This window comes from Scleropages formosus, chromosome 9 (assembly GCF_900964775.1).
Source record: "Scleropages formosus chromosome 9, fSclFor1.1, whole genome shotgun sequence".
In the NCBI taxonomy this organism is placed as follows: domain Eukaryota; kingdom Metazoa; phylum Chordata; class Actinopteri; order Osteoglossiformes; family Osteoglossidae; genus Scleropages; species Scleropages formosus.
The window spans coordinates 7383250-7441221 of NC_041814.1; the positions used below are offsets into that span (position 1 = coordinate 7383250).

At 41.0% G+C, this 57972-nt stretch overlaps 7 protein-coding genes across 15 annotated transcripts in view; 3 read left to right on the top strand and 4 right to left on the bottom strand.

Moving 5' to 3' along the window:
* Window positions 1-1584, bottom strand: part of LOC108930577 (excitatory amino acid transporter 5-like) — a 9990-nt gene extending 8406 nt beyond the window's left edge. The window contains exon 1 of the mRNA XM_018745875.2: window positions 1417-1584. Coding sequence (XP_018601391.1) covers window positions 1417-1581 — 165 coding nt within the window. The 5' untranslated portion in view covers window positions 1582-1584. The remainder of the gene's footprint in view (window positions 1-1416) is intronic.
* A 9431-nt stretch (window positions 1585-11015) lies between these two features.
* On the bottom strand, window positions 11016-13183 carry LOC108930564 (zinc transporter ZIP3). Of its 2 annotated transcripts, none has more exons than XM_018745856.1 (3): window positions 13136-13183; window positions 12027-12414; window positions 11016-11909 (listed from the first exon to the last, which is right to left on the bottom strand). In XM_018745856.1, exons 2-3 carry the CDS (start codon window positions 12231-12233, stop codon window positions 11172-11174), a joined length of 945 nt encoding a protein of 314 aa, XP_018601372.1. In that variant the 5' UTR covers window positions 12234-12414; window positions 13136-13183; the 3' UTR covers window positions 11016-11171. The 2 variants fall into 2 exon arrangements, with proteins under 2 accessions (XP_018601372.1, XP_018601374.1); XM_018745858.1 differs by having other exon boundaries at window positions 13125-13169.
* A 1309-nt stretch (window positions 13184-14492) lies between these two features.
* Window positions 14493-18373, bottom strand: sgta (small glutamine rich tetratricopeptide repeat co-chaperone alpha). Its single transcript, XM_018745824.2, has 12 exons — window positions 18276-18373; window positions 17309-17460; window positions 17086-17192; window positions 16869-16965; window positions 16675-16774; window positions 16438-16542; window positions 16145-16283; window positions 15994-16056; window positions 15829-15866; window positions 15536-15631; window positions 15035-15161; window positions 14493-14941 (listed from the first exon to the last, which is right to left on the bottom strand). Exons 2-11 carry the CDS (start codon window positions 17406-17408, stop codon window positions 15050-15052), a joined length of 957 nt encoding a protein of 318 aa, XP_018601340.1. The 5' UTR covers window positions 17409-17460; window positions 18276-18373; the 3' UTR covers window positions 14493-14941; window positions 15035-15049.
* A 3426-nt stretch (window positions 18374-21799) lies between these two features.
* nwd1 (NACHT and WD repeat domain containing 1) lies at window positions 21800-34231 on the top strand. The gene is made up of 19 exons (XM_029254790.1): window positions 21800-21911; window positions 22050-22135; window positions 24251-24367; window positions 24552-24906; window positions 25011-26292; window positions 27803-28006; window positions 28326-28485; window positions 28733-28850; window positions 28969-29133; window positions 29316-29513; window positions 29784-29906; window positions 30107-30309; window positions 30567-30830; window positions 30981-31071; window positions 31163-31317; window positions 31853-32126; window positions 32427-32980; window positions 33073-33178; window positions 33936-34231. The coding sequence occupies exons 1-19, from the start codon at window positions 21803-21805 to the stop codon at window positions 34229-34231; spliced, it is 4860 nt and encodes a 1619-aa protein (XP_029110623.1). The 5' UTR covers window positions 21800-21802.
* A 301-nt stretch (window positions 34232-34532) lies between these two features.
* Window positions 34533-42572, bottom strand: LOC108930487 (tetraspanin-33). Of its 4 annotated transcripts, none has more exons than XM_018745754.2 (8): window positions 42433-42572; window positions 38613-38670; window positions 37255-37379; window positions 36798-36872; window positions 36534-36629; window positions 36272-36400; window positions 35871-36032; window positions 34533-35501 (listed from the first exon to the last, which is right to left on the bottom strand). In XM_018745754.2, the coding sequence occupies exons 1-8, from the start codon at window positions 42499-42501 to the stop codon at window positions 35388-35390; spliced, it is 828 nt and encodes a 275-aa protein (XP_018601270.2). In that variant the 5' UTR covers window positions 42502-42572; the 3' UTR covers window positions 34533-35387. The 4 variants fall into 4 exon arrangements, with proteins under 4 accessions (XP_018601270.2, XP_018601271.1, XP_029110976.1 ...); XM_018745755.2 differs by lacking the exon at window positions 42433-42572 and adding an exon at window positions 40074-40503; XM_029255143.1 differs by lacking the exon at window positions 38613-38670 and having other exon boundaries at window positions 42433-42494.
* LOC108930488 (receptor expression-enhancing protein 6-like) lies at window positions 42011-50082 on the top strand. 3 transcript variants are annotated; one of them, XM_018745759.2, is made up of 7 exons: window positions 42011-42442; window positions 43853-43946; window positions 44971-45109; window positions 45341-45509; window positions 46828-46901; window positions 47547-47571; window positions 49243-50082. In XM_018745759.2, exons 1-6 carry the CDS (start codon window positions 42325-42327, stop codon window positions 47565-47567), a joined length of 615 nt encoding a protein of 204 aa, XP_018601275.1. In that variant the 5' UTR covers window positions 42011-42324; the 3' UTR covers window positions 47568-47571; window positions 49243-50082. The 3 variants fall into 3 exon arrangements, with proteins under 3 accessions (XP_018601275.1, XP_018601276.1, XP_018601273.1); XM_018745760.2 differs by lacking the exon at window positions 46828-46901; XM_018745757.2 differs by lacking the exons at window positions 47547-47571; window positions 49243-50082 and having other exon boundaries at window positions 46828-47277.
* Window positions 50083-52667: 2585 nt separating this feature from the next.
* Window positions 52668-54706, top strand: c9h19orf25 (chromosome 9 C19orf25 homolog). 3 transcript variants are annotated; one of them, XM_018745848.2, is made up of 3 exons: window positions 52668-53091; window positions 53194-53354; window positions 54398-54706. In XM_018745848.2, the coding sequence occupies exons 2-3, from the start codon at window positions 53219-53221 to the stop codon at window positions 54580-54582; spliced, it is 321 nt and encodes a 106-aa protein (XP_018601364.1). In that variant the 5' UTR covers window positions 52668-53091; window positions 53194-53218; the 3' UTR covers window positions 54583-54706. The 3 variants fall into 3 exon arrangements, with proteins under 3 accessions (XP_018601364.1, XP_018601365.1, XP_018601366.1); XM_018745849.2 differs by having other exon boundaries at window positions 52668-52980; XM_018745850.2 differs by having other exon boundaries at window positions 52668-52918.
* The last annotated feature ends 3266 nt before the right edge of the window (window positions 54707-57972 follow it).

Here is a 57972-nt window from a genome sequence, read left to right on the forward strand (position 1 = left end):
TATTTTTGTAGTGTAGCAGCAAAAAGTATTAAATAAAGTAAATAAGAATTTTAATACTTATATAAGTTAATTAAATACAGCAATAAGTATTACATGAAGTAAAATTGTGAAAATATTTCTGTCCTCCGTGATAAGAAACACCTAAGGGAAGTTTCAGCAAATTCTCCACAATGTTCACATATTAGAAATGAGAATCTCTCCAGTGAAAGATAAATACATTCTTGCCTGAAATAAGTCATCAACTTCAAGTCAAGTGGGTTTTTATTGTCATTCCTCTATATAGCTCATATAGAGGATGACTTTAGACTGAAATCATCCAGCCTAAAGAATTTAAAGACAACCTATTACATGTCAAATATTATATCAAATTATATTTCATGTATTATTATCAAGGGGGGGCACGGTGGTGCAGTGGGTTGGACCGGGTCCTACTCCCTGGTGTGTCTGGGGTTCGAGTCCCACTTAGGGTGCCTTGCAACAGAGTGGTGTCCTGTCCTGGGTGTGTCCCCTCCCCCCTCCAGCCTTACGTTCTGTGTTGCTGGGTTAGGCTCTGGCTCCCTGTGACCCCGAATGCAAGTGGTTCAGACTGTGTGTGTGAGACAATCTTCTCATCAATTGTAAAATTATGCCAAATATATTATATATAATATTATCAAACAAAGATGGCTTTAACGTTAGAATGACGTTCGATTAAGGGTAACATTGACATAAAATTATTTCTGCATTTTCATATATGTCATCTAAAGCACTGATAGAGTATTTAGCTGCAGTGAATTTGTCTAAAATGTGTTTCAGTGTAAATATATAAATTTTGACTACTTTAGGAGTCCCTGATTGCAATACTTGAGACCAGAACAGGACGAAAGGCACCTGGAATGCTTTCAATCTGGGAGTAATTAATCTCACCACACATGAAGTATGAGCAGTTCCAGATGGGCCTCTGCATTGTGCACTGGCCGTGTTATGGTTGTCTAATAAATTTCCCAGAAACGGGACAATAAAGTCTATTCTATTCTATTCTATTCTATTCTATTCTATTCTATTTCCTGTACTGTTTTGAAACCGTCAGCACCAATTACAAACATTCAATCTGAGATCTTTCCGTGAGTTTCGCTGAGTTCGCCCAACTGATTTAAATCCCAACGAAGGAACCAAACCACAGAGCTGGAAAATGAGCACCCTGTAAGATTTCCTGCATTTATAACCTTTCTCTTCAAAGAAATTGTGTTTTTAGTGGAGCACAGAGCTGCGTAGAATATACCAATATTCCAGAATCCACTAAAATACCCATAGGAAGACGTCTTAATCTGTGTCAGTAACTCTAGGCCAGATTCTAGCACATGTTCGCTATCCCACTACCGTCACCATCATTCACACGATGTCCTGGAAATGTGAGCGCGACAAAGTGACACGTACCTGTGTGGAGAGATTCATACCCCGCAAGGTGAACCCAAGCGCAAAGCCAGCTGCCACGGCAAACACGGAGAGCGTCAACAAGCCGTTTCGCCGGCAGTACTCCTTCAGCCACTTCCTCAGATTGATGGAGAACAGCCTGTGCAGGACGCCTTTGATACATTCCATCACTGACTTCCTTCGGTCCGTCGGTGGAAAAGAGATGTTTTCTGACTGCGGTTCTTCACCTTCTGTGGATATCAGCAGGGACTCCATACTGAGCTTCTCCGGGTCAGAATGCGACGGTGAAGCCAATTTGTGCCAACCATTTCCGACTGACCGCAGGATTAAGTTATCAGGGATTAATCAATGCCGCGGCCTCCTGGAGACTACACAGAGAGACTTTGCGAGGCTAAGAGGATCACGGTCCGCTAACAAAATCTAACACTTCTCTCCCGTTGGTGGCATGAAGTCACTGTTTGGATCAGGCTCCGTATTTTGCTGCTAAACGTGTCACTCGCCAGACAGGAGACAGACCGGACATGCTCGTCCTTTTGTTACAGCTGCACAAATAAAAGCGATGGATTTCCTTTATTTTATGAATCTGTACGCCAGCCAATATTTTGCAAAAAAAAAAAAAAAAAAAAAAACAAAAAATTACTATATGGTAAGAATCGATAGCAAACGGATTTGCCTGTCCTGTTTGTAAAGATACAGTGGAATGGATGTTACTGTCTGACCTACAGAATGAAGGGGCCTCAGCTGCCCGACGTCACTAGCACTCACACGATCCATCGGGTCTGCTGAAAACAATCCGACATTGGATTCCCTGCTTTCTGTGTGATTTTTTTTTTTTTTAATTGCTATTATTTAACAGCAACAGTTACAGTAATAGTGAGGAATCTGGCTATTTTAAAAAGAGAGGCACAGTCTTTGTCATCGCAAACGTCACGACTTAATGGGATTTCCTGCTTGTTTGTGTGTGGATCTCTGCTCTGGCTGTGCATGAACAGTGTGTTGTATCCAGCGCTAAACCCAGGAAAGGTTTACAATACAAGGTGCGCAAATAGTTTATGGTAAAGCTTTTTCTTGTAACATATAATCTGGCTACAGCGGCAGTAGGCGGCACAGTGTGGTTACAGGTGTCAAATCTGGACTTGAAGGTCATGGGTTCGAATTCCAGCTCCTGCTGTAGTGCAACTCAGCAAGGGACTTAGTAGCTCCAGTAAAAAATGACCTGGCTGTGTAAATGAATGTCAGTGCTGGGATGGAGAAACAGAGCGGGTAGAGCCCCCTCACAGCTCCCGAGGTTCTTGGAAGGCATGAGTAGAGTTTGTATGTTTCTTCCTGTGTTTGCAGCCCCCACACATGGATAGAAGTAGTACAAATGTGCACTTTCAGAATGTCTTTCTCTGTACACACACACATTTTCAGAACCGCTTGTCCCATATGGGGTCGCGGGGAACCGGAGCCCACCCGGTAACACAGGGCATATAGCCAGAAGGGGAGGGGACGCACCCAGGACAAGACACCAGTCCGCCGCAAGGCACCCCAAGCGGAACTCGAACCCCAGACCCACCAGAGAGCAGGACCCGGTCCAACCCACTGCGCCACCGCACCCCCTCGTCTTCCTCTATAATGAATGAATAATAAAAATAAATAATGAAAGAAATAATTTACATTTATTCATCTAGCTGGGTGGGGGGGTGGCACCAGCAGGTTTTGCCGGGTCCTGCTGTGTCCCCTCCCCCTCCAGCCTTGCGCCCTGTGTTGCCGGGTTAGGCTCCGGTTCTCCGCGACCCCGCTTGGGACAAGTGGTTTCAGATAGACATCTAGCTGACACTTTTCTCCAAAAGTGACAAAGTGTTCATCTACGTACAATTATTTACCCACTTGTACCACAGCGTAATTTTACTGGCGCAATTTTAGGGTAAGCACCTTGCTCAAGTGCACTACAGCTGGAGATGAGATGCAAACCTGCAACACTTGGGTCCAAAGGCGATAGCTCTAACCAGCTGTCCCCTCTCCCTAGCTAATCAGACAAACCTCAAGTCACTCTTGGTTTCATGTCTTGGCCAGAATTGATGCCCACTAAAATGTAGTTCTTTGCAATGAAATACTGCATAACATTTTGGTCACACTTGAATTGCAGTTCAAATGAAAAAAGGGTTCCCACCTGTTGGGAAGGGACTAGATGAGAAGGAGCTGAATTTGGTTAAATGAACATACCTGTGACATGTCCTTTCCAAACACCTGTTACCTGATCCCAAACCCGAAATCATGAGTGAGTGAGTGATGGAGCAGTCTAGTAAAAGTATACACACAAGTTCAATATTTCCTCGTAAATTAGGAAGATAGATACAGCATTACATTTACAGTTAATGATAGTTCGACTCTTCAGAACGTTCAGTAGAGCACTACGTGTTGACTCGGGTGGTTGGTCACAGATTCATGGTTTGAAGACTTTCTTGAAGACATTACTTAATAGTAATGATACATAATGCAGTCAAAAGGGCATATGGGTTATATATCTACAAGACCTGATCATCCGCTACACCCCACCCAGACTGCTACACTCCTCCACCTCTGCCCGCTTGGTGTTCCCATGTACAAAAGGTCCAAAAGCAAAAGCACCAAGGTTCTGGCTCCGATGTGGTGGAATGACCTCCCCCAGTCACTCAAAACTGCTGAATCTCTCTCTACGTTTAAAAAGGGTCTTAAAAACTCACCTCTTCTGGACTCATTTCACCCATGATCTCTTAGGTTCAGGTAATGTGTAAATGTTCATGCACTATAACTTTGAGATCATACCTCTTAAACAACGGATAAACCTTCACATAGCTACTCCTATAATGTCATGTAAATCTTTAAAAAAAATATAAATATATTATTAGTGATATATAGAATATTAGTGATTAGGAATCATTGATATTTGGGTAAAGTTTTGTGCGGCTACTCGTGTGATGAACATTGGTCCATATGGTGGAAAGAAACAAACTTCACTTTACAATCAGTCGTGCCTCTGCATCTAAGTCTCTTTCTGCTAATGTAACACATTGTATTTTCTATGAGATGTATGTCGCTTTGGAGGAAAGCGTCTTCTAAATGAATACATCTAAATGTATATTTATAAAATGAACATGCTAATACAACAGCCTAGATCACATTAGGGAATCGCAGTCAGGAGTGGATCGAATTCCTTCAAGTCCTAATCCCTTCATGACAACTGCAGAGGATCACATGACCAAGTCTAACTGTTAGCAAGTGGGGCAAGCAGGGAGAGGAATTAGGCCTGCAGGACATTAGCTTTGTTCATCACCATATCCCCGATTACGGTCGGTACGAGGTAGAGTAAGAGGTCATAGACCAGAGTTTTGCTAGCTGCCGGACGGTAAGGAACTCCAGAGTCATTTGACTGCAAATTCCATGAGCCACAGGAAAGGCTGGATGGAAAAGCTGAACTCATCCTCAACTTTAAATTTGTGCTTTTTGGGGGCTTGTTTATTTCAGCTGAACACCATTTACCTTGTTTACCTTAACACAGGTATGATCATGTAGCACTTTCCAGTAACTTCCAGAAGGGTGTCCCACCTATTCCAGATTTCCATAGAGTTATCATGCAAATAAAATGTCAGTTTTTCAAGAGGGGGGAATTTAAACACTCCTGTTATCCACATGTTTACAGAGGGAGCTTCTGGGGCAGACAACAGCATTAAAATACATTTCATGGTCAAAAATGTCAGAGTAGATAGTCTGTGCACCATAACATCAAGAAAGGAGTCTGCTTTGTGATTTAACAAGAGCGTAGTTGGGGAGAAATTAAATTTCTTATTAATGTCTTCTTGGATCGTTGCGTGTACCCCAGTAGGGTAAACTTGTATCTTACCACGTTCCCAGAATAAATGTGTCAAAGTCCTTGGAGAGGCTTTGCATTTAAAACACAACGGAGACGCCCCCGGGAACATCCTGCGAAGGCAGACTGGAGTGAGATAGATTCTGTAAATGAACCTGAAGTTTTGCTCCTGGATGCTGAGGGAGGTGCGGGCAGGGAAGACTTTAGCACATACTGTATAGACGACCATTCACAGTTGCTGAAAGAGCGTCGCAGTTCTGTTCTGACGTCTCCCTCAGTGTGTCAAAAGAGCCACTACCGACGCTGCATGAAATAGTATTTTCTTGGACCGCAGCCACTGAAACTGCTGTAGACTTGTTAAAAACACGATGTGATTGCAATTGCTAACAGAGTGTTAAATATTTAAAACTACATCCTGAATTTAAGAAGAAAAAACTCATCTGCATGAAATCAGACCATGCCACACCAGACACCAAACATGTAATGTGGAAATTGTACCACTGGAGCTGTTTCTCAACTTTTGTTCATTCTGTCCATAACCTGTTCTCCTTATCTGGGGCAGCAATAAAATGATCGAGCTGAAGATATTTATAGAAGTCTGTATTCGGTAGGTTGAAATTATTTCTTAAAAGGTTCAATCTCACCATGATTGATCTGCAAATAAAAATGAAAAATCCAACAGCCCTTCAGACTGTCTTTTCTGGAGCCCAATTTGGTGAATAGTTGGGGTAGATCTGGAATGAGAGCAATAGGAGACTAGAATGATAAACCGTTCAGCGTCCCCAGGTGTCTCTTAACATCTTTCCAAATGAGAAACGTGTTGAATATGACAAAATTTTTGGATAAAGATGGAATCTTACAAAATTTCTAAATGAAAGGTTCTTGTGACATGAAGCCGACTCCATAACTGTCCACAGAGACTCCAGTCTAGTCTGGAGCCAATTAGTTATTTGTTTAATCTGTGCAGCTGAGTAGTAAAATCTCATACTTGTATTCCTGATATATGCCAAATATTTTATATATATGTTTTTTTAAATCCATTACTTGTATTTGCATATATATTTGCATATGTACTGGCATCTGAACTGAGAAGAACATCGTTTGGTCCCTGCACGTGATATCTGTCTGGAAAATTAATAAAAAGGCCTGGTAACACCTTTAAAAGTGGTCTTTTCTGTCCAAATCAGGACTGTACTTAATCAATTGAGTGCTGGGACACACTAATTACAGCCTACAGGAGGACCACAGGACGAGCATCTTGAGCGCTAGAGGATCCCATCAATCGCAGTACTGCAGCAAGAGCACTACATTCTTCCACCTTTGGCCACTGGGTGGCGCCAATATGAAAGTCTGGAGGGTCTTCATTTTGAGTCTCATGCGGTGGAAGCAGCTGACGGGTACCGGCGGGCCAGACAGAATGCGGCTCTGGCAGTCACCGCGGCAAAAACTCGGGCCTGGGAGGAGTTCGGTGAGGGCATGGAGGAAGACTTTCGGTCAGCCTCAAAGAGATTCTGGCAAACCGTCCGGCGACTCAGGAGGGGGAAGCGGTATTCTGCCAACACTGTTTACAGTGGAAGTGGTGCGCTGCTAACCTCAACTGAGGATGTCCTCAGGCGGTGGAAGGAGTACTTTGAGGATCTCCTCAATCCCTCTGACACGCCTTCCGTAGAGGAAGCTGAGGCTGGGGACTTGGAGGGGGACTCGTCCATTACCCTGGCTGAAGTTGCTGAGGTAGTCAAAAAACTCCTCGGTGGCAAGGCTCCGGGGGTGGATGAGATCCGCCCCGAGTTTCTCAAGTCTCTGGATGTTGTGGGGCTGTCTTGGCTGACACGCCTCTGCAGCATCGCGTGGAGTTCGGGAACGGTGCCTCTGGACTGGCAGACCGGGGTGGTGGTCCCTCTTTTTAAGAAGGGGGACCGGAGATTGTGTTCCAACTACAGGGGGATCACACTCCTTAGCCTCCCTGGGAAAGTCTATGCCGGAGTACTGGAGAGGAGAATCCTACCGATAGTCGAACCTCGGATTCAGGAGGAGCAATGCGGTTTTCGCCCTGGCCGTGGAACACTGGACCAGCTCTATACCCTTACTAAGGTGTTGGAGGGTTCATGGGAGTTTGCCCAACCAGTCCATATGTGTTTTGTGGACCTGGAGAAGGCATTCGACCGTGTCCCTCATGGCATCCTGTGGTGTGTACTTCGGGATTATGGGGTTCAGGGCTCGCTGCTACGGACTGTTCGTTCCCTGTATGACCAGAGCAGGAGCTTGGTTCGCATTGCCGGCAGTAAGTCAGACCTGTTCCCGGCGCATGTTGGATTCCGCCAGGGCTGCCCTTTGTCACCGATTCTGTTCATTATCTTCATGGACAGAATTTCTAGGCGCAGCCAGGGAACGGAGGGTGTCTGTTTTGGTGGCCGCGAGATCTCGTCTCTGCTTTTTGTGGACGATGTGGTCCTGTTGGCTTCATCAAGTCAAGACTTGCAGCGTGCACTGGGGAGGTTTGCAGCAGAGTGCGAAGCGGCAGGGATGAGAATCAGCACCTCCAAATCCGAGACCATGGTTCTCAGTCGGAAAAAGGTGGATTGCCCCCTCCGGGTTAGGGGGAGTTGCTCCCTCAAGTAGAGGAGTTTAAGTATCTCGGGGTCTTGCTCACGAGTGAGGGAAAAATGGAGCGGCAGGTTGACAGACAGATCGGTGCGGCGTCCGCAGTAATGCGGTCACTGTACCGGTCTGTTGTGGTGAAGAAGGAGCTGAGTCGTAAGGCGAAGCTCTCAATTTACCGGTCGAGCTACGTTCCTACCCTCACCTATGGTCATGAACTCTGGATCATGACCGAAAGAATGAGATCGCGGATACAAGCGGCAGAAATGAGTTTCCTCCGCAGAGTGGTTGGGCACACCCTTAGGCATAGGGTGAGGAGCTCAGTCACCCGGGAGGAGCTCGGAGTAGAGCCGCTGCTCCTCCGCATCGAGAGGAGCCAGTTGAGGTGGCTCGGGCATCTGTTCCGGATGTCTCCTGGACGCCTCCCTGGGGAGGTGTTCCAGGCATGTCCTACTGGGAGGAGGCCTCGGGGCAGACCCAGGACACGTTGGAGAGACTACGTCTCCCGGCTGGCCTGGGAACGCCTTGGGGTTCCCCCAGAGGAACTGGAGGAGGTGTGCGGGGAGAGGGAAGTCTGGAGTACTCTGCTCGGACTGCTGCCCCCGCGACCCGGCCCCGGATAAAAGCGGAGGAAGATGGATGGATGGATGGATGTGGTGGAATGGACTCCCCCTTACCCTCAGAACTGCTGAATTTCTGTCAGCATTCAAGAAAAGTCTCAAAAGTTTCAAAATCTCTTTTAGACTAACAAACTCTAATTCTCTCCTACAATCCACATAAATTTGAATCACACTGTCGGGATACTCTTTGTATTTCCACTGTGACTCTCCTTGTGTTTGCAGCTACAGTGGTGTGGTGGAAAAAATGGTAGTATTAGACAAACTGTGCTTCAGAATTTTTTTCTATATATTTTTATATATATTTGAATTTTTTTGTCTTATGTGAAATTTTTGTTTTCTCTGAGTTGAGTCCCTTGAGAAAAAAGGCGATTGCTAATTGAATAAAAGGAATTGCAAAAAATACAATACTGTGGCCCTTCTAGGCCATAATTGCCCATCTGAGATCTAGTATGTTTTATGATTTCACCAAACCCCTAGGTATATATTTGAGGTGACCAGTCCTGGTGCTGTCAGACCACTCTGTGTTCTGATTCACCTGCATTCTTTAAACCACTAACTACACTGATGTTATGAGGGAAAACTAAAAAAAAAAACTTGAGCTGGGGAGGGGGCAGCACACACACACACACATTTTCAGAACCGCTTGTCCCATACGGGGTCGCAGGGAACCGGAGCCTACCCGGCAACACAGGGCATAAGGCCGGAAGGGGAAGGGACACACCCAGGACGGGACACCAGTCCATCGCAAGGCACCCCAAGCGGGACTTGAACCCCAGACCCACCGGAAAGCAGGACCATGGTCCAACCCACTGCGCCACAACTAAAGTTTATTTGAATACAAATGTCACCCATTCAGGGGGTGCGGTGGTGCGGTGGTGCAGTGGGTTGGACCGCAGTCCTGCTGTCCGGTGGGTCTGGGGTTCAAGTCCCGCTTGGGGTGCCTTGCGACGGACTGGCGTCCCGTCCTGGGTGTGTTCCCTCCCCCTCTGGCCTTGCGCCCCTGTGTTCCCGGGTAGGCTCCGGTTCCCTGTGACCCCGTATGGGACAAGCGGTTCTGAAAGTGTGTGTGTGTCACCCATTCATAATAACTTTAATGTACTCAATGAATATGTTCTATCTTAAATATCTGTATGAAGGTTGACAAATTTCAGAAGTGTAGCAGTTAAATGTTACATACTTTTTTGAATCATAAATAATTTCAATTTCAGTATTTTTAGTTTGGCAGCCAGGGGGCACAGTGGTGCAGCGGGTTTGACTGGGTCCTGCTCTCTGGTGGGTCTGGGGTTCGAGTCCTGCTTGGGGTGCCTTGAGACAGACTGGCGTCCCGTCCTCAGTGTGTCCCCTCCCCCTCCAGCCTTGCGCCCTGTGTTGCCGGGTTTGGCACCGGTTCGCCGCAACCCCTCTCAGGACAAGCAGTTTCAGGCAGCGTGTGTTTCGCATCCTTTTTGTATTATATTGTTAAATCTGCTAGGCTGCCCAAGTAAAGTTTAATTCAGCTCTTGAATGCAAAAATTATTTTAATTTATAAAATACTATTCAGTTTTACAACCAACTACAAAATGTATTCAGACCCAAACTCATCAGTACCTCAAAGATCAACTCACAATTTCATTTTTGAATCATTAGTAATTTTATTAAACATGTTCCATTTCATGTAAACTAAGGTTATGACATCTAATTTTTTTGAAATATGTCTTTCAACTGTCTGGTACACAAATATGTTCCCTGGTCGTGCCAAACAGTGACAAACACTTATTCCTAGCCTACAGTAACAAGCACCATACAGGTGTGGATATACACTAACAACAGTGCACAATAACCATCACCCATCACCCAATGACAGATAAATAAAACTTCAACAACTACACCTCTGGTTCAATCTAATATTCAAAATCAAAGTAGAAATATAACTAACTATCATACTTCCCACTTACAGTATACAATGCGAATATCCACAGACATTCTGCAAGGAGGCAACAGATGAGCATGGCCTGGTAGGCAAGTACTGCATACAAGAAACATGCCAATATGCCACTTAAATACCCAACATGGTAGGAGGAAGGAGAAAAAAAAAATCACAGAAGATGACTGTTTTTAAAAGGGTTATCAACAAAAGAGGATGGATGGATAAATAAAACAGCTGTGTAAAAATATAAAAGGGTTAGACAGGCCACACTATATCAAATCACACAGTACATAGATACTTACATGTATACTTGCTAATCTAACCCTTTATATGTGTATGTGTACACAGTTGTATACATATTGTCAAACTGCAACATAGCTTAATTTCAGAAAAACATGGAGAAATGTCAGTATTAAATAAAAATAAATACAACTTACAAAACTGATTTAACATATACAATTTGTATTTACACAAACATATAGAATTCAGAAAAATCCTTATTGATCTTGACATGAAAACAAGGAAATGAAAAATTTAACAGTGCATCTTTTAATAAATGCACATTTGAATTTAAAAAAAAAATTGAGCATTTACCACCTCTTTTCTAGTGTAATATATTGCAGATAAAACAATGATGGTTCCTTCATTCAGAATCCAGATAAAGTCCAGGTAAGGAGGTTGCAGATGGAACTTGGGGTTTCCTTACTGGATCACTGTCAAACTTCAAAACTGCTGGTGAACTAAGAGCCATAACAGCTACCTGTAGCTATAATTGTGCCAAAGGTCCTCAGTTCCCTGCAGATCACCACTTGATGAAGACAAGACCAGCCAGCACGCCATATCCCAATATGAGGAAAAGGACCTTAAGCAGTCGATCATGCTTCTCCTCAAGCTCACGAGAGAGTATCTCAAAGAAAGTAACAAAGAGAAAGGTGCCACCAGCCAAACCTTGAAGTACCACAGAGGCAATGGTGCCTGCCAGGTTCTGGGCACTCTCAATGCCCATACCCAGTCCAATCCCCAGTGGGATCATGAGGCTCACGGTGATGGCCAGTTTGCTAGCATCCCGCATGGGCAGGCTGGCTTTGGCCACGCTTACCCCGAGCGCCACAGCTGCCAAAGTCTCATGAACGGCAACGCCCAGGAAGAGTCTTCCCAGCTTGAGTCCGTCCTCCTGTAGGCCCAATGCCAGCCCCTCAAAGACAGAGTGTGCAGACAATGCCAAGACCAGGCTGGCAAGTCGCAGCGGACCTGCGCCTGCCAGCTCAGAAGGGCTTAAATGTCCATGGTGGTGGGAGCTGTGGTGACCTCCTGCAGAGCTCCTGGGTGGAGCAATGAATGGAGTGTCATACTCGGAGTCACTGCCAGCCTCGGAGCCGCCTGCATTGAAAGTCTCCAGGTCGATGAACGACGGCTTCTCCTTGCGGAAGGTCAGCACTGCTTGCTCCACAAACACCGTCAAGAAAAACCCCAGCATCATCATAGTTTCCGCTAGCGGGTAGTCGGTCTGAACTTGGATCAGCTTCAGCACTTCAGCCACCTGAAAGAAAGTAAAAACTAGACTTTGGTAGCAGTTTTTATATCAAAGTCAGTTTCTAGGGTTGAAAAATAAATAAATAAAAACCTAAATTTGAGTAAAACTTGTTAAGCAATATACCTTCTCTCTAACAGCAGGCAGAAGGGCATTGAAGCATGTTGCCAGAAAAACGCCGCCACCAAAAGAATTGCAGAGCGCCAAAATCTTCCTGTAGCGCTGCGCCTTCTCGTAATCCACCTGCAGCACCCGCACTGGGACGAGAACTCCGGCGAGCATGAGAGCGAAAACGCCCAGCAGGCAGAGCACTTTGGCCACAACGATCTCCATGCTGACAGAGAGACGGAGTTAAACAGGGGGGGTTTACAGGACTGTGCCGCAAGATCCAAAATGCAGGACACTGGTCACGTCCCCTTCCCCGGCCCTTCCCTCTCTGTTTGGTCACAGAGAGACAGGGAAGCAGACGCTCTCAGGCAAAGCTTCAGAAACCATCCTTGTGTTCCACTTCCAGCTGAAAGAAGAAAAAGTACAGGCATATAACGACTGCTGCACAGTGCTCAACCTCAACACGACACGTAAGAATACTGTTACTACACTAACTATCTGTACTGTAGCAGGCATTGCACAGTGAGTGAAACTTTACTGTACTCATATGTAAACAATAACTAGCCCAGCGCATGGTGTCCTGCTTAGCAGTGCTTTTCCATCCAACTCCTGCTGCTACTCTTCGTCAACATTTAGCCGTGGGTTGAAACAGTAAGAATACCCTGTTGTAAATGCGTATTCATCATTCATGAATCATGGTAAGCCGGGATCATCTAACAATCATTGAAAATCTCTTATATCAGTTAAATAAATAAAATAGCTTAAACGGTGACACTGACAGTCGAAAAAAAGTGTCCACTCCAGACACTCGGGTGTCAAACATGCATAAATAAGTTCCACAGAATGGCCAAAACACAGCAGTGGAAAGATAAAATGGGATATTCTACGCTTTCACTATCCTGCAATGTTTACCATTTGACACGAAACGCTGTCTGTTGCAGCGCATTATTTAAAAAAAAAAAAAAAAAAAAAACTATATTACCTAGGGACACAAGTAACCATATTAAAAAGGAAAATTGTTCAAATGTAGTTAACACACCGTTATATACACCTAACATACAGCATTTCTAAGTTATATATATTTAAAAAAAATATATGTACATATAAAAAGCTTACAATGCATTCACCTTTGTATCCTCCTTCAATACTTCCGGCTTTCTCCTTCGCATTTTTTTACGCCCGCCTTAAGAAAATCCCTATTGGCCTCTGAAAATATGAATTGATTGATGATTGGTGGAAAGCAACTGTCTATCTCGGAATATGTCGTCACCGGTGCCCATCTAATAACAGTCCCTCTACAAATGGAGCGTCGAATTTTAATTCCTACATGAATAAAGACTGGTGTTTAGGGTATGTTTTAGTACCATATAGAAGAGCTAGCGATATATACAGCAATATATATATACAGTAAACCTAGGCATTTTTGGGATTCACTTGTGTTTAAAATTAAAATCCTCCTTTTGTAGATTACCTCGTATTTTTAGACATTTCAACTTTTGATTAATAAGATATATAAAATACATATTTGAAACAATTTCAAAAACTAGAAATTACTGTAAATTTTTTTCACCGCAATGTGTTTTTAAATCTGGGTCCCAGGTGATTATCACATTTTCAGTGCTTTTACTGTGACTATGAGATTTGCAGAAAGAGGCAGGAGAATTTTATCTCTGCATCGACTTCCTAAACATGTCATGTTTTTTCCTTAACGTTACAATGCTGGTACACACAGCTATATGCTCATTAAAATTGTTAGACAAGTACAGACTAAACAAAAGACCTCTGCTACAGTAGTTGGCATACAGTTAGGTTTATATGCCTGACTGCAGTTTTGCCAGCCAGGGCCAAAGATGTCATTAGTTCAGGCCATTCCATGACATGAACAGACAAAAATTAATAATTATATTAAATCAAATAATTGCATCTGTTTTTACTACCACAATTTACTTCACTCTCTGTTCAGTACGCAGCTATTGCAGCTTTCTAGTGGGCCAGGAAAAGTCATACTGTGCTGTGCATTTTTTTCCCACACACACACTCTATCGGAAACCGCTTGTCCCATACGGGGTTGCGGGGAGCCGGAGCCTAACCCAGCAACACAGGGCGAAAGGCTGGAGGGGGATGGGTCACACCCAGGACGGGACGCCAGTCCATCACAAGGCACCCTAAGCGGGACTTGAACCCCAGACCCTCCGGAGAGCAGGACCCGGTCCAACCCTCTGCGCCACCCTGCAATTTTTTTCATCCAAGGGCTAACTTTACAGTACTGGAAAAAAGCTGGTAAACTCCTTAATTTCAAAGAATTGGAAAGCAGAGACCCTCAGAACAATAGAGACATTGCCAGGCCAGAAGAAAAACAATCACTTTTGAGAAGTCGAGGTATTACTTTAATCAAAAGTAAGAAAAAAAACAACTTGTTTGGAACAACAAGCAGTTTGAATATAGAGTCTGAACTTTTCTCTTCACGAATGACAACAAAAAAAATCTGGAATTTATTCATTTATTTTATAACAAAAGCTCAGACATATGTAGGTAGCTATTATATAAACAGCTGTGCAAATGTAGAAACTATTATTTTAGTTGAAACCGATGAAATTTGTTTTTTTTTTTGTCTAGGATGACTTAAATTGTTGCATTAAAAAGTTCACTGGCTGGGACTGGACATGTACAACAGCTAAACCACATACTACACTGATATTACATTTTCCAGTAAAACTGATGTCACCTTTATGTTGACTGGAAAAAAAAAATGCAGTGGCTTGGGTTTTTTTTTTAAAGAAAGAAAAAACAGCTGTTTCCATTTATTTGGTAAGTTGGTCTCTACTAAACCATATTTAGGAAGATAAATGGGGCCAAACATGCAAGTTCTTTAAATTAAAAATAACAAAAATAAGAGGACAGCCAGTCTTCATGTATCAAATACATCCTTTAACCTGAAAAAGACAAAAAAAAAAAAAATTTAGTGATTTTCCATAATCTTCATACACATTTTTTAAAGTACACTTTCACGACACAAAAATACAGACCAAGCCAAGTATGTGTCAGGGCTGATCCTCGTTGCTAGCACTGGGTGTTCGGCTGCGGATCTGACTTCTCAGCTGCTCAATCAGCTCTGGATTTTGCTGTTGCATCTGCTGGGCAAACTGCTGACCCCTGCATATGCAATACATAAAGATTACCAGTTCAGATCCGGGGAGAGGTATGCTTGACCATAGTATTTATTCAGAATATTTACAGTGAATTATTCAGATGAACAAATGGATAAACTCTGCAAGTTACTTCGGATACAAGTGTTAGATGAAAACAATGCACACAATAACTGACAACTACTGAATATGAAAATATTAACCATGGAAAAAACAAATGGCACATTATGATCTTTTCACAGACTTTATATATGATGTATAATGTTCACCTGTTAAATTAACCAGTCAGATACACCATGCACTTTGAACACAAGAATCTACCTTAACGGACAATCTTGCTGACTAATAGCATTTCAGGAAATAACATTTTATATAACTTACGCTTGGATGAGGCCAGAGAGATCATTTGTAGCACTTGCCCCTGGAGCAGCTGCTGTTCCAACAGGACCATATGCTCCAGACATCATTCCTGACATCCTACAGAATGTCACAGGAAAGATACCTCTCTAATCAATTTCCTTGACAGTATAGACAAGTCCAACAATTCAACATACTTCATTCTGTTGTGAAAGTGTCTTTTTTCAGTGCTTATTTATTTAGATCTACAAACTAATATGACTTAAGCAATACTAACTATAATAAATTAATATATACATTAAATCAGTTTTACTTACAGTTGCTGCACTTGTGGGTTATTCATGAGAGTAGATGCCTGAAAACAATTAATACAATTTTTACAATACTTCAAACAGCATCAGTACATGCAAGAGTAATGTTTCATATTGGCACTCAAATGTATTGTAAGACCCCCAACTATGCAAGGTGTGCTTATTATTCACCATGTTCATGAATCCAGGATTACTGAGCAAACCAGCCAGATCAATTCCACCAAGTCCTCCAGTCTAAAGAAGCCAAAATGAAGAACAGTCAACCCCTCATATTAAAGCACAACAACAACTACTCCATGTAACATTTCTATCATTTACTTACTGGACTTGGTGTCTCCTTCACTCTATCTTCAGCTATTTTCAGGTTAGATTTGTAGGTTTCGTTTTCTGGATCCAGTTCCAGTGCTTTCTTATAGTAAGTCACAGCATCTGTATGTTTGTTTAAACTTGCCAGTGCCAGTCTTAACATAAAGACAAATTCCAATTAGATGCATATTACAATTTAACTCAAAGAAGAAATTCAAAATTCAAACATACGTATATACATTGGAATTCTAGCAGCACACCTTTAACCTCTGCTATTTTTATCTGCACAGTATCTGTTTTAGTTCCTACCCCATTCTTCCATATGCTTTGCTATAATTAGGGTCAATTCCAATGGCAAGCTCACAGTCCTGTACAGCTCCAGCATAATTCCCCAGTTTGCTGTAAGCTGCAGCCCTGCAGAATATTAATAATAAAAAAACACACACATTAACATTCATAGCAAAAACATAAACATTTTTAAGATCAACACTATTTGAATGAATGCCAGCAAGCACAAATTAAAAAAAGCTTTCTGATATGCAATACCTGTTGCAGTAATAAACAGCACTTTTGGGATTTAGCTGAATAGCCTTGGAGTAGAACTCAACAGCAGCATTAAAGTTGTCCACCTTCATTTGATCATTGCCTACAAAATAATAAAAAGGAAAAAAGCTAAGAGTGTGTTTTAAATGGGTGCTCAGGGAATATTTGCCAAGAGGGTACTCAATGAGCAACAAAACCTTCTGTTTTCAGTCTTTCTGCTTCAACAACTTGCTCCTCTGTAGGAGAATCTGGAACAAGGTTGATCTTCACTTGGGGTGTCCCAGCATGCTGAAACTGCACATTAGACAATCAAGATGTTTGCAATATCAACAATACATTTAATCTCCAGGTGGGAATATTTAAAAAAAATGTACACTTCAGTTTTCCAAATTTAAAGAATGAAATTACACATACCACCACTGGTGTAGCTGAAGCAAAAATTTCTGGTAACGTTTGAGTGACCGCAAGGCTCTGATCTTCCATAGAGACCCCAAATGCTGTCTCGAGGCACTGGATCGCAACTAGAAAACAGGAAGAAAGCTTGACATATGTCCATAAAGACTTAAAGAGATGTACCTTAAATCCTCAAAGGTTTCAAGGTTTTTTTTAAAAAAAAAAAAAGAGACTGGTATTCTACCTTCCAGGCTTTCCTGTGCATCTGACGTCAAACCCCCCGAACTGAGCTGCTCATGAAGGAACTGGATGATGGAGAAGGCCAGACGCTTAGTGTCCGTCATCTTCCGTGCGCACCTGTGCTCTGCTTCTCGCGATATTTCAGCTGGAACGAGACTAAAACAGGACACTGACACGCTAAGTACATGTAATGCGGGCGCTGAAAACACAAACGTTGCTGAATGCGAGCTTTTTATGACATCGGCTCAGCGGACAGGCGAATTGTATTTTGACAAGAGTCCAAATAAAAAGCTTGTCGCCATTTCAGAGCAGGTGGTAACAACTAGGAAATCAGAGGATCCCTAGTAGTAGTGTCTCCTTGAACAAAGTACTTACCTGAACTGACAGTGTTAAAAGTGAATCCAGCTGTGTAAATGAGTTTACAACTTAGTCTGTAAACCTAACTGTAACTAAGTCGCTAAGCGACACAGTTGAATACTTACTTTGTATTAAATATGCGCTGACAATTGAATTGGAAGCGGACGGTGGACCACCCGGTACAACTTTGCTTAGTTAAACTTAGAACAGCCCGCACGATCAACGACGTGTCACTTCTGTTACTGACTCCTACCAGAGACTGTGTGAGGGAGCGAATGATGTGATGTGTATTCAGACTGTGTAAGTCGCGAGCAGCTCATTCCCGCGTGGGGAAAAAAGGCGCTTCTCTTAGCCCGTGTAGCTAGCAGGGTAGTGGCGCCGCTCGCTGCCTCAGCACAACACGAATATTCCAGCAATGGGGCCTAAGTTCCAGTAGCTGAAAGCTAGCGCAACAATAGGCTTTTCCAATATGATCGGCACTGCCGCCTCGCGTCCCTCTGAACACCCGTCAACATTTCTCCAGTCACTTTAGAGCCGCAACATTTTCCACACTAAACACACATCAAACGGTTTGTGTAGGTAAATGTTATAACGTGTTCAAAGTTTGTTCTTACCGCTTGTCTTTATACCTCGCTGTACGTTGTGATGAGACTGGTGTTATCCACGCGTCGCATGTCTAACACGTCATATCAAAGTGCCCGGCGCGTGCGAGTCTTTTTTTGCATTTCTTTTTGAACACCAAAACAAACATTCATGCATAATTACAACAATAATGAATTAAACTGTAAACAGACTTGTAGACAACCGTAATTACATTTTTGTCAGGGTTTACACGTGTATTCCGCACAAGATTATACAATTCAAACAACTCAAGAGTGCGTCTTCTGGCTTCCTAGGCTAAGTGTTTCCAATTTAGCGTTTGTTTGATAGTTGTCGAAAATTATAGACGAATTTATGAAAGAAAGCATGTATTTTAATGTAGTTTGACATAATTTAAACACAAGGAGGAAAAACGTCTTCGCGAAATTCACGTTTACTTTCACAGCCTGGCTGGTGATCGTAATTTTATCATTTTGCGGCCAGACCTTTAACTGTAAATAAAAACAATAAATAAATTTGTTGTGTTTTTTTGTTCTATTATTCGGTGCGTACAAGTCGCCAGTGTTATTGGCAGTAAAGTAATTTTAACTTGGCGCCATATGCTATAGGAGAATAAAAACATCATCTTCTTCTACGTATTTTTTCAATTCACAATTAACACAGTAAGAAGTAGTTTTGTTGTTCCTCAATTTAAAAAAGTCCACAATTCTTCCAAGTATGCAGAACTTAGATTTGTTTTTTTTTTTTTTACCCGTGCTAATTACCTTCCTTAGCACACAAACTGGGACATTTCTGCTGCACAATTGAATGTATCCACCCCCTAGTTTTAGAAGAAGCCAGTGGTCAAGGCCACATGGATACAAAGATGAGGTGCACAGATGAACCTGCTGTGATCCACCAGGCTGCTGTCGCTCCACAGGCTGTGGGGCTCATCAGGAGGGCTCTCTGCTCCAGATTTCAGCCCTTTATTGTTTCCAACTAGCTAACAAGATGGTGAAAACCCCAAGCACCTCAACTACCCAAGGGAACACAAGCCAATTTGTATTCTCTTGCCCTCCTACAGTGACACAACAGTCCCCAGCACAGGTGGCACAGTCCTTTACAAATCTGTCACAGGGGAGGTTCACGAACTGTTACACTTGATGCACAAAAGGTCAAAGGAAAAAGGTGTTAAAGCAATATACTGTATATAGCTGTGAAATGTGGTTTACTTCCTGAATTTATGCACACGCACTGTCTGAAACCACTTGTCCCAAGGGGGGTCGTGGCAAGCTGGCACCTAACCCGGCAACACAGGGTGTAAGGCTGGAGGGGGGAGCGGACAGGGCACCAGACCATCACAAGGCACCCCAAGCAGGACTCAAACCTCAGACCCACCGGAGAGCAGGATCTGACCAAACCCACTGCACCACCACACACCCATGCCTGAATTTATATGCATTGCTAATTCTGAGTTGAAATTTTCACCCCTGTAAGAAGGAGTAGGTTTCAAAAGTAGGTGCCTTATTTTCAGTAATGAATTTGTATCATTTATGATTACTCCTGATGAGTGCTGCTCATCTTTTCAATTGTTAGCCACATATCAATTTGTTGTCTAAATGAGGTAAACTGTTGGAAATGCACACGCACATTTTCTGAACCACTTGTCCCATGCAGGGTTGCAGGGAACCAGAGCCTAACCCAGCAACTCGGGGCATAAGGCTGGGACACACACACACCCAGGACAGGACGCCAGTCCCTCGCAAGGCACCCCAAGCGGGACTTGAACCCCAGACCCACCGGAGAGCAGGACCCACTGCACCACTGCACCACCACACCCCCCTGTTGGAAATAGTACCAGTAAAAGTGATTTTAATTAAACTGTAGGAGCATGGTTTATATTTCATTCATTTCAATGCATACGGTATATTCACGTTCTGAAATAGTTCATTTATGCAGACAGCTACTGCCTTTTGATCGAAAGGTCGCAGCTTTGATCCCCACCTCTGGCTGTAGTACCAATGAGCAAGGTACTTACCCTAAATTGCTCCAGTAAAAATTACCCAGCTGTGTAAATGGGTAAGTAACTGTAACCTTGACATTGTAAGCTGCTTTGGAGAAAAGTGTCAGCTAAATGAATAAAGCGTAAGGCAGTAAATAATATTACTCTTGACTGACTGTGGGTTTGTCTGGGTATAATCATGATGTGTCATGAGAAATTAACATTTTTTTAATGTAAGTTAAATGCTTATTATGCTTATTATTAAGAGACCTTTTATCATTAAACTGAATTTCAGAATCATACCTTTTCCAGTATTAATAAAGGTTGTTTCATAAACAGGGGGTGCGGTGGCGCAGTGGGTTGGACCACAGTCCTGCTCTTTGGTGGGTCTGGGATTCAAGTCCTGCTTGGGGTGCCTTGTGACGGACTGGCGTCCCGTCCTGGGTGTGTCCCCTCCCCCTCCGGCCTTACGCCCTGTGTTGCCGGGTTAGGCTCCGGTTCCCCGTGACCCCGTATGGGACGAGCGGTTCTGAAAATGTGTGTGTGTGTGTTTCATAAACTTTGTAATGAAAAGCTGTGAAACTACATTTTCAAGCAATACATACTTCTAGCAAAGAAAGACCTCTTTTCACCATGTTTCCATGTTATTCCAAACCTGTTTTGACTCTGTATTAATACAGCTACACATTCTACATGCACTGTCAACAACCTCAGGGATCCATTTCTGGCTGCGGTGACTTTTTTTGATGAAGTCGAGGAACTCACAAACTTGTTTTAGGCTGAAGCATAAAAAACATTACGTAATACTGTGCCCCAGGGACTGAAGGAAAGCACATCCCTGAAAAAAACCTTGCTTTATTTTATTACCACAATTCCATTGCACGTGTTGCATTTGCCTGAATCTTGATCCAAGGCTAACAGCTAGTGACATAAAATATTGCACTGTGATTTTGTACAGTATTCTAGATGTATAACAGAGAAACAAATACCACACAGTACAATGCAGAGCTGCTATTTACTGAGAAGACAGCATAAATTGGATAGGACTGTTTGTCATTCATTAAAGAGCTACATAAGTCACCAATACACATAAGTTCAGGTGTCTCTTACCTGCGTAATGTCACCCCATGGGACCTTTTTATACGTTGGGTTAGAAAGTGTAAACAAATGTTGTCTTGGAGTCCTGGATCTCAAGGGAAGTCCACATGAAAAAAGAAGGAAAACAACTTGTTCGGCAGCTCAACACATTTGTATTTTGCAGTTTGCTTGTGAAGGTTCACGTAATAAGCAGCGGAGACACTGGCACGGAAGGTAATATCTGCTTTATTATTCTTTGTGTGTAATTTTTGTTTGGCGAAAGGGGTAACAATCTTCATTATTCATAAGCATACTAAAGGTCTGTGAAGGAATTAAATTTAACAAGCTGCTTACAGTGCAGAGTGACTGAAATTCAGAAATATTCCCGTTGGTGCATGTAGCGGGAGTTCTTGGACAGCCCCTGGATGCACGGTTGAATCAGAGGACAGGAGGTCTTCCAGAGACATAAGATTTATTAGGGCAATGTCACTAAAGGAAGCCCTGGGTTTGCCACTGCTAAAGGGACAGTCCACAGAAGGTCTTGAAATCAAGTCCAGTGTGGTTCGAGTCTTCATCAGCTCAACTTTCTCAGGTAAAAACTGAAAAATGTTTTGTTTTTCCTTAGGCTTGTATATTCACTTATGAATTACCTTTTCAGTTTTAGGAAAAGTGAAAAGGTTTTCACTGCTGATATGGTAAGAATAAAACCAACCGAATCCCCTGTTTTTAGATATGAAGAGTGAAAGAGATACTTTGCTTGAAAAGGCATATCCAGAACTTCAAACCTTCTGTCAGAGACTGGGCCTTGCATTTGAGGTGCGTACACTGAACCTCCAGTCCTCAGTTAATCTGCCTTTCCTGTGACTTTTCATGTGACTATCGGTGTAAATATGTTGCTTGAAAGCTTGCAAACTTTCTGGAATGTCTTTTGGGTTTTTGTTTCATAATTCATAAATTTTGTAACGGCACTGAGGAGAGCTGATATAGCTCTGTGTAAACAGTTGTGATTCATGTCTATTTCTGTACATAGTCTGGTGTTCAGTTTTGATTGGTTGTTTTATTGTTCATGCACAATTTGTCACAAGGGGGATTCTGGGAAGTTCTAGGGGTGCCCCCTTAACCGTTTGGCGCGGTAGAGTGGCTGAGAGTGATTTAGGGGGACTCTGTAGTGTGTAGGGTTAACTTGTACTGTCTTTAGTGGCTTTGTTAGGAGTGCTGTCAAAAAACATGTGCATTGTGAATAAAAGCGTATGCTCTTATTACCCTGTCTCTAGAGCTATGTAGGGGGATACTACAATATATTTGTAGAAGTAACCAGTTGTAAGGGGCTACTGTGTTACAACTTATACACATCTACCTACAACAATTCTCTAAATTATAAGTATAGACATAAGAATTGATAGATTACTCATTTCATTAACATCATTAGAAAATCCTGGTGTTAAATGGAATTTCCAGGTGTGTATTGACATGTTTACCTGTGTATTGGTGTTGCAGGTTAAAGGTGCATAAGACATGCAAAACATAAGGAGTGGGCGTACAACTTGGTTGTACTTACTTGCAAACACAAAAGCAGAGCTAAAAGCTCACGTTGCTTGCATTCCTTAAACATGAATCGGATGTTATAACAGCTGCTTCCCACAGGTTTTGCTGTAGGCAAATACATCTACAAAAACAGTCTCAGCGCCTCGGTGGTATGAGAGAACATGGGTTCCATCCCTCAGTCTGTGTGGAGTTTGCATGTTCTCCCCGCGTCTGCGTGGGTTTCCTCCCACAGTCCAAAGACATGCTGTTCAGGTTCCCCCATAGAGTGTGAGTGACAGAGAGTGTGTTCCACTGGTGTATGGATGAGTGACCTAGTTTAAGTAGTGTATCTAGCAGTGTAAGTCACCTTGGTGAATAAGGTGTGTGGGCTGATAACACTACATAGAGTTCATCAGAAGTCACTTTGGAAAAAAGCATCTGCTAAATAAATAAATGTAAATGTAAAAAAGGAGGATATGGATTTTTATATGCAGATGAGGAATCTTCCTTGTTGATTTACATTTTTTACCTGTTATTATTTTCTATACTGTTGCACAGTTAATCTGATTTTATTTAATACTCAGAAGATTTGTAATGACTGGCACTGCTACCAAACCTGCTCCTGTTAATACAAACCATACCTTAGTAACTTATATTTTGCACAGTTGTTTGTCTTGGTTAATCATGCAGTCCAATTGATAATCACACGCACACGCACACGCAAACACAGAACCACTTGTCCCATACGAGGTTGCGGGGAATCGGAGCCTAACCAGGCAACTCAGGGCGTAAGGCTGGAGGGGGAGGGGACACACCCAGGACAGGACACCAGTCCATCGCAAGGCACCCCAAGCAGGACTCGAACCCCAGACCCACTGGAGAGCAGGACCCGGTCCAACCCACTGCGCCACCGCGCCCCCACCCAATTGATAACTATTAATAAAATAATTTATTTCTTTTTTCTTACCTAACCTATAATTGTTTTTATGTGGGTTTCTTTGGGGTACCCTGGTTTCTTCCCACAGTCCAAATATGTGTTTCAGGTGAATCGATAACTCTAAAATTACTCATAGTGGGTGTGTGTGTGTGTGTGTGTGTGTGTGTGTGTGTGTGTGTGTGTGTCTGCAATGTACTGGCATTTAATCCATGGTATAACTTGCTAGTTAGTGAGCTAAGTGGGCATTTATTATTGCTTTTTAAATATTATTTCAGTGCAAATCGATTCCTTGATTTAGGCTGGAACTAAAGCCAAAATCTGTTGCTTCTGCATGGGTTCATCACTCCTGTATCAAATCAACTGATCTTTGATTTGAAATGCATTGTTAACATGCTTTACTTCTGATGTAGATCACAACCAACATGTATATATTGTTAATATTCTTGCTTATGTTTTAAAACATTTTCCAGGTAGTTGACTTGAGATGGGGTGTTGATGATGCAAGTGCTATCGATCACATGACCACCGAATTATGTTTAGAGGAGATTCAGTCTTGTAAGATGGTGTCAGTTGGTCCAAGTCTCACTGTGAGTGCATTCACATTCCTGGATTTTAAATATATTTGTATTTGTTTACCCCAACACCTGCCTACTATTATTCAGCAGTTTCTGCAATGTTGAGATATTAATAATAATTCATATCTCATAATTGAGATATTAATAATTTCCATCTTGCTGCATTTATTTATATGTTTGATTTTTTTTGTCAAAGGTTCTACTGGGAAATCGTTACGGCCATCGGCCCATCCCGCGACTCATCCCAGAGAATGAGTTTGAACTGCTGTTGTCCAAACTGCGTGAAAATAAAGAGGGAGTAAAGCTCCTCAACCAGTGGTTCTGGAAAGATTATAATGCTGTTCCACCCAGCTATGTCCTACAATCAATAACTACTCATTTGCCTCATTATTCCGATACTCGACCTGAAGTTAATGTACAGCATGACAAAGATGTCATTACCTGGCAACACACCGAAGCTCGGCTGCTGCAGCTGCTACGCACTGCCGCCCTGCAGACTGAGAAGGAGGGAGGTATCAGTGCAGCGCAGAGGCACAAGTTCTTCAAATCTGGTCAGAGACTTTAATTAAACTTTCAGCTTATAAAATATAAACTGAATTTATGTGGAGGAAGACTGCAGAACAATTTCCTGTATTTCTTTCCCTCTGCCATCCAGTGATTGAGTGGGAGATTGAGATGGGCCTTCTGGGGAGCAGAAGGAGGGACCAAAACACAATACTCTTTTTGCGGGAGCTGCCGCGACTGAAGAAAAATGACAATCAGAGGAAAATTTCACAGCTTATTGACATTACTGCCGATGGCCTAGTAGACACTGAGGCACAGGACCTCCTTTCAGCCCTCAAGTCTCAGATCTATGCCACATGTTCTGACTTCCTCAGCCTCCACTGTGTGGACCTAAGCAAAGGCAGGATCGATCCCAACTGCAAAGAACATTCTCAATACCTCCAGAGCTTGTGTGAACAGTTCATCTCTCAGATGAAGGCAAAGATCAGCAGGGCCACTACATGTAGAGCAGAGGCGAATGGAACCTTACAATCAGAGTGGAACTGGCTTTCCCAAGAGATTGCTCATCACATGATGCTAAGCTCTTCTAAATGCATTGTTTTCCGTGGAAGGGAGAGTCTCCTGGGTAGACTCTGCCTCTGCATGTGGGAATCTTCTAACTCCTTTCACGGACCCCTCATTGTGTTCGGGCCTTTGGGCATTGGCAAGACTGCACTGATGTGCAAGCTAGCTCAGGAAATGCGTGGAGTCCTGGGCCCAAAGGCGGTGGTGGTGTTGAGATTATTGGGAACCTCTCCTCTGAGCTCCGAGATTAACACTGTCCTTAAGAGTGTCTGTTTCCAAATATGTGGAGCACTGGATATCCCACTTCCTGACTCAGTGACCACCAATTCCCATGAGGATCTAGTGAGATTCTTCCACGCCATTCTTATCAAGGTTTCAGACAAGAAGCAGTCGCTCCTCATTATGCTGGATGGCTTAGACCAAATTTGTAAAAGCAACCATGCACATAAGCTGCACTGGCTGCCCAAAGAAATTCCCCCAAATGTCCACTTTGTGGTGTCCACCGGGGATGCTCTGCTCACGGCCTTGAAGAGTTTTGATGGAATTATACAAGAAAATTTCTTTGAGGTTGAGCAGTTGACATCTGAACAAGTCAAAGAGATTGTAAATGTGTATATGGGCACAGTGAAGCGGTGCCTGACTTCGGAACAGCTGAATGTGGTCCTGAATAGCTTCCAGATGTCTGGCCACCCACTCTTGCTGACGCTAACCCTCAGTTTAGCCAGCCAGTGGGCATCCTACACCCCTGTTTCAGAGCTCCAGGTGGGCAGCACCATTCAGGAGGCTATCTCACTACACTTTCAGAACCTGGAGCTGAAACATGGGAAACAACTTGTCAGCTCTGCACTAGGATACATTGTTTCATCTAGGTAAGTCTTTTTACCTTATTGCCATCAAGGTGTATTATTTTTATAAATTTTAGATGAAATTTTCTGATTTAGACAATATGAGACAAATTAAGTTCTGTTAACATATTTATTCATTAAAAGTCACAAGATAAGTCACACACCATTACAATATCTATATAAATGTCTGTTTTTTTTTTTTTTAAATCAACTGGTCACAATCATTGATCATCTTTAAATTTAGCATATCAGTAGAGCATTTTCCTCAGTTGTCCAGTATGAGGAGATTTATGTTTCTGTGATAGTTTTCAACTGATAAATAAATGACACCATGAGAGTTAGATAATGCCAGAAAACTGAAAAAAAATCCAGTTTATTCCTTGCATCCATTTTCTGTAGTGCTCCAAATATTAAATAAATCATATCAACAGAAGACTAAGATGAATACACTTGAGCAAAATGAAATATAAATAGTTCGAAGTGTTAGTTATCCATATTCAGGTTGGATTTAATGTCAATCTAATACCAACTTAACTTCTGTAACTAGATAATAATTGGTGAATTACCTGTATTGGTGACACATAATAGCATTTAATTCTGACCAAGTGTAAATGTTTGTGTATGTATAATCCCATGAGACGTAAGTTTAGCTAATTTAGAATCCGTAGAATACACACACATACATTTTCAGAACCTCCTGTCCCATGCGGGGTTGCGGGGAACCGGAGCCTACCCGGCAACACAGGGCGTAAGGCCGGAGGGGGAGGGGACACACCCAGGACAGGACGCCAGTCCGTCGCAAGGCACCCCAAGCAAGACTCGAACCCCAGACCCACCGGAGAGCAGGACTGTGGTCCAACCCACTGCGTCACCGCACCCCCCCCCCCCCCCCCCCCCATAGCAAATAATAATATTGAAATAATGAATTTTTATGTCAAAAGGTTTCTGACAACAAATACAGAAAATGACAAAAAATAGAGTGTTCATTGTTACTGGTTTATATTAAATTTATTTATGCTACTTATTTTAGGGAAAGCAAAATAATAATACCCTCCATTCCTCACATGAAGAAATTCAAATTCAAATGGTTAATTTTTTTCTGGAAAATCACCTCCCATTTGTGAATGAGTTCTATCATCATTATTTCTTGTGGAAAAAAATAATAATAATTGGTTTCTGGATGAAAAACATGTCCCTTTAAATTAATGAAAATACAAAAATAATACAGATTTTGGTGCATTACAATTATAACACCCTTTATATTTGTTATATTTTGTTTTTATAACAAATTATTTCTATTACCAATAGCTACTTGTCCAAAGCAGAGGTCCTTGTGGTTAAGCTTCAACATGAGAACTGCAGTTTTTCTCTGTTGGGAGAAACCTTTTTGGAAAGCTGTGTCTATATAGTAAAAGTCCCTTTTATTGTTTTATGGTTCTTATTAATTTCATTTTATTAATTTGATTGATTAGTTCCTTTCTAAATATTGTGTACCTATAGTTTGCACTAAAAGCGGCATTTTTATCTTCCTCAGAGATGGATTGTCAGAGGCAGAGCTCTGTGATCTGCTCTCATTGGATGATGAGGTCCTAGGTGAAGTCTACCAGGACAGGTTGCCTCCAAATCACACCCTTGTCCGCCTCCCCCTTCTCCTGTGGATCCGACTTAGGCATGACCTTACAGCATACCTGGATGAGAAACAGGTTAATGGAATGAAGATGCTTGGTCTCTGTCACAGGTAAAGGTGTAAAAAACATTTTTTTATCTTATATTGTTTCATTTGTAGAATAATATTACATTTGGATGCAGCTGTGTGTATTTTTGTCTTAATAACATCAGCTGAATGATAGACAAGGATACAAACCAACCTATGTTTTTTACAGTATTACTCATTTATACAGCTTGGGATCTTACTGAATAGTTTAGGTGTAATGGTTTTCCTTAAGATATAAGTCATCTTCTTCTTTAGATTTGAGCTTAAAGATTTTAAGTCTGAAGTCCAATTAATTTTACCTTTATGTTACCATGTTTGTGAGTGTATGATGTGTATGCTCCAGACAGGTTATTGAAATAGTTTCAGAGAGGTACCACATGGCAGAACGAAGGGTGGCGTGTCACAGGGTCCTCTCAGAGTACTTTCTGGATTATTGGAGTCAGGGCCGGTTCAAGCCTTTGTTTCTTCCTTCCCTGAAGACTAAACTGAATGCTGACAGGAAGGTATTCAAACATTTCCTCTTTTCCTTCTGGAATTCTCATTTCTAATTTGCAAAATATAGCCAAAGTGTTGGCCCAAAAACCGAACCAAGTAATAAAAATAAGTTGTCCCCTGTTCTCAAGCCACTTGTGTGTCCCTGCTTTTCTGAATATACCATAAAGAAACAAACCTTAGTAAACCTGAACTGAGAAATAGGAGCAATTGAGTATACCATGGTGTTGCACTTGTCTTGTTGCCCTCATTACCCAGGTGTGCCCTCAGCCACTCTGGTTTGCAGAGGATGTCGCCAACAAGAGAAAGCTGCGGGAGTTGCCTTATCATCTTATCCATGCCGGCTGCTGGGAACAACTACACCAGGAAGTCATTGGTAATGTCAAAACATATTGGTTTTATGCAACACAATACAGTAGTTAGACAGTTTATTGAAACTTTGATGAAGAGAAACAGATTGTGATCGTAGTGTATGTATGTAATTCTTCTTCCAGGAAGTACAGAATGGTTATTGTGTAAGACTGTGACATGTGGGGTCAACAGCATTGTCGAGGACCTGTCTCTTTGTCTTGAAGTACAAGATTTTAAAGAAATACAGTTAATCAAAGACACATTCCTACTCATGCAACCAACTATTGATTGCGTTGATGGAAAAATGGGTGAGTTGACAGCATTATCTGTGCAAAATTCTCTAGATTTTTTTTTCTACTCCGAACGCTCTGAAATGAGTACGTTTACCTTTACCTTTACCTTTGTTATGAAACAACCAGAGGAATTTATTACATATGCATGAAACCTTGGATTTCTTTACACTGGCTTCTGTTTTCTCAAATCCCTAAAGATCCATCCCTTTTCTACACTGAGATTTTTGCCAGACTATACACCCTTGCAGAGGTGTACCCTTCACTAATTGGTCGTCTGTGCTCCCAGTGTCAGCACTGGTTCAATTCCTGTCCCAGTCCTGTTCTTGTCCCCACCTGTGGCTTCTTCCAGTCTCCAGGAGGAACTCTGAAAACAACCCTAACTGGCTTCCACAGAGGTAAGTATGAAGAACATTCATTATTTCATCTTTAAGAACGATCAGACAGCGTTTCCTGAATGTGAATAAATGGGTGTGGTGTCATTTTTACATTGAATTGTAATGCAAAAATAAAACATGCAAAATTCTGAGTGTTGTACCATTTAAGGGACACTAATGATACACATTTGGTACACATTTAAATCTTGGTACACACTGGTACACATTGATGGTACACATTTAAATCTTTTCCTGTAACTTCCCGTAAAGATCTGCCTCTCTCATCCTCAGGCATCACAGGAATGGATATTTGTCTGGAGAAAAAACTCTTGGTGGTAGGCTCTGAAGATACAAATGTGATAGTATGGGACCTTGAAGACTTAGAGGCTATCCATACACTTACTGGACACACAGGTTAGAAATGTTGCATGTTCGGCAGAACTTGATAGGAGGTGCACACAAGTAAAAAGAAAGAATAAATGAAATCAAATTTAGAAAATAGTTATTTTTTCAAAATGAGATGGTAGTTTGTCATTGATTACTTCAAACGTTTGCATTTAAGTACTATACGTGCATACAGTCTCCTTGCTGTAACGTATCTGTGTTCTCTGCAGCTGGGGTGCAGTATGTGAAGATCGTAAATAGGGGAACTTGCTGTCTTTCCTTGGCTTGTGATGGCAGTCTGAAGCTATGGAACCTGATCAGTGGCAGACAGCTGTACTGCATCCAGGCACAAGTCTCCTTCAGCTCCCAGCAACCCCCACAGATCCATATGATTGAAGAAAAATCCATGTTATTTTCCACAGACGGACTACAGGTTCACACAAGTGTAATTTCTCTTGAAGCTGTCAGGGATTTTTTTGCAATATTTTATTTACTCATTTTGCTTAATTTTTATATGTATGACAATAAATGTGTTTTTAGTTCTTGATCATTGACTTCCCCTCTCAGACACAGTGGTGGTATCGCTTAGTTTTGAATAAAAAAAAAAGGATGGAAATGTTACTTTACTTTAAAGAAAGTGTGCTTGTTCTAGCAGTTTCAGTGAAAAGTAAACATTAACTTTTATTACAGGCCAAAGCATGGGACCTCAAAACAGGAGAGCTCATCTTCCAGATCACAGGAGGAGATGAGCAGATGACAATATTAGGTGTCCTTGATGAAGACCTTGCAGTCCTCTCTTATGAAGGAGCCCTTACCTTCTATGACTTGTCTACTGGAACAGAGAAAAGACAAATTTGCATGACAAGTCATGAGAACCTGTCGCCAACATGCACCTTCACTCTTAAAACACAAGGCAAACTCGTTGTGGGATCTGAGGATGGTTCAATTTATCTGGTACTTTTTTCATCTTGTACACCAAAAGCCCAACATTTGAAGTACTGTATATCTATGTTTCATATTGGAATTTAATTTGTGCCATAGCAACTTTCCAGACCATCCACATCCCTTTCAGTTTTGACTTACGTGAAATGTTTACATCCAAAGGTTTCAAACGATGGGATCGAGACTGTCACAAAGCTGTCCTCTCCAGTTGCATTTCTGCATGCATCTGACAATGAGCATTTGCTGTGTGCAGGTAATACAAAGACATTTTTAAGATAAACAAAAATTATTGGCTACTGTATGAGTAACAGGCAAGGAGTAACATCAGCATTGTTTGGATTTAGGTTTTGAGAAGCAGGTAGCCATGTTCCATGTCAAGATCAACTTAGTGGAGAGGTTCCTGGCTCATGCTTTCCAACATGAGGACATTGTACTGACAGCAGCGACACCCGACCATCACAGAGTTCTCATCACAGGCTCACAGGATCATGTTATAAGGGTCAGCAAAATACAGTAAATTGCTCAACCTTTGGTTTGTATACAGAACTACATACAGCACTAAATTCATGATCCCTGCCCACAGAAATAGCATAGAAAATAATCACAGCAGATTCAACTTAGTGAAAAGTTGGGTTTCCAGCATCCACGGTGCAATTAGTATAACAGTGTCTAATTATAAATTCAATTACTTATGTAGGCCATAGCATATGCTGTATTAAAGAGAAATTAAAATATATGTTAAAATAGAAAAGAAAAATATAAATTTAATTTAATAGCTGAAAGCATAGTGGTTTAAACCAGCTGCCTTTGATTCTTAAGGTCGCAGATTCAAGTCCCACTTCAAGCCGTAGTACCCTTGATCAAGGTACTTACACTAAATTGCTCCAGTACCATTACTTAGCTGTATAAATGGGTAATCAGTTGTAGGTAGCTCCACATTGTAAGCTGCTTTGGAGAAAGTGTCAGTTAAATGAATAATGTACAAAACATGGGAGATTTTCATAAACGCATAACTATAATTTCTCTCTTCTTAGACATGGTGTTTGTCCACAGGGGATCTCCTCGATTCCTTCATTGGAATGGGGGCCCCTGTCACTGCCCTGGCTGTGTTTGAGGAGACGGTTATCTCTGCCTCCAGAAGCACCCACTGCCTGAAGCTCTGGACGCTCAGATACAATCGCAAGCACAAGCTGAATAATTGCTTCCCAGACAGCAGCCCCCTTGTTACGCTGTCACGTGATGGTGAACAAGTGTATTTCCTGAAACACGGTGACAGAGCAGAAGTTGTCCAGTGGGACTGTCGAACTGGTAAATATGATGCACATAACCTGAAAACAGCCGGTAGTGTAGTGGTTAGCACTACTACCTTTGGATTTAAAGGCTGCAGGTTTGATCCCTGTCTCTGACTGTAGTACCCTTGAGCAAGGTACTTGCTCCAGTGAAATTACCCAGCTGTATAAATAATTCTGAATACTTTAACATTGTAAGTGACTCTGGACTAAAGTATCAGCTAAATGAAAATACCAAAATTAGATTTTTTTTTTTTAAACTCAAGATGTTTACATGTTCTTGCATCTAGCTTTAACACTCTTATTTGCCTAATGGCAGGCAGTGCAGCTGAAACAATTGCAGTGTCTGCTGAGGTGAGCTGCATGGAGCTGGCCCAGAAGAAGAAGATGCTCTTCTGTGGGGTAAAAACGGGCACAATCCTGATCTACCCACTGGCATATGCACCAGAGACCTTGTGTATCCCCCCTCCCGAGACCCTGCCTGCGGTGCATTGCATGGTGGCCAGCGCTGCAGAGGACAGCATGGCCGTGGCTTACCAGGACAGCATCTGTGTGTTTGAGATCACTGAGAGGGATAGTTTCCCATGCATTGAAGGCCCCTTCCACAAACTGCCCCTCTCTCTACTCCATTCGCCGATCTCCTCCATAGGTTTGCTGTCGGACTGCAGGTTAATCAAAGGAACGGAGAGCGGAGAGGTCATGCTTTATGACTTTAAGAATACCTCAGTGACCTCCATGGACAGACATCAAACCAAGATCACATGTGTCACAGTGAGTAACAGCGGATCGCTCGCCCTGATTGCCTCCCAGGATTCGGTGCAAAGGCTGTGGAATTTGTCACCGCTGGAGCTGAAGTACACAATGGAATACAAGGTGAGTTAAAGCAGAACATGTAATCGTTCACAGAAACTATGTATTTGCTTTCTAATGTATATCCCCGTTCTCTTCTTTTTTCCAATATGCAGGGCTTCTTCTTTGAAGGGGTCCTGTGTTCTGCTTTTTCAGAAAACGATCAGTATATTTACACGGGGTCCCAGGATCGAACTATCAAAGTCTGGGATGTCGTTAATGGTAATCACCATTTTCATTTGCAATTTCCAGTGATTCATCTCAAGTGAATGTAATCTGAAGAATTCATAATACACAAATACTGGCTCCTTCTAGAAGTCTGTATGATTAATTGGCGAACAACCAGGACTGGAGGTTGTGGACATTACGTGTTTTTTTTTTTTCCCTGATGTTAAATTATCCCTAATTCCAACCTAGTTTGAAGTTCATTAAAAATAATAAGATAAAACTGTTACGCTACCATGTTCTGGTGCTCCGTCCACGGTGTACCCTGCCTGATGCCCTGTGCTTCCGGGATAGACTCCAGAGCACTGCATTGGATAAGGTGTTGATAATGGATGAATGGAAGGATGCATGGGTGGGTGGATGGATGAATGCATGGAAGTTTTTTGGGAGTATTATTTATTCCAACTTTATCTGAGGTTTTTATCAAAGTTGACCTATGAAAAATGGAGGGATGTGTGATTAAGTAGCTTTTATGATTGAAAAGTTAAAAGGTGAAGGTGACAGAGTTCTTAACAAATCGAGTTACAAACAATTTTCCAGTTACACTACCTAACATAACACTAAGTGTTCTTAAATTGAGGAGCCAGTGTATTTTCAGTATTTTCCTTCTTTCAAATACAATACTGTAATATTTCTCAAATTATAGTCCTCTTGTTTCCATGCAGTTTATTTAGTTCATGTTCATTTAATTGTTTTTTCTTTAAGATTTTATTTTAGAACTAATTATACATATCTTTCTCACTGCTGCTTCTAGGAAATTTACTAGTTGCCCAGTACGTCTATGCACCCGTTACCAAAATTCTGTCGTACAAGGATGGGTTTGTGGCTGTCTCTCAACTAGGACAGGTGATCAAAGAGAAGTTCTCCTGTCCAAAGAAAGTCAGCCTGTGGCATAACCCAGTGAAAAATATCCGGGCCAAGTATCGAGTAATTTCCAGAGTGAGGGGGTATGAATCTCAACGTTCAAGCAACACAGCAACGGCTGAGCCCAAGCCACATCAGCTGAATGTCACTAAGATGAAGTCTCTGCACACTTGCAATGTGCTTTAACAGTACATTCCAGGCAGATTCAATACTGAGTCACCCGTCAATTAGCCGAGTTGTGTTTTCAGAGGAAAGCCTTCTTCTGCCTTGCGACATCAGTGTCATTAAATTTCTTTATCAGCAACAAAGATTTAAATGCTTTTGTTTCAAATGTGAAATAAGTCTAAAAATCAATAAAAATTATTATACTTAAAATTAATATTTATTTATGGAAAAAACATACTTAAAACTGAACATTTTAAATTGAAGGAAATAGTACAAGCTTGTAGAAGAGTCTAGGAAGTCTTAACCAAAGAAAAATGCTGTGAATACACATGACAACCCTTATTTAATGAGTAATAATTTTCACTTGCAATTATTCAGTGGACATAATGCATAATGAATACCAGAGTATTTTCATTTAGATTTTGAATATATAAAGTTTCATTGTAAATAGTTTAACATATACGTAGTCTCAACTGATAATAATCTGGAAAATATCTCTAGAGATATTTACTGTGGAGAAAAGACAGTTGCCTCAATGTGTGTTTATTCTGCTCTGCGCTTTTGAGAAACATTCAGTCTTGGCAGAAATGACACACTACAAAAGTCTAGCATCTAGAGAAGACTTGTAGTTTAGGTTTTTTTATATATATGTTTTTACTCACATAGTTTGTCAGAAGCCAAGTAATTCTAGATACAAATACACATTTTTGCAGACAGCTGTAAAATTTCCCTCAAATTCCATTTTCTGAGTTATAAAAACATTCCATGGCAGTGTATAGGAAAATAACAAGATCAAAAAATAAAGAGACAATTAACAGTTTCTGTGCTGTACAGAAAAATCAACGAAAGATTTACTCAACTGTTTTTGTTCCTGTTTCACATCTTTTGAATCGCATACTGGTTTAAACTTCAGAGGAGTGTATACTTTCTGAATCACACAATAAAACAAACTAACTTCATTAAAAACTAAACTAAATAACAAAATGAGAAGGAACTCATCTATGTTGCTGGCATGGACTTTTGAGAAAGTAAGAGTCTCGACAATACTGTATTCACAGAGATTTTCTCCTGTGGTTAACACGGATATGTTGGCACATGGTTGCAGTAAATATTGTTTTTCATCTCCTGTAGAGTAAAGTTCCAGGGAACTGCCTTTGATTTCCATATGCTGCATGTACTAGGATGTGTTTCCTTGTTTTTTTAATCTGTATGTCCCTCTCCTGTTCGCATTGCTCTGTTGTATCCTCGTAATTTGAGATATCTGTGCAGCAGCCAGTGAGATCATGCAGATCTGGAAAGAGAATAAATAGGATCGGTGAACTAACTCGAGACATGGTTTCTATTATTATGATCTGGATTTACTGCATTTCCTCTATGATTGTACTTCCCACCCCTTTTCCAGGTGGTGCTTTTTAGTATTTTGTAGTTTATTTTAAACTTGTACCTTGACAAATTGTAATGCATCTTGTTTATGGTACTTCTGCTAATGGCCTAAAACAGTAGTTTCTTTATTGTATATTTTTCATTAAAAGTTGCTTTGATAGCATACAGCATTGTCTTTTGCAGCTATACCATTTCATTGTCTATTTGTTGATATTAATGTTACTGTTGTACTGTGCCATGTAAACTAAAAGCTGACCATATTAAGAACATAGCTAACCTCAAGGCAGAGTATGCCGACAGTGATTCCTCCAGTAAAGAGGAGGTTCTGCTTTCCCCACCGCACAATTTTGTCTAGACAGCCAGTAGTATAGATGCTCTTTCCAGCCAAAAGTTCATTCAAGTTCTGAGTCCCATAACCACACATGGTGTTGAGTACAGACTGGAATTTGAGAACAAACAGTAAAAATCTTTGAATGCAGTTATGTGCACATCAACCATCTGAACTGTATTTTTCACATATAATAATCTTATAGCACACGACTTAACCAGTGCCAATAATGTTAACTGTGTTCCACTAGAATGAAACTACTGATAACAGCTGACCAACAACAGGCCAGATTCATTTTTATACGTTTTCTTTTGCCAGATACTTAAGTATGAAAATCGGTGTCTTCCAACCTTCTTTTTTTGTTGTATGCAGCAAGAGAAGGGAACACCACATCTTTCTAAAGTGGGGTTGGTCTTGGAGCACTCAAAGTAGGCATTGTAAGACCAGTCCTTGTAGGAATGACCTCCACAACACTGAAACTGGAAACAAAAAGTAAGGAAAATTACAAAAAAACAATAACAATACCACATACAAAATCTTCAGTTAATCTAAAGTACAACTGCACTCCACATATTGCTCCTTTTCTCAGTGCGTATCACCCATTGATTGAACCTTTTTTTGCACAAAGTCCACAACATTCTCCAGGTCCATGTCGTCTCGGTATAGCACAATTCCCCTTCTCATCAGCAGTTCAGTCCTCTCCAGAACCTGAGGTATTACAATTATACTGAGATTGTTAAAACACAGAACTGAAAATATAATTTTTCCAAAGTTAAAATCATACATATTCCTGAATTTTTCAGTATATTTTTTTTCCTCACAAGTACTGTTTTAGGTATCTGTGTGGTTTACTTATTGGTCGGTTTTTTTTTTTACCATGTCAGAGAAAAGAAATCCCAGTAAGGCTGCTGCTATCTGAAGGAGTAGAATTACCACCATGGTTCCTAAAAACTGGGAATAAAGAGAAACATGAGACTGACATGTGCCATTTTTGTTTGGGCCTTTCCAGTGAGCAATCAAAAGAAAACCAAAGCCTAACCAACCAATGCTTAATATTGTACATCACTTTGGAGAAATTAATTCATGTAAATGTAAAACACGTTCTACAAAAAAGAAGAAATTATATCAAGTAGCTTTTTTGCCAGGCATACAGAAGCCTCTCTATTATAAAAATTCATTCATATTTATCATAGAAATATATCTGCAGATTGTGTTAATTTACCAATATTTATTGTATTGCAGAAGCACATAAGAGGAAAAAATTCAACTTTGTCACAACAGTCAACTCATTTTCCAAGTCATGTAGTCACAAGCGAAATTTTTTCTGACTCACAATTTTCAAAAGACAGACCGCGTTGCGCAGTGCCCCAAAGCATCCGAAGAAGGTGATGATGAATATTAAAGAACCAATGAATATGAGAAGTAGGGCTGGGTCAGTCGTCAGAGAATCCACAGCATCTGAGACAGGAACATAGAGTTTCTTTCCTTAGAGGTGACCGATCGCTTGGTCTCCAGCTAGATACATAATAAATCAACTTTTATACTGCTTCACTTGTTCTTTTATTTTCTACTGGCAGAGATTTTTTTTTGTAACCATAGTTCAAAATTTAAAGAAAAGAAAACTTAATTTAACATTTTCTCCAACTGTACAGTTGGTCCTCAACTTGCAAACTTTTGAGTAATGAACTCTGCAAAAATACAAACTTTTTAAGGCAGTATTTATTCTGACAAACCAATTCAAATTACACACCAAAGCATCACCTGACACACTGAAAGAACAGTCATGAGTAGTAAGCACTGACTTAAACTTTTTTAAAGAGTGGAGAAGATGTAAAAGAAGCAATGAGAAAGGTGAACAAGTTATAGATGATCCTATGCCTTTTACATCTACTAGTTTTGAGCCGCCAGTGAAGTGCCACCTCTTCATCATCTTACATCTCCATGTTACTACCTCCAGCTCCAGGTTGATGCCCACTTGTCATCTGCACTTCAAGGTAAATAATTTATAATTTACAATGTTATTAAAATTTCTTGTAATGATGCTTTGATTTCTTATTATTATACTGAAATTTGTTTGGTGGGGGGGGTAAAAGAAGGGACTGCAGAGTCACAGGTCAGCAGTACGTATACAAAATTCAATATAACAATAATAAGAAATCAAAGCATAATGATCTGGGACCTGATCTGGTTCTTTGTTTTCTTTGTTTCTTTTCTTATTTCACCGTCAAAGAGTTATACATACAGACACTTTAATCTCAAAAGTAGAGTCACTTAATCCAATGCCATCATTTTTGCTGGTGCACATCACAGGAGTAGCTGCATACAGAATTTATGACAAGCCCTAGTCCATTTCATGTCACATGCAACTAACAGGCTTTTTGAGTAACAAACTCTTGGTTTCACATGAATTAGTAAGTTGGGGACCAATTGTACAGTTTTTTTGGATAAAACTCACCAGTCAGCTACTGAATACTGTACTGTAGACAATGTTAAATACTTGTTCAAATGTAGGTTATTGAATAATATTTCCCAGGAGTTACCGACAGTGTAGTGTAGCTAACAGCACTAGATGAACAAACATGACATCATATGAAAAACATTTCACTTGATTTTTAAATCATGTATGGCTCTAATGTATGGCTCAATGGCTCTAATAATAAATTGTAACAAAACTGTAGCAAATTGTCTTACTTCCCTCCTTAGCAAATTTTGCATAGATTCCGACTGCAACCATAACAGCACCGGCCACCTGGATGGGCACAATGTCATTTTGAGTATCTTCAAAATTTTGTATCTTATATTGCATAGACACCCCCCCCCCCCCCAAACCTCATAGTATTAGAAATATATGCATTATTACCTCTGAACTGAGACTGTGCAGCACAGACACATACCCACTCGGTGAACAGTGTAAAACATTAACACATGCTCTATTCTACAAATAAAAGCAGAAATACTTACAAACATCTTCCAGCCCCAAGGAAACTGCGACAGAGACGCATCATTGCTCACATCACTTAACCACACCAACATTCTCTCCTTAATTGTGTTTACAAACCATTTTTACATTGTAGCGTTTCCTCCCCCCCATGATCTACTAGACACCGGCTTAGGACTCTGAGTAAAAGGAATGCGCTCTTTATTCAATGGGTACTTTTTTTCTCTCTATTAAACTTTATTAAATAAAGTTATTAATACAAATTAAAAACAAACAACAAATTTACAATCAAACAAATTCAAAACCACACATCTTACAGTTGGTCAACAAAGCTTACTAAAAAGCCATTACATAAAATACATTGTCAAGACAATAATAAAGTCTTTCTCATAACAATCCCCCCTTTCTGGCTTCAAAATATATAACTGACCTTCTTCCCCACATCAACATACCCATGAAAGGACAGTCCCCAATAGCAGCCTAATCTGAGTCATCGTATCACATGCATCTTCCAAAACACATAAAATACTTCTAAATTACAGTATAAAACTTTACTATACCCCCTAAAACCAGACAAATAAATATAAAGCAGACATACACATAATGTATTAGTCATCAACGGGATACAAGTTTTTCGCCAGCCGTCTCAAAAAAAAAAAAAAAAAAAAAAAAAAAGTCGCTTCTACACACTACCAGTACTCCCGCACACCTGAGAATCCCCATGTGGCGCTCCCAGCCCCCCTACCGCGTCCCACGGTTAAGGGATTACTCCCAGAACTCCCCAGAATCCCCTTTTTAACCACTGAGCATAAACAGAACGACAACCAATCAGAGCAACACACATACAACTATATACACACGAACACTAATATCAAGTATTTACACTAAGCTATTACTACTTCTCTCAGCGCCGTTACAAATATTTTGTGGGTCGGAAACTGGACCCTTCAGAGCAATAATAAATGGACGGTTTAAGAAAGAAAGCCTCGTTTGAATAAACTGCTGTGTTAATGGCCGGAAATTCATGACAAAAAACATTGTATAAGGATGACTGGCGACACACGTCCGTTGTTGTCCAAGAAGTACGAAGTGAGCGGTGTCCAGAGAGCTCTAATTCTGCGCTCATTTTGACCCATTTTTGACTCACTTCGACCCATTCAAACGCCATCCCCAGCGCCGTAGCTCAAGAGTCAAGGTGTACGTGCACGACTTACCCAAAATAAGTAACATCCAGCAAATAAAGTGTACTTGACCGCTTTGTACGACTCCATAGTGCGAAAGTAGGAGCGAAGAGAGAGACTTCCAGGGGGGCAGGCTGCGTTCGCACGGGGAGAGACACCGCGTACCTACAGGGCGACGTTCGCTCAGCTCTGCCTGCCTGCCCACAACTTGTGCCAGCTTGTCTGTGCGCGCGAGCTGCAGGCGATCCGCCCATACTGGTGCACTGTCTGAGGTATGCGTCTTGCTCACGGGCACTACAGCTGGAGGTGGGATTCGATGCTGCGACCTTCTTTGGGTCCAAAAGCAGCAACTTTAACCACTATGTAACCAGCTGCAACGTGAAGAGAACGTGCTTGCGGAACTGCTGGAAGTGCGCGTAGGAGACGCTCCCGGTCCCGGAGCTGCCGCTGCCGAGCTTCGCGCTTTTCGTGTGCTGACATCTAGTGGCCGCACAGAGTATTCGCGTCAGCGCAGCGCCGTTGTGCTTTACTCGCTCTCTAGAAAAGTGCACTACCGCATTGTATTAAGGAAAATTAAGGTGAAGTAGATTTCCGCGCGCGGACTGAGCGGTCTCGTGGGCCACATCAACCCTCTAATGTATAATAATAAATGTTGCCCCGGATAACCAGGACCGTTTTTATTTTTAGGCAAGTCACGCAGATCGACTGGGGTCGCTAGAATTTGCCAGATAAATTGCACTCTTGCTTAATCATAAATTAATTTGCCAAAAAAAATTTGCTTAATAGTACATTTACTGTTTTATTGTAGTACTGAAGATCTGCCGCCTTGTATATTATGTAAATATGGCATGAGACATCGCTGCTTCCACTTTGAAATGCTGCAGCTCATAGGTAACATTTTCTATTAAACGAATATTTGATTCAATAAAGAACTTCACTCTTGAAAATACGTTTCCTGTTCATATTGTTTTCAGTCTTTGAAACATAAACGTGTGTTCTGTGCACATATAAATGTTATCACAATTACACAAAACAACTTATTTTATTTATGGATTCAAAAATTATTTTCCCTTCTTCATAATCTCTGTGTATCTGCATATAAAATAAAAATATTTTTCGAGCGCCCACTGTATTTTAACAGCCTAACTGTGTGATATTATACCTCATATTCTGCCATTTATGAAATTTTTGATCACACACTTTGAAGGAGCGTAACTAGAAGGGAGCCTGTTTAAGGAGGTTGCTATATATAAAATAATTTATTGTATTTATAAATTCAAAAATCGTTTTCCCTTCTTGATGATATGTATGTGTCTGTACATAAAATGAAAATAATTTCTGAGCTTCTACTGTATTTTAACAGTCAGACCGTGTGATATTATACCACATATTCTGCCTCTTATGGAATTTTCAATCACACACGGTGGCGCAGTGGGTTTGGCCGGGTCCTGCTCTCTGGTGGGTCGGGGATTCGAGTCCTGCCCGGGGTGCCTTGCGATGGACTGGCGTCCCGCCCTGGGTGTGTCCCGTCCCCCTCCAGCCTTACGCCCTGCGTTGCCGGGTTAGGCTCCAGCTCGCCGTGACCCCACTCGTGACTCGGGACAAACGATTGTGGCCTTTGAAGGCAAGAGCTACTCCTGTAACGTAACGCAAATGTTATATATATGTATCTCCAAAAAAAAAAAATCACCAGGAAGGTGATCACGTATCGCGGATATTCTGAAAAAGTTTTATGCAGCTAGCTGCTACTCGTGTGATGAACATTGATTCATATGCGGTGGAAAGAAACAAAACTCAAACTGTACTGAAGAATCATTATGCGTCTGCATCTACTGATCTACGTGTCTCTTTCAATCTAATCATGTAACACGTTGTATTTTCATGAGCTATTATGAGATGTACGTCCGTAACGTCGCTTCGGAGAAAAGCGTCTGCTAAATGAATACATGCAAATATAATGAATGTAAAATGTAAGAGAGCGCAAGAAGAGGGCCTGTTTAAGGAGGCTGGTACAGAATATAAACCATACCGGCAGTCAGCGGCCTGCCCCCCCCCCCACCCCCAAGCGCCGGGGTGACGCGCGGTCAGATCCCGCAAATCCGATTAACGGTCTGAAAAGCTGACGAGTTGTTCTGTCAGCGAAAACTGCCCATTTCGGAAATTATTTGTGCGCTTATCCGTGTGACACCTGTCGGCATTTCTCACCCTTTCCAGCAGTCCTGTTCCTAGTTCAGTAAGATACAGTATTTTGACGAAAAAGCTGCGGAAGTGATCGACAAATATAATGTTCGCTAAACTGAAAGAGCGCGCAGAGAGGTTCTTAAACGAGAAGAATTTGGTGACAGATATTCTAGGGAAGATCGAGGAGAAAACCGGAATTAAAAAACGTTACCTGGCTGCGGGTAAGTTCCTCCTGTTTTTTTCTTTCTTTGCATTCCTTGTATGATAGTGAAGATTTCATTATGGTACGACAACGCGAGATGTATTTCCATGACAACCTGAGCGCAGCGCTCCTTAAAAAGTACTGCGATGAGCTCGCGGAGCTGCTGTCACGATCGATGGAGCGAAGCCTGTCATTTCACTTCTCTGTAATACAAACACGACAACGTCCACACGTCGATATTCATGCATTTTCAGTTCTTTTTTTTTAATAGTTCTGGCTCCTTGCAGAACTGTTACACCCTGTGTTGCTTCTTCCATCAAGTCGGATTAAGAAGTATCAGAATATGATGGTAGCAACGGTGTTCACATGTATTCATTTAGCAGATGCTTTTCTCCAAAGCGACTTCCAATTAACTCTATGTAGTGTTATCAGCCCACACACCTTATTCACTTACACTGCTAGATACACTACACTGCTAGATACACTACACTGGGTAGTAGACATCCATACATCAGTGGAACACACTCTCTCTGTCACTCACACACTCTGGGAGAACCTGAACAGCATGTCTTTGGGGTGTGGGAGGAAACCAGAGCACCCGGAGGAAACTCACGCAGACACAGGAGAACATGCAAACTCCACACAGCCTGAGCGGGGATCAAACCCACAGCCTCTCGCACCACTCAGGCGCTGTGTCACTGTGCCACCAACAAATGTGCTGTTTTTAACATCTGCATATGCCTGCATTAATGTGTTTTTGCAAGTTACACTTCTATGGTGCCTCCCAGTGCTGTGGCCAGTGGAAAGCTGGAACCATTAGTGAGAGCAGTTTCACTTTTTTGGACATTGGTGGCTAATTTGGTGGCACAACAAGTCTAACTGGGTTGATGAGACATCCTTCATCGACACTCAATTTTTTAAACATTTCGTAGGGAAACTGAAATTACGGGCCGGAATGGTGATATCCATAAAGACAGCCTGAGCTGAGAAGTTCTTCTGGAGCATTTACTGCTCCTATGCCATGACCGAAGCTGTTGTTCGAAAGCTGAGATCATGATGTATTCTAAATCAGTGACATTTGTGTCTTGTGATCACGAGAGGCCCATGTCACACTGGCTGACAGAGCCCTGGTAGCACTGCTCGCACACAGTGATCCACCTTCTCCAGCTTCCTCAGCGGCTAAGGATGCCGGCAAGGGAGCCTGGTGCTTCATGTGTCCCTTCCACACTATAGGCAGTACGGCTGCAAAATACATCTTAGCTGGAAAAGTCTCATAAAGGAAGGTACCTAAGATTAACTGCCATAAAAATCGGTTAAATTTAAAAGTTCCTTGACAGGAAGAAAAATGAAGTTTTTCAATCAAAATAATCAAATTAAATTGTGATTATACCTTAGTATGCTTCCTTTGTGTGTGTCTTGTTTTCCGCAGGTACCGTTTCTGTCACAGGACTGTATTTAATCTTTGGATATGGTGCCTCTCTACTCTGCAACCTGATTGGTTTTATGTATCCTGCATATTTCTCGTAAGTTATTCTTCATTTCAGTTTAGTATCTACATAAAGTTTACATTTTAATGTAGAATTTGTTTGGCATAATTTAAGCAGCCATATATAATTTTTCTCACATGCTTATCTGCATAGAGTTCTGGCGATCAAGAGCCAGTTCCAAGTACCATAGTGCATTTGCCACGGTAAATAATGGACTGGTCATTAGTCTACTGGTAGCAACCGTACATATGATTAGAGCAAGTCTGAGATATCCTTTCCCTGAGTCAACTGTATGTATCTGGAATGTCGGAGGAAAAAGATAAAATGACTAATTTACCACAAGGACATGTAAAATTTACACGGAAACAGTGTTGCTTTAATTCATTCCAATAACCTTGGAGCTCTATGGCAACTGCGTGGTCATAATTTTTTTATTTATTAATTTATGCATTTAACTGATGATTTTCTGTAAAGCAAATTGCGATATTTTGCACATTTATACATTAGGTTATTTTTACTGGAGTTATTTAGGATATGTTCTTTGGTGATGGGTTCTATAGTTGTAGTTAGAGTTCAGTGCAAACCAGAATATTAAACATGGTAACAGGTATTAGGTAGTGTAGTGGTTCCAGCTGCTGCCTTTGGTCCCAGTGGTTTTAGGTTTAAATCTCACCTCAGGCTGTAGATCCCTTGAGCAATGTACTTACCCTAAATTGCTTCAGTAAAGTTACCCAGCTGTATAAATGGGTGAATAATTAGCTTAACATTGTAAGTTGTTTGGAGAAAATCATCAGCTAGATGAATAAATGTAAACTAGTACACTGGGAGACATGCTCTACAGACACTAGAATAAAATGGCAATACAGCCAAATGTTTCTCAAAAAATTAAAACTTTCATACCTGTTAAAAAAGCTTTTCATTGTAATTATAATGAAATTAAGTGTTATTTGAAATTTCACAATTTATTAGTGACAAGACAACCATCACGACACCATGAACTCGGGGATATTCGGAAGCATTACCCCTGATTGCTAAACGAACTCTTCCGTGCTGCACACAGAATTAAAGCTATCGAAAGCGAAAACAAAGACGACGACACCAAGTGGCTCACCTACTGGGTGGTGTACGGAGTCTTCAGTGTGGGAGAATTCTTCTCAGACATATTCCTTTACTGGTGCCCTTTCTATTATGTTGCCAAGGTGAGATCATATATTTATTTTCTATATGCAACATTTTGAAACTCATTCCAGTGGTGCAGACTGGAGGCATCATACCACTATATGCGCCAACATAGTCTACTGAAAGAGTCGTGTGAGTTGAGATGCCAGATGCTTCGACACGTACCCCTATGTAGGTGCTTTAAAAGCACTGCGTAATCGCCGCTTAAACCATAATACATGAGAACTTTCTTCACCACCTCTTTATCGCAGTGCCTCTTCTTGCTGTGGTGTATGGCTCCAGTGAGCTGGAACGGCTCTCAGGTGCTGTACAAGCGTGTGGTGCGACCCTTCTTCCTCAAGCACGAGGCTACGGTGGACAGCGTAGTCAGTGACCTCAGCGGAAAGGCCATGACTGCGGCAGAGAGTGTCACCAGAGAAGGTACTGAGCTAAAGATTCTTCTTTTGTTATTCTGGCACTTTGGAAAAGACCTATTTAACTACGTGTTCTAGCTAGTGAAGTGTCTCGTAAAAAAATTTCAGGCAAGTTTAACTGTGTTTCTGAGAAAATCCACAGAGCACACATCACACACACACACGCATGCATCATCTGAAGCCACTTGTCCCATACGGGGGGTCATGGGGAGCCGGAGCCTAACCCGGCAACACAGGGCGCAAGGCTGGAGTGGGAGGGGACACACCCAGGACGGGATGCCAGTCTGTCACACGGCACCCCAAGCAGGACTCGAGCCCCAGACCCACCGGAGAGCAGGACCCGGTCCAACCCTCTGCGCCACCGTGATCTCCTCCCCGAATACATTTACATTTATTCATTTAGCTGACACTTTTCTCCAAAGTGACTTATAATGTTGAGTTACTTACAGTTATTTACCCATTTATACAGCTGAGTAATTTTACTGGAGCAATTTAGGGTAAGTATCTCGCTCAAGGGCTCTGCAGCTGGAGGTGGGAATTGAACCTGCAACCTTTGGGTCCACATTTGCAATATATTTTCAAATTGCAGTTCCTTGCCAGATCTTCAGGCAATATGAAAAAATAGTTTTCCCCACATTTTTTATATGCACTTCAGCAACTGTAGGCTAAACAGCCTTTGCTGCTGTACTATTTTAATCGTCACAAGGTAATGAGTGGCTCACTTGTCCGTAGTTTGCCAAAACAATAGGTTTCTGAAAGCAAAACAGTTTGGTGTATTATCACAGAACAATGAAAATCCTGTTACTAATTTTTTTGTGTAATGCAGTTAATCGTTTAACGGGGCAGCTGGATGAAAAGTGTCGCACAAGGATTAATAACAATTCACATACAGTTTATACCTTGGTAAACAGCAGGACATAAAATTCAAGTGTAACATTTAATTAGAGCCATAATAAAACTGCAGCTTGAAATAATGTTTGACATACTATGAGCACGAAGTATCTCAAGTACAAATTAACGTTTTTCAAATGAAAAAGAAACAATTTTAATTACTATGCGCACTAACCTAAATAATACCTTTCTTATGAGTATTTCCGTCAGGGTAGCTGGTGTTGCTGTGGCATTGGAATGAGTCTTATAACACAGAGCAATCAAGTGTGATGGTTTGCTCTCGCCCTACTCTTTAGCGTTCTTCATTCTGTCTTCTGCAGTTCTTCAGTAGTTCATGTTGTCAATGATGGTACTGTCCCCTCTCCCTGCTGAGTAAACACTCAGTGAGCTGTTTCATTGCCTTCTGTTTTCTCCTTGCTCTTCTCTGGCTGCAGTCCTACAAACGCTGGTGAAAAACAAGAGCCTTCTGCCTTCAGAGGCAGCTGCCAAAGAGCTACCCAGCACGTCTGTATGTAGCACACTTGATCGCTTTGTCCACCCTCTCGCGCTCCTCTTCTTTTCAGCATGCCGTCACGTCCACCCCTTACCACAGATTTCTTCTGCTTTTTCTCTCCGAATTTCGCTTTACTTGCTCTTGCTTAAAGAACATCAGTACCCATTTAAACAGTGACCCCTTTCCACTCCCAAATGCTTTTTTTGTTTTATTATAAATCATTTAGTAGTGGTATCTGCGTATGTGTACAAAGGCAACTGCTGAGTGGATATCATTCATATTTTAATATACATTTATTAACCTTTCACTATATGCAGATCCATCGCTATGTTTCTGATATTTACATTTTCATTTACTTACTTAGCAGTCACTTTTCTCCAAAGCAACTTCCAATGAACTCTATGTAGTGTTACTAGCCCACACACCTTATTCACCAAGGTGACTTACACTGCTAGATACACACTTACAATGGGTCACTCATCCATACATCAGTGGAACACACTCTCTCTGTCACCCACACACATATGTGATGATATGATATGACAAATATGCTTTTATTGAAGAAGTTTTCCACAGATAGGTCTTTATTCAACATCTTTTTGTATGTCTTAATGTCCTTTTAATTACTAATTGGCTGTTATATTTTGTCTTTTTCTATAGCCTGATCTTAATGTAGACTAACATGGTGAGTAACAAAAAGTGTCTCTGTGCATTTATACTTTTACTACAAATCATATCTGTCACTATTTATGGTGACTTACATGTGAAAATTAAGCATGAAAATAAATTCTTCTTTTCTCCACTGCATAATTGCTGACATGTCGGTTACTCTGCTGACATCACAAATGTTTTATCATATGACCTATAAAATTAACAATAATTAAGTAATATTTTTATTGCACTGGCATGCCAAACATTTTTTGTTAAAACTTGGTCCGTACATTGCTCTGTATTGTACACTTTCAAAGTATGGGCAGAGGGTATAGAAGTTGGGCTCCATGAGCATATGCCCTGGTTACACTGAGTTACGAGTTCAGATAAAAACGGTGTCAAAAGGACACATTACTTTGATGAAGCCACAAGCTAATGTTTTAATTCTTCAGTTAGAATGAATAACTTCATACAATACAAGATGACTGTGTGATGCTGTTTTATCAAAAATATAATAATTTTGAAAAGCCTCAGATTTTTTTTGTTTTACCTAAAAATGTTTAATTACTTGTTATCAAGTTGCATTGACAATATGAAATGATTTCCTTCCGTAAACTGGTTTATGTTTACATGTTTACATTTTTTATCTATTAATTTTACTGTTTAAATTGAATCAAATTGATTAAACAGAACTGGGTCAGCAGCATAGACAGAAACAATACACAGGCCACCCTCGACTTGTGACATATGCAACTAAAGATGACCCATCCCATCAAACCGTACCATATTATTTTTGAGTCCCAATGTTTGGTAATGATGACTTCATCTGCTGTACAATAACACTGCCTGTGTGCGCTGTTACAAGGTACCCACCCTTGACTCAGTCAGTGTGTCTGCTAGGGGCAACGCTTTATTTGCAAATAGGTTTTATTTGTTTGAGATTCCATCCAATTTGCTTTTTTACAATGTCTACCAAAAATGTCTAGTGAAAAAATGAGTATTCTAGTGGTGCTGAAAAGAAAAAGCAAAAGAAAACATTGAAAATGATAGTGAAAAAATGGTGCAGCATGACAATATAATACTGTGCTGTATTTATATTATTATTATTAACATATATTTGTATGTATTGTGAATAATGTACAGAATTAGTGATAAAATATAACACCCTATTATACAACATACCATTTATGTATGTTAATGGTTTATATAATTTTAGTAAAAAGAGTTTTGCGACTCACGCTGAAGCTGACATGACAAGATGGTTTAATGGAATTCCATCGTAAGTCGAGGACCACCTGTAACTGAGAAACAGCAAACAGACACATACAGAATATAACACAAGATCGAAAGGTTACAGTCTGTAGCAAAGGTCCTTATATATCACTTACAGGTTGAAAATGGAAGGCCCAGACATTCCAAAACTGATTTGAATTATCATGCGGTTTGACGGTTCAACATTTCTAGTGGAAGCAAGACACTTGAATGAACTACGAAATCTCTTTGTTCCTAAGGGAGTTTCCATTGTGGAGCACAGCAATAGCATAACTTCATTAAAAACAGAATTTGGGTTGTGCTTTAATATGTATACAGAGGGAGAAAAGTGAGAGATTTTGTTAAAGGTTATTTGAATATTTCAGTGGAAACCGTTCCAGTAAGCTTGCCTAAAATGTTAATTGTGGGTTTCTGTCTACTTGTCTTTATCCAGATCCAGTAATTGACTCCAACCATAAGAAGTCTCAGTGATCTGATGGAGAACTCATAGTTACTACATGACTTACCAGGCTCACTCTCATTTACATGCAAACTGGCAAGGTTAACAAGTCTTAAATCCCAACTGCAGGCTTTTTCCTTGAGGGCAAGGAAGAATGCCATCTTGTAGAACCCAACTGTGAATTATCAAGGAAAAAGGAGGTAAAAGAAATCTGACCAAAGTGGGAGGATTTATGTAAGAAAAAAGAGGCAATCATGCTACAGAATTAGATCAGTGCCTCTGGTTCTTGCTTTTTTCACAGTATTGTAGTGTTTATTGCTGATTTCTATGCTATACACATTTCAATCTTAGCCACTGTAGGCAGGTACATATTGCTTTTTCACAGGGCTGTCAAAATGGGACCTGTATAACCATGTCTTGGTTATTCTCTGAATTTAACAGATAAATTGTTATTAAGGGTCATTATTCTTTGTGTTGCACTGTTGTTAATTTCTTTATATATGTAGTCATTTTATTTTAAGAATCACATACAGTAGGTAGGCATTGCAGTACTAATGGGAAATAAACGAACGTTGCCACTTTACAGTATAACACATAAAACAGTTCAAGATAATGTGATGCATTGCACATAACTGAGACAAAGAAAATAACAGGATGCTAAGGAAATTATATTTGTAGACCCAAGTTCTCACTCAGAATGCCTGTTTATTTTATGGAGGCCTATAAGAAGTATGTTGCAAGACATGTTTGAAATGTTTGTAATTACATTTGTAATACTGGGGTAATTTTGTTTTGATGAAGTTTTAAGAATACTTCTTTTCCCTTCTGTGATAATAAAGCAGTGAATATGAACTTACCTGTTTAATGAGTTTGTTTCAAAACAGTTTCTTTGATTCGTGAATTCCTTAATTTAGGGTACATTAATCAAGCAATGTATTTGACCTAACATATTTGGTTTTGAATGTTTTGTTTTTCAGTTGCAAAAACAACTTAATTACACAGGATCAATGATTACTTCTTTACTTATTATTATTATTATTATTATTATTATTATTGCTTTTTGATAGGGAGAAGCAGTTTCAGACTGTGTATGTGCGTGTGTGTGTGTGTGTGTGTGTGTGTGTGTGTGTGTGTGTGTGTGTGTGTGTGCACTTTTTGACACTTTTAACTGAGGTACACAAGTTGACCCATTTTATACAACTGGGTATTTTCACTGGATAAATTCATGTCAAGTACCTTGATCAACACTGCTAGAGCTATAGCAGGAAATGAAGCTTAAGACAACAGTCTTCAGTTTGTTCTTAATTTCAAGCATGTAATAGATTGCATGTAATAGATAGATTAGTAATGTAAAAAAATAATTTGCTTAAATTAATGTATTTCTTCAAACGAGTAGAAATTTTTTACAAGGTAATTTGCTTTTTCATTTTTTCAGCTGATTTAAAAAAAACCTATTGAATTTCATCCAGCTAAATCCCAGGCTTTATGCACTAAGATGGACGGTGGTGTTAATTCTCACTGTTTCCTATTTATAAACTTACACCTACTTGAACGTTTTCTCTATATAAAAGTAAAATTCTTTTCCAGATGTACATGCAGCACATATCTTGCTATGATATTTGTAAGTCCTGTAATTATACACTCATCTTCTGTTATTTCATGTCCTGACATCCAATCTTTCCTGTACCCAGTCTGAAATTAGTGACAGAATTTATGCTGATAATTCTGCCACATCCTGTCCAGGCCTGTGAAATTTGGTTGATAAACTGATATATTTGGAAACTGCACCAAGCAGCGGTGTGCGAAAGACTAAAACAGACTGCACCCTGGAAACCTGCACTCTAACTTGCCTTCTGTGGTCTCACGTGACTAGTTTGTTGGATGGTGGCACAACGAGTAGCGCTGGCATTTCACAGCACAGTCCCTGCTCGGTCTGTTGTATTTGTATGCTCTCCCTGTGTCTGCATGGGTTTCTTCCAGGTGCTCTGGTTGCCTCCCACAGTCTGAAAAAAGACATGCTATTCAGTGCTATTCACTGGTGAATCTAAAATCACCCATAGTGTGAGTAACAGACAGAAAGTGTGCTTTACTGATTTAGGGATGAGTAACCCATTATTAGTAAAACCATTGTAAGCCAGCTTCTGATTTGCAACATTATGCCTTAGTTTTCTGACTATTCATCTATTTCAATTGGACATGGAGATTTTGTCTTACTCAAGCCAGTCCAGGCATACTATCACAGGAAGCTTACCTTATGAAAAACATGTGTATGTTTTATTTAACATACACTAGACCATTCATGAATGAAATTTTCAGAAATAGCTTAACATTCACCCTATAGAGCCATCCATCCTCAACAACCCCTTGTCCCAAGCAGGGTCACAGCAAGACGGAGCCCCACCCAGCAACACAGGACGCAAGGCCAAAGAGGGAGGGGATACACCCAGGATGGGACACCAGCCCATCACAAGGCACCCAAAGCAGGACTCAAACCCAAGAGCCGCCACACAGTGGGCACTGGCTGAACCCGCCATGCGACGCCACGCCACACCATTAATGCTTTCACTTTTATTCCAAATGTAAAGTGACCAGATGATGGGGGATGAGTGTATTTATGATGTCTAGCGAGTTGGTGGTATGTTGGTGCAGAGAGCAAGGCTAATGTCTCACAGCTACTAGGCTTCAGACATGGGTCTGCATCTGGCTCTCTGTATGTAGTTTGCATGTTTTTCCTGTTCCAGTTTCCTCCCACAGTCCAAAGACTTGTGTTTTAGGTGAATTTGATGTCTGCCAAATTGCTCATAGCGTGTGACTGCCTCAGTAAATGAATGTGTATGTGACGGCTCTGCCAAGGCCTGCACCTGTGCATCCAGAAAAGGCTCCATAACCCTGCATTGGATAAGTGGTTGTTGATAGTGGCTGGATTTTTATAGTATTAACAAGGCAAAATAAGACTAAGGCTAAGAGAATCACTATTTTACAAATGGAGCGTAGGTCTTAGCAATATTTGCACAAATCCCAGCACCCTTTGCACATTGTTTCATTTTCAGGTTTTTCTCAACAGATCTTAACAGTTACCTTTACGGTTACATATTCCCACTAAGCCAATCTGTCCCTGATTCTCAAACAGTATAATGTATTAATCATGTTTATGTTCATTTTGTATGAAGGGCTGGAACAATAAAACAAAAGCAATCGTTTTGACTAAACAAAACAAGGTGACTGCAGCTGCTCAGCACTGTCTCGTCATTTCCCGCAGAAAAACTCTATATATTTTATTTGAGGGATTTCTGCCAACAAATGCGATTTGGCCACAATTCCACCGACCCACATTTGTTTTTGACTCACTTCATTTATAGCCAATAGCAGGCTCAGATAAGGATCACGTGATGGTACGTCATAAGTGCGCATGTGTGAACGCTTACACGTGCTGTGAAACGGTTTAATCGTTTTGTGGCTGTCACAACGTTGTACTGTAATTCATCTCTTTTGTTAAAGAAAGAAACCCCCAATACTGATAAATATGACTGTCAGGCAGTAATGTGAAGTTGCGAGAGCGAGCTGAAGATGTACGGACCGATGTAAGCGGGTTCTGTTATGGTCACGTGCCACACGTTGGCGAATGGCGAGAAGACGGACGTGGCGGCACTGACTGGGAGAAAGTGACACCGTACGTGTGGCCTGTACGCGAAAGCCGTGGGTGTACTGCACAGCAGTCTCCACAATTGGCAGGTCAGCCACGCAAGTACTGTACGGTATCACGGCAGAGTGGAAGCAGAGCGTTGATTTTATTGGTTTCCCGGATTAGTGTGCAGCAGTGTACTACTTGAGAGTCGTAATCCAGTGAGTGAGGGCGGCGATCTCCGGCTCCATACACACTACCTGCCCTAGGTGCGCTGTACTCAAATTACTGACGGAACTCATTTCGCGTAACGCGTTTCGCAGGCTGTGTGAGGAGGTAGGAGGGAAGATGGCGTCCAAAAACAAAAAGAGAGTGATCCTGCCGACGCGACCCGACCCGCCGTCCGTGGAGCAGATCCTTGAGGATATCGGCAGAGCGTGTGCGAGCGACCCGGTGTTCAGCGTGGTGCAGGACAGCGCTGCAGGTGGGTGTCGGGCGGGGGGCTCGGTCGGCGGCTCCTCCTCCTGCTCCCTCATGCCCTGGATTCGGAACCGCCGAGAAGAAGATTTGCGTGAAATGATGACGCTAAACAAAGCAAAACGTCCTTTTAATTACTTTTGTTATTCTGTTCCCACGTGTTTCCGGGCGTTTAGTTGAAAAGTGATGAACGTAACGTGTCACTGCGGCAAACTTAAAGGAGCAGCTGTAATCACGACCCTACCAGTGAACATTTATATCTATTTATTTATCGGACGTTCGTTTTTCTCCAAAGCCACTTCCAATGAACTTTATGTAGTGTTATTCACCAAGGTGACTTACACTGCTAGATAGATACACCACTTACAACAAGTCACTCATCCATACATCAACACACTGGATGAGTGACCCCATTGTAAATAGTTTAGGTTCCCCATGTGTGACTGACAGAGAGAGTGACTCTCTCTGTCACTCACAAACTATGGGGGAACCTGAACAGCATGTCTTTGGACTGTGGGAGGAAACCAGAGCACCCAGAGGAAACCCACACAGTTCCGGGCAAACACGCAAACTCCACACAAACTGAGCAGGGATCAAACCCACATCCTCTCGCACCACCTGGGTGCTGTGAGACAGCAGCGCTACCCGCTCCGCCACCATATGAATATCCCACCTACATCGTTCCTTGTGCTGTCCACAAAAGTTGCAAAATAGCATAAAATGATCAAGTGCATGTTGAGAGCTGCAAGTCTGCATGAAAGGTATTTGCAGGTTAATAAAATCTGTAAGATCCCGGTGGGGATTTTATGTTAACAAGGAATTTCTTGCATGCATACAGCTATTTACATTGTTTTGCGTACTCAGTAACTTGGATGGTTGAGCTCGTTTTCACAGCTTTAATCTCTGGCCTGTTTACATTTTTTTTTAGTTTTGCATTTCCTTTTTGACCGCAATCTCACTCCATGTTGAAGAGCATATTGAACATATAAAAAATAATGTGCAGCATAGATCTGTGTTAACCTTTTCATATTTGTCGGTTCTTGCTGTCAGATGTTAAGGGAGGGTCAACGGATGCTGCCGTGGGCAGCAGATACGAGCAGAGCCGCCGATACCTGGAGCTCAACAAGTGGCTTCTGGAGGCACAAGGAGAGCTTGTGAAGAAGAGGGAGGAGCTTAGAGCGGCTGGGGAGCAGCTGGAGTGCACCGTGGCTGAGGTCAAAGGACGAGCTCTATAAAGAGCCTTGATTGGTGGCCTTTGCCTTATTTTGACATAGCTTCCAAAAAGAGAAATCAAATGACTGAAGACTGCTGATGAACACATTATGAACTCCTACATTTACTGAAGGAGCAATGGAAAAGGGCACAATTACAAGGTTTTGCAGACTTCGTGGAGCAAACTCGGACTCTACCTGTTTATTTAATATAATCCCCACCAGTTAAATGTAACCCAGTGTAGTTAAATGTATAATAATATGCTTTGTTTGTTGCAGTTTTTTTTTTTTTTTTTTTTGTACAATGCATGAATATTTTTTAAATGTGTAACCACTCAAGGGTCCAGTAATTTGATCAGTTTTTTGGACTAGTACACGGTAAATCTTCCAGTGCCCAGGCTCAGTACTTGGGTACAAATGTTAGCCAGACAGACAGTGTTAAAATACTGAAAAAATGTTTTCCCTAATTGACTGCCACTATAATGTCCTCTAACAGTAAGCGTTGTCCTTAAAATTGTTTGTTTATATAATCAGTTTCAACCTTTTATTTTTATTTTTTTAAAGTTCACATAGAAATATATATGAACGTTACATTTTTTTGTGCAAATGCTTTGCCTTATTCCTGGAATGGTGGAGCTAGAATAACTACATATTAAAGTGTTTGGGGAAAAAACTTGATTCAGTATATTTGGAAGTCATAGCTACATTTGGGAAAACAGAAAATTTAATTAGATAAAGAAGTAACTGAGGGATTTGACCAGAAAATAAGATAAATCCATTTTGATTGTTTTGAGAAAAACAGTTTTATACTCCCACTATACTACTGTGACCTGGTATGAAGCAATAAGCATAATAAACAGCCTGTGATGATCCTTTTTACTCACCATATATTGAAAAATGTTGCTGGAATAGAAGTTTGGAAAAAGGTGATTGCTTGTTTTTTTTTTTTTTTTTTTGGAAAAATGAGAGCAATCCAGCAGCGAATTTCTCTCGAAACATTACAAATCCAAACATTTTTCAAAATTTCCTTTCAAACTCATGGATAGTAAAACCATTCAAAGTTTAACAAGTGTAATTAGAGAAACAATACTTCATGAAAGGAAAATCAATGCAACACAATGTCATTATTCAGTCATTTTCATCTTCATCTTTACCAGTCACAGCCAACACGCCTTCATAAAACCGCCTCATCTCTTCGTCCACCGATACGGCATCTAAGAGTTTGGTGACATCACTTCTCTTGGTTTCTGATACAGCTGATAGATTTGGAAGCACTGCAAGGGTAAGATTTGCCCACTTTTTTCCCTTCAAAAGACTGCGAAGGCATCCCTCACCGCTGTAGACAGTCTTGAACCACACCTTGTCTGACCCAGGCTGAATTGTCAAAACTTTAGCCTCAGAAATTTTAAAGTCTTTAGTCTTTTTGATTGCTGACGACACTGCAGATTTAAAATCCTGTGCATGCCCGTCCCTGTCATAAATGTGAAGCTTTCCATGTTTTTCCAAAATGGCACAGTAGTCATTTGGCTCGAGTATGGTGTCATGCCGCATTAGAGCCTGGTGGATTCTTCCGAAGATACGGGCAACAGGCAAAATTGAATGCCCTCGAACAGGGAAGAAATGTGTAAATGGGGAAACTGCTAAGGTGAAACAGCATCCCCAGTACAGCGATGTTTCGGATTTGTCTTGGGCAAGCATCGTAGAAAAATAGGAGCTTAGTCATCTGCATAAGCTTGTCCGACATTTTGCTTAAACAGTCCATGAGGGCAGATGATATCATGTTGCTGTCTTTGCAATTTTGCCATTCTGTTCAGATGTAGAGATTGACATCTTCATCTTTACTCTTGGAGCTATTGCTACCATGATGCCACACAATGCCCAGAACACATACATATAGTTGCCTGCTGTAGTATGTTTGGCCGATTGGCGACTTTGGCAGAACTAGGTTCTCCATTATGTCAAAACATCTTGTCACAGAATTCTCAACATCGTTCATAAGGTCATAGTAGGCCCTGGCACAGCGATGATGGAGCACAAACTCTGCAGCAGTTATCGTCTTTTCGTGAATAGTATCTGACAAATCCTTTAGTTTGTTTCTAAATCAAACATATAATGCACAGTTATCGAATGAGGGGTGATCAAATCCCAGATTAAAGACATACTTGAATATGCTGTAGTGGAGTGCATAGCTAATTTGACATGGTTCTGCTCCTCAAAGAGCTGGTGCATCTTTGCTCTGAAGGCAAATATTTTCGACCTGCTTAGTCCTTCCTGCCATAGTGACATGCCCTACAGGTAAACTGCAAGATGTGATTTCTGATAGACTCGCGCCACTCCCGGTTCCTCCCTTGCTGTCTGCAACCACCTCTTCTTTCTGGTCGAGCCTCCTTGTGTTTGAGGTAGTAGCTACCAGTTCTGGACAGTCGATCCTTTGCGACACCTGGTGACAAAAAAAAAAAAACCGGGAACAATGATTTAAAAAAACATTTTTTTCAATTAAGAGAATAAATTTAATTCTCAACACACTGAGGGTATCCAAACACAATACCTGGAAATGAGAGCGATTGTTGAAACATAAGGAAACGTAAGTGGAACACACATTGCACAAATTTTTCTTAGTCAACTACTCTGAAAAAATTCACTTAGCACAGTAAAATTTTTATTACTCGTCAGGAACTCACTCCTAAATGTAAATCACCATGGTGGCAGACAAACTGTCTTGTGCATGCAATGATGTGCTTTTTACTTATATTTTATTTTCAAAGCTTTCGATATTTTTATCTTTTACTTTTTATTTAGACTCATTATTTCAGTGCTTGTTATATTTTGCTGAATAAACTTACCAAAGATGCTCATGAAGGTCTGCCTGCATACAGTAAGAGATTCTGGTGTCTTTCTTCTTGATGGTGTTTACTGCAGTGTGGGTCTGAGCTCTGAGCCTCTTTTCTTCATCTTGCACTCTCACCCTCTTTGTCTTATCAGTTCTCATTAGTCAAAGTAGGTGGGCATCTTGTTCAGACTTTACTGACGTAGAATAAAAGTTGTCAAAGTTCACCTGGATGTGATCTGAAAGGATAGATTAAATATTATTGTAGTTTTATATTTACAAAGGCAACCAAAGTAAGAAAGAGTAAATATTTATGGAATGGATATCACATTTTTGTTCACTTTAGGATCATTTAGATCTAATATTAGTTTCTTTGCATCATGGGATGCCATGTCTTCACAGATATTATCACAAAATATGCTCACTGACATCGCCCTGTCTTTGCCTTACCAAGGTAGACCAACTGAAAGTGAAAAATAAAATGAAAAAATCTAGTGAAAATGATGAAGTTAAAAACATACAACAGAGAAAAAAAGTAGTTAGGATTTTAGAAATTATTATGATAATGGATTAGAATAAAATAGACA

What these genes read in the sequence shown, in the direction of transcription:
- LOC108930564 (XM_018745856.1), bottom strand. Translation starts at nt 12,233, where the DNA reads ATGGAGATCGTTGTGGCCAAAGTGCTCTGCCTGCTGGGCGTTTTCGCT. An exon ending in TGCCTGCTGTTAGAGAGAAG is followed by an intron (nt 11,910 to 12,026) that starts GTATATTGCTTA and finishes ACTTTCTTTCAG; the next exon opens with GTGGCTGAAGTGCTGAAGCT.
- sgta (XM_018745824.2), bottom strand. Translation starts at nt 17,408, where the DNA reads ATGACGGACACTAAGCGTCTGGCCTTCTCCATCATCCAGTTCCTTCAT. An exon ending in CTTCAGCTACACCAGTGGTG is followed by an intron (nt 16,966 to 17,085) that starts GTATGTGTAATT and finishes TCTAATGTGCAG; the next exon opens with TTTCAGCATGCTGGGACACC. An exon ending in AACCCACAAGTGCAGCAACT is followed by an intron (nt 15,632 to 15,828) that starts GTAAGTAAAACT and finishes GACATTCTGTAG; the next exon opens with GATGTCAGGAATGATGTCTG.
- nwd1 (XM_029254790.1), top strand. Translation starts at nt 21,803, where the DNA reads ATGTCACTAAAGGAAGCCCTGGGTTTGCCACTGCTAAAGGGACAGTCC. An exon ending in CAGTTGGTCCAAGTCTCACT is followed by an intron (nt 24,368 to 24,551) that starts GTGAGTGCATTC and finishes TTTTTGTCAAAG; the next exon opens with GTTCTACTGGGAAATCGTTA. An exon ending in CACAGGATCATGTTATAAGG is followed by an intron (nt 31,318 to 31,852) that starts GTCAGCAAAATA and finishes CTCTCTTCTTAG; the next exon opens with ACATGGTGTTTGTCCACAGG.
- LOC108930488 (XM_018745757.2), top strand. Translation starts at nt 42,325, where the DNA reads ATGTTCGCTAAACTGAAAGAGCGCGCAGAGAGGTTCTTAAACGAGAAG. An exon ending in AAAACGTTACCTGGCTGCGG is followed by an intron (nt 42,443 to 43,852) that starts GTAAGTTCCTCC and finishes TGTTTTCCGCAG; the next exon opens with GTACCGTTTCTGTCACAGGA. An exon ending in CTTTCTATTATGTTGCCAAG is followed by an intron (nt 45,110 to 45,340) that starts GTGAGATCATAT and finishes TCTTTATCGCAG; the next exon opens with TGCCTCTTCTTGCTGTGGTG.
- LOC108930487 (XM_018745754.2), bottom strand. Translation starts at nt 42,501, where the DNA reads ATGAAATCTTCACTATCATACAAGGAATGCAAAGAAAGAAAAAAACAG. An exon ending in AGGAACTTACCCGCAGCCAG is followed by an intron (nt 38,671 to 42,432) that starts GTAACGTTTTTT and finishes GTGCCCATCCAG; the next exon opens with GTGGCCGGTGCTGTTATGGT. An exon ending in AAAATTTGCTAAGGAGGGAA is followed by an intron (nt 37,380 to 38,612) that starts GTAAGACAATTT and finishes TTCCTGTCTCAG; the next exon opens with ATGCTGTGGATTCTCTGACG.
- c9h19orf25 (XM_018745848.2), top strand. Translation starts at nt 53,219, where the DNA reads ATGGCGTCCAAAAACAAAAAGAGAGTGATCCTGCCGACGCGACCCGAC. An exon ending in GGTGCAGGACAGCGCTGCAG is followed by an intron (nt 53,355 to 54,397) that starts GTGGGTGTCGGG and finishes TCTTGCTGTCAG; the next exon opens with ATGTTAAGGGAGGGTCAACG.